This window comes from Anticarsia gemmatalis, chromosome 1 (genome assembly GCF_050436995.1).
Source record: "Anticarsia gemmatalis isolate Benzon Research Colony breed Stoneville strain chromosome 1, ilAntGemm2 primary, whole genome shotgun sequence".
NCBI lineage: Eukaryota > Metazoa > Arthropoda > Insecta > Lepidoptera > Erebidae > Anticarsia > Anticarsia gemmatalis.
In genome coordinates this window covers 1-68,774 of record NC_134745.1, presented here as the reverse complement: position 1 = coordinate 68,774, position 68,774 = coordinate 1, and the positions used below count along the sequence as shown (strand labels likewise).

General features: G+C 42.7%; 9 protein-coding genes and 1 pseudogene across 14 annotated transcripts; 4 read left to right on the top strand and 6 right to left on the bottom strand.

Annotated features, from left to right (window-relative positions):
- Window positions 1–15,069: 15,069 nt before the first annotated feature.
- LOC142984185 (cytochrome b5 pseudogene) lies at window positions 15,070–15,667 on the bottom strand (annotated as a pseudogene).
- An 8,803-nt stretch (window positions 15,668–24,470) lies between these two features.
- LOC142984116 (cytochrome b5-like) lies at window positions 24,471–25,517 on the bottom strand. Its single transcript, XM_076131531.1, has one exon. It carries the CDS (start codon window positions 25,227–25,229, stop codon window positions 24,843–24,845), a length of 387 nt encoding a protein of 128 aa, XP_075987646.1. The 5' UTR covers window positions 25,230–25,517; the 3' UTR covers window positions 24,471–24,842.
- A 2,648-nt stretch (window positions 25,518–28,165) lies between these two features.
- Window positions 28,166–31,661, top strand: IntS9 (integrator complex subunit 9). The gene is made up of 5 exons (XM_076131278.1): window positions 28,166–28,676; window positions 28,761–28,952; window positions 29,696–30,559; window positions 30,635–30,848; window positions 30,920–31,661. Exons 1-5 carry the CDS (start codon window positions 28,668–28,670, stop codon window positions 31,564–31,566), a joined length of 1,926 nt encoding a protein of 641 aa, XP_075987393.1. The 5' UTR covers window positions 28,166–28,667; the 3' UTR covers window positions 31,567–31,661.
- Window positions 31,662–32,047: 386 nt separating this feature from the next.
- Window positions 32,048–35,884, bottom strand: LOC142984049 (leucine carboxyl methyltransferase 1). The gene is made up of 3 exons (XM_076131394.1): window positions 35,495–35,884; window positions 34,828–35,011; window positions 32,048–34,735 (listed from the first exon to the last, which is right to left on the bottom strand). The coding sequence occupies exons 1-3, from the start codon at window positions 35,711–35,713 to the stop codon at window positions 34,182–34,184; spliced, it is 957 nt and encodes a 318-aa protein (XP_075987509.1). The 5' UTR covers window positions 35,714–35,884; the 3' UTR covers window positions 32,048–34,181.
- A 261-nt stretch (window positions 35,885–36,145) lies between these two features.
- On the top strand, window positions 36,146–38,725 carry LOC142976123 (uncharacterized). Its single transcript, XM_076119400.1, has 3 exons — window positions 36,146–36,345; window positions 36,427–36,611; window positions 38,174–38,725. The coding sequence occupies exons 1-3, from the start codon at window positions 36,261–36,263 to the stop codon at window positions 38,723–38,725; spliced, it is 822 nt and encodes a 273-aa protein (XP_075975515.1). The 5' UTR covers window positions 36,146–36,260.
- A 47-nt stretch (window positions 38,726–38,772) lies between these two features.
- Window positions 38,773–42,822, bottom strand: Hydr1 (abhydrolase domain containing Hydr1). The gene is made up of 3 exons (XM_076131158.1): window positions 42,519–42,822; window positions 42,210–42,379; window positions 38,773–41,316 (listed from the first exon to the last, which is right to left on the bottom strand). Exons 1-3 carry the CDS (start codon window positions 42,756–42,758, stop codon window positions 40,389–40,391), a joined length of 1,338 nt encoding a protein of 445 aa, XP_075987273.1. The 5' UTR covers window positions 42,759–42,822; the 3' UTR covers window positions 38,773–40,388.
- Window positions 42,823–45,143: 2,321 nt separating this feature from the next.
- Acadvl (Acyl-CoA dehydrogenase very long chain) lies at window positions 45,144–51,742 on the top strand. 2 transcript variants are annotated; one of them, XM_076131042.1, is made up of 5 exons: window positions 45,144–45,260; window positions 48,981–49,167; window positions 49,373–49,710; window positions 49,786–49,927; window positions 50,407–51,742. In XM_076131042.1, the coding sequence occupies exons 2-5, from the start codon at window positions 48,991–48,993 to the stop codon at window positions 51,535–51,537; spliced, it is 1,788 nt and encodes a 595-aa protein (XP_075987157.1). In that variant the 5' UTR covers window positions 45,144–45,260; window positions 48,981–48,990; the 3' UTR covers window positions 51,538–51,742. The 2 variants fall into 2 exon arrangements, with proteins under 2 accessions (XP_075987157.1, XP_075987066.1); XM_076130951.1 differs by lacking the exon at window positions 45,144–45,260 and adding an exon at window positions 45,288–45,536.
- A 366-nt stretch (window positions 51,743–52,108) lies between these two features.
- On the bottom strand, window positions 52,109–55,144 carry beg (malonyl-CoA-acyl carrier protein transacylase beg). Of its 2 annotated transcripts, none has more exons than XM_076130346.1 (4): window positions 55,121–55,144; window positions 54,347–54,708; window positions 52,801–53,227; window positions 52,109–52,734 (listed from the first exon to the last, which is right to left on the bottom strand). In XM_076130346.1, the coding sequence occupies exons 2-4, from the start codon at window positions 54,700–54,702 to the stop codon at window positions 52,339–52,341; spliced, it is 1,179 nt and encodes a 392-aa protein (XP_075986461.1). In that variant the 5' UTR covers window positions 54,703–54,708; window positions 55,121–55,144; the 3' UTR covers window positions 52,109–52,338. The 2 variants fall into 2 exon arrangements, with proteins under 2 accessions (XP_075986461.1, XP_075986370.1); XM_076130255.1 differs by lacking the exon at window positions 55,121–55,144 and adding an exon at window positions 54,943–55,053.
- A 1,179-nt stretch (window positions 55,145–56,323) lies between these two features.
- Window positions 56,324–58,288, top strand: LOC142983756 (zinc finger protein 706-like). Its single transcript, XM_076130817.1, has 3 exons — window positions 56,324–56,533; window positions 57,207–57,359; window positions 57,846–58,288. Exons 2-3 carry the CDS (start codon window positions 57,216–57,218, stop codon window positions 57,933–57,935), a joined length of 234 nt encoding a protein of 77 aa, XP_075986932.1. The 5' UTR covers window positions 56,324–56,533; window positions 57,207–57,215; the 3' UTR covers window positions 57,936–58,288.
- Window positions 58,289–59,748: 1,460 nt separating this feature from the next.
- Window positions 59,749–62,098, bottom strand: Xpac (DNA repair protein complementing XP-A cells homolog Xpac). 4 transcript variants are annotated; one of them, XM_076130465.1, is made up of 4 exons: window positions 61,878–62,098; window positions 61,545–61,577; window positions 60,546–60,751; window positions 59,749–60,477 (listed from the first exon to the last, which is right to left on the bottom strand). In XM_076130465.1, the coding sequence occupies exons 3-4, from the start codon at window positions 60,716–60,718 to the stop codon at window positions 59,832–59,834; spliced, it is 819 nt and encodes a 272-aa protein (XP_075986580.1). In that variant the 5' UTR covers window positions 60,719–60,751; window positions 61,545–61,577; window positions 61,878–62,098; the 3' UTR covers window positions 59,749–59,831. The 4 variants fall into 4 exon arrangements, with proteins under 4 accessions (XP_075986580.1, XP_075986740.1, XP_075986817.1 ...); XM_076130625.1 differs by having other exon boundaries at window positions 61,965–62,068; XM_076130702.1 differs by having other exon boundaries at window positions 61,969–62,062.
- Between the last annotated feature and the right edge of the window lie 6,676 nt (window positions 62,099–68,774).

The window sequence follows — 68,774 nt, the reverse complement described above, 5'->3', positions numbered from 1 at the left end:
TGTCAACCACTTGACAACATGTATCAGTGTTATTTCTAGAATTACCAAATACAACGCTATCAAAATATAATTTTGTTAATTTTTATAATTATTTTAATACCAGTGCACAGCGAACTATCTTGAGATATGATTTGCCACAGTTTCATCTTCATCAGCCACAGTACACACAATGACCTGCATGAAAACTAAAACCTATTTACAAACTGGATCCTGTACTGATGCAGATGGACTCTATTATACGTATAATATGATAAAACAATCAAGCTGCTATTACTGTGTAAAACCAACACAGAGTCACCGAAATATATGATTGAAACGTTTACTAAGTTTATACTCATTTTCATCTGTCCTTCATACAAGTTGTTAAAGTCGCATTAAGTTGTACGTCACGTTTTTAATTACTCTCTACAATTGGAAGATTGGGAGGTAGACGACGTGAAGGCTATTAGAAAACTTAGGACGAGTGTTATAGCACCTGCCGCCGGCGCCTCGGTAACGACAAACCCTATATATTAGTACTAAAAGTCGCACAGGAATACTACCCATTTGCCGGCCATCCCAGGATTTCAAACGATGTGTTTGGTAAAAGTCATCCTCCTACACAAAGACATACTAAACCTACTTTTTACTCCTACGTTAAATTCTTAATGTTCGTTGAGTCATGCGTGGGTGTTTCACTGCAAAAATCTGTGCTTAAATCAAAAGGTGTGGTGCGTTACAGAAACATTTAGACGCCTAGGTATTAGAGATCATCGCGGTTCAATAGCTTGTCCAATTTTGCTAGTGATACCAAATGAAGAAGGCTGTCGCGTGACTTCAGCAACTATACTTCTATGTCGATTGTTGTACAGTACATGTATGTAAAAAATGTATTCGATGCACAGGGCGTCCCCGGCGCATCACACAAACTGATGGTCGTCACATCAGTTTGTGATGTAGCGTTTGTTGTCGTAATGAATGAGTGTCATTATTCAGATTTATAATATTATATATGTAATGAGCACCTGTCCCTCGGTGGGCGCAATTTGCCGCCGAATCTTTCACACCCAAATGAGGTTATTAATCTCATCGTTAATTAGAATCGTGACAAATGTGCTGTCGCGCCCTCTCTAATCTTTTATCGTTATTATAATTAGGAGCCGCCGGCGCGCCGCCCCGTGTCGTGTCGTGCCGTGTCGCATCGTGGCGGTCAGCGCGCGCATCCGTCACGTTATATCTAACGCCATCTATAGGTAATGTCGTCGGATTACATGCTGCTTATTATCAAGGAAAATTTTAATTAGAATTTATGAGCGACGTCCCGGGATTTTCACAGCGCTTTGAATTATCTTTAAGACTCAAAAGATTTTTTGTGGGACTTATTTAAATACGAACATTTAGGGGCTTAGCGTTATTTATTTTCCTCTTTGTGTACACTGGAACTGAATAAAAGGGACATTTGCATATAATTATGGGTCACGGAGCCGCGAGGTCGCGCCGCGCGCTCTTATAACTTACTCGTCCCGGGTGATCACAACTTATAACAACGATCAATGTGCCAGCGAATAAAGCCGGTAGTACCCGTTAGCACACTATTTATAAACGTCACTGTAGGGTTTTCCTTTACATAACCCTTCTCAAAACTATTAGTGTAGTACATTATATACAATGTAGTACAAAGTATTAGTGAAGGGGGCGGCGCGGTGAGGCACAGTGAGGTACGGTGCGGCGCGGTGCGATACGACACGACACGGCTCGGCGTCACGCTGCTGCCGTCATTTTTCACTCGCGACACGGAAACGCTCTAACAGCGCGACACGATCACTCCCCACGTCGCGAGCACCGAGCACTACACACTATATACACTACACACGTCACACATACTAGTAATACAATTCAAAGGTAAGGTAATACAATTTTTCAGTGTTACAATGAATATATACAACAGAAAATAAACCTTTGAGAGACTTGGAGCCTGTACTAGGGTAGCCCTGTGTTACAGTTCTCCAGGCTCTCTCACTCCTAGACCATTACAATTATAATAATATTTTAAAATTAAGTGAGATCAACTAGTGCTTTAAATATATATGATACCTACATCATGTTACATTGTTGCTTCTCTACTGCATGTGTTACAATGAAGCAACTCGTAGCCGATGTCTACGAGTCAGCTACGAAAATAACACACTGAAAAACTATCTAACTTTTTGTAGGACCTTAAAAGTAAAGAAACAAATATATGCGTATACCAACTGGCTGATATGCGCTATGAAGTGTGAGGACAAAACAAACACGTCACGATTTACATATAATACGTAGATGGCAGCGGTAACAAACACTTATCTCGGAGCTTTAGAAAACATGTTATTATTCAATCGAGTTGTTTTTAAGTACGTTAAGGTGTATAATCTTGGAGTAGTAGTGCAGAGAGGTAAGTTTAGTTTGAGAACAACTTCGCGTAATAACATGTTATCGAGATAAAGTTAACGTCTCGTATTTGCATGTACGAGAATACTCGCGGCGCCGACAACTATGGCGCGAGACTTAGCACATTCAGATTACAACTTTTTTAATAATTCTTTAGTGTATTCCCGTATTACAATGTCTTCTAAAAGTAAAAACAACTAGATAAGTCAATAGTTTGTCAAAACAAATCTGAAAAACTGTAGTACTTTGTACATACACTTTCTAGAACTCGTGGGCAGTGCAGTGGATGGAAACAAACAAGGAACCAAAATACTTGACATTCTTGAAAGGTCAAATATTCAAGTGCGGGGGAAAGTGCGCAGTAGTGCGGTGTGTTTGATATAAAGTTTATATAAACTTTTGGACTGCGTCGTAATTAGCAAATGTCAAAGATTCAGTTATCAGCAGAACTGTATCGATTATTATTGAAGTTGGTGAGTACAAGACAGTCGCGACTGAACTGAATAAATAACTCAGTTCAGTGAGTAAGCTGGCCGATGTCTAAATAAGTGAACAAAGGCGTCTTCTGCATTACTTTGATGAATGCTGAGCGAGGAACAGGCGTGTGCCTCATGTTTTTATATAGAGAATTATATTTTATTCTCGCCGACCAGTGCAGCTCCGTGTGAGGGCAGGTGAGCGCATAATTGATATGCAGCGGTCAACTACACTATTTCTGTACTCACAGTTTTCTGAGATAGTTTATGAAAAATATAAAAATGCATTATTGCAGCATATGCGGTTGAACGATAGGTTATTTATTTGATATTAATTGAAACAATTCGATGTACAAATCGTACAATGATCTCCTACTTGATGGTAGAACGTATTAAGCCGCGTCGTGCCGATGCCTCGCCGTGGAGCCCGCGCTTATGATTCAGCATCCACGCGTGACGACGTAATCGCGCTGTGACGCGGCACGGCGGCGACGGCGGCACGCGGCGTGCCACGGACTCGGCGCGGCACGCGGCGCGGCGCATTAGCTGCTCTCTGGTGGAGAGCAGGGCTGTACAATGTGTGACAAGTACCGCTCCTTGCACCACGCGCACTGCGCGTAGCTCGAGTGCATCAAACTATGTGTGATATCAAATAATAATATGGAATGTTTAGAAGTTTACTCTTCAAAGTGCACGAAGCTTACAAGATACATGACACGTTGGACAACTGTTTATATAATAAATTTCCCTGAGTAATGCAATACTTTCCGAATTATTAATGCAAATTATCAAAGTTTGACGTTAGTTAAAAGAGTTTAATAAGTTAAAAAAAAACAGTTTAATTTGAATCCATTTGCTTTATTTCTACAATCAGCACTAACAACCCTGTGACGTTAGTTGGTTGTAAAGCGGTGGAAAGCCGAGATTAGTCGGCTTGTACCTTGTGTCGGCTCGTGGCGGCTTGTGGCGGCTCATGGCTTGTGTCGGGGACGGTTAACATCGGACGTGCTGTTCAGACCGCTCAGAGACAACAACAACAATACTGCACTTACAGATACCTACCCTACCCATAGGACAGCGAAGCGGATTATAGATCACATTGCGTTGAGCGGCACATTGTTTACTTAATTCTAGCAAACAACCCGTCGCGCTATGAACATTACATCAGTCTTTTGGCTTTTCTCAGAAATGTCTTCTAAAATCTATATAAAGATACTTAGCTTAGAAATAAAGTATATTTCAATCTTGTTTTATAAGATTAAACCTATAAATATCCAAAGTAAAATTAATGAACTAGATAATGTTCAATTAATTACACAAGAACAAGTAATAAAATACATGATGTAGCTTGTTCTATTATTAGCAAGGAATTAATAACGTTCGCTGCCCACGCTGAAGAAATCTGCGCGTCTCTATCAAAGCTGGTGAAACAGAGAGCGCTCCTCAGATCAGTTCACAAGTAATTGTGTTGAGGGACTGCCTCGGACACAAAGTAACGAGTGCTTGTATCGCGAGGAGTGCACGCGACGGTAGTGGTCGGTAGTAGTCACAGACACGCTTGTATCGCTCGCTGTTGAGTCCATCGGCGCTCAGTGCTTCACGTGAGGCTTGTGAGCCGCCACTCGAACATCACTGACTTGTACAAAGACGGGAACATACGAACACTCGCCACGTGAACTGTTAGCAATTAATGATACTGTGGACCCGTTCTGTTGTAACGTCGCTAGATAGTTACCACAATTTCCTGCAACAGTTAATTTTTACAATGTGTTGCGCACATTCTCTCATAACTTTTTTGGAGACATATTATAATGTAAAAATAGCTTAAGTACTGGTGTAAATGTTGATTCAGTCATCAACTATATTTACGAACATTGTCATTGCGGAGTGCGTACACCGAACAGAGGCTTCACCTACAAAATAATATAAATAAGATGAAAAATGACCGACGTTAGCAATATTCCGCTGAAAGAGAATAAATGTCAATGCTCGAACGATTGCAAGAAAAAAGTGCTCTCAGCCCCGAGTCCCCGAAGATTGATGATGTAATGTCTGGTGCAGGCTCCGCTCGAGCTTATTCTACTATGAAACGTGCGCACGCTCTATAAAACCTTACGGGACTCAATTACCACTGCAAACACGACTCAATCTGCTTCGTTTAAGGTTTAGTTTCGCACCGCTCGATCGTGTCAAGGTACGTCGTTACATCGGCTACGGTAGAGGCGAATACTTTACATTGCTAGTAAAATAAAGCGTTTCCCGACATCCTCAAATCATAAGCAGTAATGTATGTGACGGCGGCGGCGGATCGACTCGACTCGATTTCGCGTGAAACTCGCCCGTGATTTATGTGAGAGAGCTCGCACCCCCCGCCGCCCCTCGCACTACCCCGCACTACATCCGTATCCGAGTGGAACATTTTTTCTTACATTTATGCTTTTAAATAAAAGAACAAGAAATTATTATAGATATGGTTTGAGTGAACATGCATGAATCAGAGCAAAGTACCAACAAGTGGTAACCTTTGTTGCTCGAAGCTTTTCAGCAGGCGCTACAATGTAGAACATTCGACCAGCCGCCACGGTTATTGGCATAACTATGTTTCCTTTAAATCTACATTGACCTAAATTTATGTATGCTGACCACTATTTTTAACTGCTACTCAAGGAGTTTAATGGTCATTATCATCAAACAATCAAATATTATTTACCCCAGGCTAAAAGATATTGAGGTGACACACTCAAAAAAATCACTTAAAAAATATGAACAGACAAAGTATTTAGGGATAGCCTCGGAAGCCTGTTGGTAATAAAGTATCTTTTATCATGCAACAGTTGATCACTGGTCACAGTGGTACGTCTACTCATACTAGGTAGCACACACGCCACACACACACACACTCACCAGACCGACACGCGTCGCTTGTGACGACGTGAACTAACTATTAACTACTATGCCTTGTACAAACTTACTTAAAAACACCTCGCCATAACACAACTAACTGTAGTTCTTTGATAGCGTGACTGGTTGCCACTTAATTGAGTGAAGATATCAGAGTGTTGATTTTAGTGACGTCACAATACGGTGATGAATAGTGACAGCTCCTCAACTTGTGACGTCACTTCCCATTACTTGCAGTAAAAAAAAGTTTTTCAAAGAGTTTGCAGTCAAGGTATTTCTGCAATCCGCGTCTGAAAAACACATTATGGCAGTTATAATGTTTATTAACGGAATTCTTATAGAGTATATCAACTAACCGATTGCTGGTGATAGGTCAAGGGAAAACGAAATCATCACTTAACAAACTAATTCTTATAAGTGTGCTAAAAGAACTTTTAAACTCACTAAAGAAATAAATATGACACTAAGTATAAAAGGTGCTCGGCCGAAACATGCCATCAAAAATCTGAAAAATCAGCTAATTGTGACTGACCCTTAATAATATAATTCAGATACTTAGTGGAAATACTTATTAGACTATTAGAAGGCACTAAATACGCGTGTACAATTACGTTGTGAATGTGTTATCTGCGCGTGTACTCGAATAACAACACAAGCGCCGGTCATCATGACAATAAATCTCTGCTTATATTCACTATTGATAACTTTATAATTGAATGCGTAACTCTACGATAAGATATAAAAAAATAGGTAAAACTAAAACGCAGCGTAGAAGTAAACCGTTTGATAACGCTTTCTAAGTAACGGACAGTGTACAGTGTTTCTTATTTAATCAACAAAGTTAACTGGCCCTTTAAATTACTCAATATGGGTGACACAAGGCCATTCATTTAACTGGTCTCTAAAATGCAGTAGTGTCATTTTAAATTAGATATCGTCCCGAACTTGCAAAATAATTCTTAGTTATTTTAACGCATCGATATGTATTGCGGAAGTTTGGTTTATACAGTCAATTATAGCATCAAATTTTGACCTTCAAACTGTGTTTACTCACTCTGTTTGTTGGAGCAATTCTCAAAGAATATAAATAAAGAGATAGCATACCTTTATTCAGGCACATAATATCATTTATAAATAACTATGATACGACACGGATATTGCACGAGTTTCCAAAATAACGTTATCATTAAACAACTCATATGAGTAACGTTGTAAGCAGTAATCGTGACTAAGTATGTGTGTGTTTAATCTGTGGCGAGAATATTCTTGAATGGCCTCATGTTTTGTGTAAACAGCGATCGACAGCGATATCGTGGATAACGATTACAACACTAACTGTAACGCTGGGTAACGGTTACGTTGCATACAGATACCGTTTCATTAAGTTTCGATATGATCGTATTGATCATTGTTTTGCTAACACGATGTATACCTATATTTAAACTAGTCGAAGGACTATGTGGTACGGCACGTGGCTGCTGGCTTTTCTGTTAAAAACTCCAAAATACACTACACAGATAATAGCAATTCACAAACACAAATCCTATTATCCTACTAATATTATAAATGCTAAAGTTTGTAGGGATGGATGGATGTATGTACCTATGTTTGTTACTCTTTCACGCAAAAGCTATTGAATGGATTTTTATCAAAATCAAAATCAAATCATTTATTAATTTAGGTCAAATATTGACACTTATGATAGTCGTTACAATGATATTTAAAACGTATACTGACAGTTTATAAGCAGGATTAACACAAGATACTTTTTCTCTAGGAGAATATTTTCAAGCGGAACCTAGTAAACTATATAAACAAAATGAGAGGGTATATATAAATAAGCCAAACTCATGAGATATCTTTACTTATATTTGTTCGTCCTGCAAGAATATGGAACATAATTATAATATCGTTGTAATAACCAAAGTGGCGGTTATATTTAATGATCTCAGCACTTAAAAACTTATAACGGCAAATAATATGATATATTAATAATGATGTTTTATTACTGTGTCTCACCTGAGGAGTCAGCATACATGGATGTTGCTTCACGTGCCATTAACGTGCCATGAAATTACTTATTAAAATTATTACGTACTCATACATATTAATCTATGCTTACCACTGGATTAAAACAATTATGTTAAATTGAGCATCTTCAAAATTAATTATTATAATTTCAAAAAAACTTTTTAATTTGTATTATAAAGTATATCGTATTGACATCACATTCGATTTAATTACATTTTATAAATTTATACAAACATACTATTTAGAGATCAATGCATATTTTTCGTTCTACTCGCACTTTCAGGTTCAACGTGTGATTTTTATTTATATTTACAAATGACTATATCTTCTCACTTACTCTGTCTCCCGTTCCGCTTGAAGTAAAAAACGATCATATTTAAATAATTAAAGGTATTATTTCTACTGCAATAAATAATCTACTGTCGATTCCGTTCGATACCTACACGGCACAATTATTCGTGCAAACCACAAATAGTCGGTTCTGTTGTACTTTGAGTCGGTTGTTCATATGTTTCTAAAAGTCCCCGCGACACAAGAGCAAATCTTAATGCGGGAGATGTTTAAAAACCATTATTAATACTATTATGAACCCCTCATTGAAACACGCACAGTCATTTTTTATGAAACTCAGTCAAATTACCTCGTTTTCCACAAGTCATGAAGCACGAGAATCTTATATTATTAACATGTCATCAAAAAACTCAATGCCAACAAATACAAAAATCATATCTGACTCGTTTTTTCTCTCAGTTTTTGTAGAACCTTTGTGGTCAAGGTAAGGACATGATATTTAATATTAGCATATAAAATAGCTATAAATATTACAACTTAACTGTTGTATAAACATAACCATTTTATCCTACACAAATAATTCAGGGTGTATGAAGTCCTTCGTCACATAAGTGTTGTTCCCAACAACATCTTAGTGAACAAACATTGCAACTGCTACTTCTGACCTGTATATTTTAATTTGACATACCTACCTAATAATTAACATTACTTTAAGCTTCAAGATCTAAGATCCAATTTTCTCCATTTGTGTTCTTGATAAATGATAATGGATGTTTTTAAAAATTAGGATCGATTGATAGTATTTTGCCTTTATTACCTTATATTTTACATGAAATAATTGCATGATAAAACTGATGTCATTTTAAAATTTGGAATGAGTCTTGAGCTTTTTCTTTCGTTTGGTTTCTGCTAGATGTTAATTATAATTGATAATTGAATAGTGATTAGAGAGTCGCTGTCTCATGACACGTTGCACTTCGACGAACACAGTGGATCCCCACTCTACCTACACTACCTACACTACCTACTTACCCACTTGTCCTTATCATAATACTTATAATTGATGAATTAACGTTTTTAACATTTTCATTTCTCATCATTATTATGTAAAACTTCCATAATTACAATGAAACCGGTTTGTACATTTTTCATTTTTTTATTGTCGCTCTTTAGGTACAATATAATAACATAACATTAGTTCTTTGTGATTTTTTGTAAGTTGTCTTAATTTTCTGTTGTAGGTCACTCAAAAACCTAAACTGAGTTTACCAATTATAATTATCTATGAAACTAAATTGTTTCGACTTTGACGTATTTTTAGATCAGTCGCCTTCAATTCTTAAAAATATTTTTGTTTATTTTTTCATTTGGTTGTTTCTGTGTCTCACTACTGAGCAAAGGTTTCACCCTTGATTTCCTGTCCCCTCAGTCGATTGTTGCATCCGACCACTCATCCAGGACCGCGTGCAAGTCATCCACCATCTCCACTTGGGCCTCCCTCGTCGCCGCCGATCATGTTGTGACTTCAACTTCGTGGCAATGATAGCCCTCTCTCCGGGTGCATTCGGTGAACATGTCTGGCCAAAACCCAGTCTCCCCTGGCCGTACTCTTTAATAATTATATTTAATTTCCGTTAACTATTACAAAAAACCTCTAGGCCGTCTTCTTAATAATAAACAAAACTATTTTTTCTGAACAAAGTTAAAATACAAATACCCATAAATACTTGTGTAAGTCAGACAGTGTATTTAAGTACAGCTGATGCTTTGCTGCTAATTAACCGTGCAGGTCAGAGAGATCGCAGGGCGAGCATAGTGTCGTGTAACAAGTGTTTCTGAGAGGAAAACCACAGCAGTAGTGAGACACCTATTTAATTTCTACAACTGCACGACACACGTGCCGTTATAGATATGAGGAAAATACAGCGAACCGATTTACTGACGACTTTATTCAATTATGAAATAATAAGAAACGACAGGTAACTACTAGTAATTAGGAATGAGGTGCACCGATAACATGTGTCATGTGTGTATTGAAGGTAGTGTGTCAGTGTGTGTCGTAACACTCGGCACTCGACTGATAACGACAGATAACCGCCGAGATAACTGTTACTAGTGTAATCGTGCACAGAACAACTCCGGCGACGTAGTAGCTGTGTGTTTCATGAACATCGAGTACAAAGTAGAAATATTTGATTTTGTTTTGATAACCTCTAACAACTCAAGACTCAAGTGTAACGTTATCACTGGCTTATCTACGTTGCTTAATGTTTATTTTTTTAGTAAATATCTTCTAAATGTTACTTTATAGTTGTTATGTTTGTTAATGTTGTGTCGTACTAACATGTTATCTGAATAATATGCTCAGTTAACTTCACTCATTACTGTATGAGTCAGAAAAGTCAGGTAAAACGCATCTTGTTCTTTCTATTTTGATAAAGTGCACGTGCTACGCCAGCACAAAGTTGCCAAATCAATCAAAGTAGTAGTACTTAATTAAGTTATTAGATTTAAACCGGATCTAAACAAAAATCCTATAAGAACTATCTAATAATCAACAATTACTAATCATTTATATTTTTATCAATAAGTTGCGAGTTGTTGATGTGTAAGCACATTCTATAACTGATGTAGTTAGGTAACTACGTAAATATATGAGTATGTTTCAAATCATTTCCTGTAAATATGTAATAAGGTATAATTTTCGCAGCACTCATTGTGATTCACACAAAGTACACGGTCGAGTTGTTTGTGTAATCTAATCACATGCGACTATCATAATTAAGTACCGCCACGAGATAACGTTGTATTTAATAAGTAACAACAACACACTTTTGACTGGTAGCTTCTAGAACACTTGAACTTCGTAATACGTGGCGTTTGTAAAACTTGCACATCATAGTGATGCACGTTAAATATAATACGTCGAAGTAAATATCAGACAACAACGAAGTCATGTAACTATTACAAGCAAAAGTTGAAACTTGTATTTTTATACGCAAATGTGTAAAATGATTGATGTATGCCACGGTCATAGCGGTCACTATCACCGTCACCACACAATACGAGAATAAGTATGGACCTCTCTCCTGCGAGCGGAAGCTGAAGGTCTCATACTGTTGTCACTAGGTCGCTGCTACCTGTTTAATTACTCGCTGCACAGATATTACAACAATTTATAAATTTAATCCATTAATGTTCCGCTGCTGGGCAAGGGTCTCCTCCCGTAAGGAGGGGGAGGGGTTACATTAGCAAACTATTATGAGTATTCATTCGTGATTGTTGTAGACAAGTGACAAAATATTACAGTATTCTTTTCTGCCCAGGGTTAGAGCCAGAAGATAGAGTGTCATAAACTGCAAACCTAAGATTAATTTTTAACACAAGAACATTATCCGTACTATTATTTGATAATGTGACCCTACAACTAGATAATGACAGAACTCGTCAGCAGACGAACACATCAAATAATAAAAAACTAATTTACCTAATTATGTTTAATAATGTTCGAGGTATATTGGAAACACAATGTTAGATGGAAGATCAGGAACAGCGACATTGTTCGTGCATTTTGCGTCGCAAAATATTTTATTTACCAACTTAGTTGTAATTTGTCAATTATAATAGCATCCGTTCACGAGCCTAATGTACTTATAAACTGATAGGACTGGGCAGCCCCGAGATTACCAGATGAAAAGTACCTGGCACACGACGTAGATAAGTACAGAACTAATTAAGTTCATATTTATAACAATAGTTGTGACCGTTGAGGTACGATTCCGCTGCGCGCTGGAGGTTTATTTGTTTATTTTTTTTTTATACTTGTAGCAATTCAATAGTGCCAAAAGGTAAAAAATAACAGGCTGTCTGTATCTTAATCAACGCTTACTTATTTATTTTGTCTAAAATCACAAAGGATTTTATTGTTAATGTTAACAAGAAAAGCTCGTCGTACAAGTCACTAAACAGAGAACAGCTTATGTGAGGTTGTGTGGATTTGTTTGCTGACACGCTGACCCCTCACAATCGTATCCTCACACAAGTGGCTGCACTGCAGTAAGTGCACCGTCATGTGTGATGTGCTCAGTTGCACGTGGTAAGGTTGGCGAGAGTTGCCGCGTCACCGTGCGTCGGCGACTACCAGCGACCTCAGAGACAACACTGACGCCGCTGCCTCCTGGAGCTCGCCGCCCCGCGCCCGCTGCAACCTTGTCATTAAATGTAATGAGTAATGATGACTGTCTCTAATTTTATAGCCTTTTAACATCTCAGTAGGAAGTAAGGATTCTACGCTTTAGTGTCAAAATGCGTAGGTTTCGTTTTGTTTTGATTTAGTGATGTAGAATTTTTTTCTGATACACTCATCTCAGAAAATATTTTGTGATCAATGCTGAAATGTTTGGTGTTACCGAAAAAACTATACGTTAAATTTGAATACTGACGATAACTGGGATCGACTCTTATATGTGTTGGCAGAGATACTAAGATTGAGTGCTCACCCATCTGAAGACTACCGACACTAGATACTTTGTATTTCACAGATCTTTTTCTTACCTTGCTTGCAGATCGCTAATATAATGTATTTAAATGCTAATCGCTACATGTAACAAACATTGCGTTATAAAATCTAAGGATTCAGCAATCTCTATATTGATGACGTGAACTTGTTACAATATATGTAAGTACTTTGAAGTTGTATGACTTAAGTTAGGTATAAATAATCGTGGAATCATCAGCTCGCTAGTGGCCACGACTACTACCTTAATATCTATTACGTAGTTTATGATTTCCTAGCGAATAGTCGCGCAATGTGCGGTCCTACAATGTACAGGACCTACGTTGAGAATTGTATAGCTTAATGTCGTTAGGTATTTGCAACCAAAGTAACCCAGTTAAACCCATCACCCCGAGGGGCCGGAACCAACCACCTTATTTTAACAGCAGTTTGCGTGTTCAATGACTTGATCATTGGTATAAAAACTATTAGATAGTGATAGAAACTATTAGAAACTATTGGTATAAAAAACTATTAGATAGTGTATAACACTTAACTAGGAGTGTTTACTAAAATCATCGTAATGAGGACACACTCTATGTTATCGCAATCTACTTACTTACACATTATATGACCACGGATAGACCACGCGTCTATCCTATATAGGGCTCTATGGCTGTTAAGACGAAGGTTTCAGTACTTAGCTTAGCGCTGAGAAACGAGTACTAAGCTCGCTCCTAACTAAGTAAATGTGATAGAACAACATTATATAACAAGTTTTCGTGTTTGCGTTAGATGTGTTTGTCGAATATCTCGTCAAGATCACTGATGTCAGCAACCAGTATGAGCCATTACTTAATAGTGTTGAACTTTGTACAGCCGCCGCCGCGCGCCGCCGCGTCGTGCTGGCAGCCGCATGCGCCATCGCATAAAAAAACACCTCTCAATTGATATCACCTTCACCGTTGATCACCACACACACACACACACACACACACACATGTATGTATGAGGTGTTGTAGTGGTGTGACGTCACACGTTTGCAAACATTGTCACATGTTATGTTTGTTAGTAAACAGTCCTTAGTGTCGGGTACATTTACAATCAGGTCAGATGCACGGACATCTAACCATGCAGTATGCACCCGTCTGAGTATCTACGAGTTGTAGAATATAAGCCTCGTGATGTTATATACTTTATTGAATGTACTGTATTTATCTGAATTTCAGTTATCAAAGAGCTGAAATCAGGAATTAAATTAGAATATATTATGTTTGTAGCTTACTGATGTAAATAAACAAATTGCCAACAAGTGCAAATGATGTAATGATGGTACACGTGCCACAACATAATACCTATCTACATAATTATCATTTAGGTATACCATAAAGACAAAGTTTACTTATATAAAATAAAAACCTCAAAGGATTTCACAGATTTCTTCTATTTGATTATTTGTATCAATAGGCACATATTGATTCTAAAACTTACCTACTTTGTAGAACTACAAGTAATAAAAACCACTCAAACATTCTTGCTTAAAACTGCTAATAGGGAGGCGGCTCAGGATGCTTCACTTGAATGAGATCGATCAATAACACATGGTAGCCGTACAGTGATTAATTTTACTTAGATATTTCCATTTGATAAGGGCAACAGATTTGTCAGCTGCGTCAGTGTTAGTGAAGGTGCGATTATAACGCCTTACTCTACTGCACGGTTGTAAGATAGCGGCCAATGTAACACAAGTGCTGTTCATCGCCGATAATAATCGTTGACAAGACGCTATGTTAGGTTATTAGCAATAATACAAGTGTTAGTCGATAGTTAATATGTTTTCCCTGTGTTGTTCAAAGAGTTAGGACAAGTTTCATGATTCTTTATACCCTCGGACACTCGGCCTGAGGCTGGCGGCTCCCAAACATTTATACGATTAATAAAGCTCTCGAAAGTTGCATACATGGTAACAACCACTAAAACAACTTCAGGCTCTAGGGCTCTTTCTCTTGTAGTGCATAATACTAAATGATGAGGTGTTCTCAGCAGCCTTATTCTATGAGCAGCTTAAATTCCTCATAAAGTAAAATGAAGAACCGTATCTTTCAAACGTATTATTTTGTTCGTGTTTTTAGAACTCTGACAACGAAATGATTGATCTGTATTCAGTTGAGATATACGTTTAGATTCTACCTAGTTAGATATACGACGCAATACTACTAATAGTAAACATAGTGTGACGTAATGTTTGGGTCGTCGAGAGCGCAGTGAGTACAGCGAGCGTCGATCATTTGATCAATGAGTGTCCATGTGTGTGATATGTGTGTGATATGTGTCGACTGCGGAGTAGTGTGGAGTAGTGTGGAGCGAGGAGCGCGGCCGCGGGGCCCGCGACCGGTCCGCCGCCGCGCGGACACAGCCGAGATACGACCTTGCGTCGGACATCGCGCACGGACAACAAACACCACCAGCTAAATATACAAAATGACTTTAATAAATATCACAATACATAAAATGCACTTCTCGTCGCTTAAATAATATTTATATGTGACGAGCGTCAGTCAGCATCACACACATATGACGTCACACACTATGTACAGTCCCGGGCGCCGGCTCGCGTGCAGTTACCCGAACAGGTAGGAGTAGAGCACGGTGACGACGATGCCTATCACGACGGGGAACTTCCACGAGCTGAGGAAGCCGCTGTCGGTCTCGGTCTTGGTCTCCTCCCACGTGAGCTCGCGCTTCTGTCGCTCGACGCGGTCCTCGGCCACCAGCTCGCCGACGACGTACTTCTTCATGAGCTCCTTGGCGTCGATGGAGTGGCCGACGTCGTCGAAGGACTCGGTGGCGTCCTTGCCGACCTCGTTGACGAGCACCTCGTGCCCGCCGGGGTGCTCGTCCAGGAACTGCGTGACGTTGTACACCACGTTGTCGATGATGAACACCGCCTCGCTCTTGTTGTTGTGCTTCGCCACCTCCTCGCGAGTGAACTTCTTGGTGCTCATGGCGGTGCGCGCGGCCTGTCTCTCTGTCTGTACTCGACTGACACTACAGTTACTCGCGCGCTACTACTATAACACACACCGTTGCCATCGCCCAATCTCCAAATACCCTTATCACCAGTTTGAGGAAAACATACACCGACCGCTGCGGTATACCTAAGTAGGTATATATTATCTTTGTTGTGTCATCCTGAATTAAACATCAGTCGTTACGCAATCCACCAGGAATAACTCACAGGTTTTATTTAACCTACTAGCTGACCCGCGCAACTTCGCTTGCGCCACATAAGAGAGAATGGATCAAAATTTTCCCCGTTTTTTAAACATTTTTCACTGGTACTCTGCTCCTATTGTTAGTAGCATGATGATATATAGCCTATAACCTTCCTCGATAAATGGACTATCCAACACTGAAAGAATTTTTCAAATCGGACCAGTAGTTCCTGAGATTAGCGCGTTCAAACAAACAAACAAACAAACTCTTCATAATATTAGTATAGATTAGTATAGATAGGTGCGATATGAAACAAAAGCATTTTAGCATACCTACACCTACTTAATTATGTGAATGCAACAAATAGGTTTACGATTAAAGCGAAGTCTATACTTAATTCTCGTCCAAATATTGTGCCTATATTAAAGGAGGTTTTGTAAACTTTTACGAGCAAGACACACATCACATACAGAAGCTTGTTCTTCAGTTGAAGTACCGTGGATAGTCGCTGAATATCATCTCTCGCTTCACTTTTGCGGACTTGAAAAGAATTTTAAGTTACCCACCCCACCAGTCTTAAGCTGAAATTCTACTAACTGACTGTAGTAAATAGCAAACTATGTATCGTGTAGGTACCTATTGTTTTAAAACAAAATGATTTTCGATTAAAACTTGAAGGTGCGTATTGTGTAACCAGACACGACAGGATTTCCCAGCGGCTTGATCATACGTCCGGGGAGTGGCAACACTGGCGCCATGTCAGTGTGCGACTGTGTGCGCGCGCGCATCCCCACCGCGGACCGCGCCGCACACACACACTACACGTCGCTCACCGCGCACCTCACTCCTCGCCACTCCTCGCCACTGATACACACTCCGCCGCTCTGATAACCACGATCATCATTTTATAAAGAAACAGTAGGTGCATACTCACCAATTTGTTTTCATCTTCCATTAAAGGATTTATGTATATAGTAAGTAGTAGGATTTAAATCAGTGGTTTCTAACCGGTGGTCCGTCAAGTGAAAATGTGGTCCGCGAATGACTTTAAAATTAAAATTTTCAGGATGATTATTACATTTTATCTTTAATATACTAACATAGTGGTCCCTGCTAACAAGAATACCTAATATAAAAGTGGTCCCGGCTTAAGAAAAGGTTGGGAACCCCTGATTTAAATAGTAGCAAGTACAGATTGAATAAATAGGTAGGTATTATTATTGGTGCTAACTGTCAAGTATTTAGGAGGTTCAAACAAAGATCGGTAACGAATCGCTTTAGTTAGCGTTAGTTTTATACGCTAACCATATGAACCATAACATTTGTATCTTATAATGAGTAAAATACGTGTAATAACTACTTGTTAAATAGAAGATAGTACTCAGATCCATAATCTTTTTTGTCTATTAATATAACAATAATAATTATCTTTTAATTCAAATAGCTTATTGATAAAGCAAAGAATGAAAATCGTAGTAAGAAGCTATGAGTAAATAATACATAGTAATGTAATAAGGTATATATATTGTGTATAGTGTATAGGTATATTGTGTATATAATAAGGAAGTTTGTTCCACTCCACACAAACACTCACACACTCCGCGGCATAAGTGATCAATGTTCAGACAGTTCATATTATGGTGGTTAACTTGAGGTAATACCTACATATAATACTTAGGTTCAGTGTGGAACATACGATAAACCTGGATATAATAGGTACCTACCTGTATAACTTACACCAACGCACAAACACACACATCGCTCCTTGAATACAAAAGGGCCACAAATCGAAATCTATAAATTTTACAGGAGAGCCAAAACAAATTTTTGAAACTGTTTTTCTATAACATTTCATATATTTATTTATTAAATATAAGATGTTAATATATCATTAGATGCGTATTTTTTAGCTCTATCTTTCTACAAAATAAACTTTGTAATAGCTGTTACCTATTAAGAGAAAAAAGCATATAAGTCCCTTTTGCATTCAAAATTTGAACCAATATTAAGAGAAATATGTCAAAAATTAAACGCAGTTTTACAAATAAAAATGGTTAATTGTACTTTTTTGGTAAAAAAACCGTATCAAAAAGTTTAATGATAATTACTAAGTAAAACCATAACTGAAAAGACCAGGAAAACATTGTATTAAACAATCTAAATTAAAAAATCTTAACTAAGTAAGTAAAATTATTGAGATCAACTTTGTGCATAACTTTCATTATTTAGTAAAATTAAACATCAATCATCATCATCAATCAATGGGTAACGTGACGAGTAGACTGAGTGCAGCAGGAGTATTAAAGAAATAAGATAATAGAAAAGGTTTTTGTTTCGTGGATTATTCCAAAGCTTTTGACAGCATTACTCATTCCGCCATAGAATCATCACTCCATCCAAGTCCTACTTAAAGATACTATGTAGAATCGAACCTTCATACATCAAACTCATCAACAATATCATTCCAAATCCAAAGAAGCGTGAAACAGGGAGACCCGCTATCTCAAATTCAAATCAAATTATTTACCAGCACCCTCAGAGAAATTTTCAGGAGCCTGGCGGTGTTATGGCAATCAAAAGCATAGTTGTAAGTGGTAAACAGTTAACAAACCATTGTTTTGTAGATGACATAGTCCTCTTCTCTTTTTCGGCATCGGAATTCGAATCAATGCTCAAAGATCTGAGCACGGCAAACCTTCAGATTGGACTGAGTAAGAACCGTACAAAAACCCAGGTTATGACCAACAACACAAAACGTAGGGTAAAGGTAGACGGGCACATCATAGACTATGTCGACGAGTACACTTGCTAGGGCCAGATAACCTCTTTTAACAACCGACGGGACAAAGAGTTGGACAAACGTGTCACAAGTGCCTGAAAGAGATCCTGGTCCAGGAAAGAGCTAATGAAGGGTAACCTTCCACTGTCACTGAAGTGAAAGCTCTTCGACATGTTTATACCTACTACCCGTCCTTACCTACGCTGCCCAAACATGGTCCCTTACGGAAAACCAGAAAGAGCCAGAGAGCGATGGAGCATAGTATGTTATGCGTCAAAAGAACAGATCACGTCGAAATTCTATACTGCGCTCCCAAACTCGCATAGCCGATGTAAGGGAGAAGACCGCCTGGCTGAAATGGAACTGAGCCGGCCACATTATCCACATGCATTCGGAAAGGTGGACAAGGTGGACCCGGTGGATCTACCAACTGGATGCAAGAAGATGGTCATAGCAGACGCGGGAGACTTAAATGGAGATGGCGGGATGACGTAGACGCATTTGAAAAGGACTGGTTGGATCTTGCCCCTGAAAGAGGAATTTGAAAGGAAAGGGTGCCTCTTGCCTTTGCCTGCATCAAAATGTATTATTTTATTTTTAAAATTGTAACGAAAACTAAAATTATTATCATACCAAACGGGCATATTTCTGGCCTTCCCATTCTAGCACGCTAAAAATGATTATTTATTCCACAATAATTTAATGCAAAAGGGACGTATTTCAAAATATGCTACTGTTATATTACAAAATATAATATAACAAATACTAGTGTTTGAATGCAAAACGGTCGTTTTCAGAAATATGGCACTTTTGTATTACAAAATATGGTAACAAATACTATAGTTAGAATGCAAAAAGGACGTTTTCCAAAATATGGCAATTTTGTATTGTAAAATATAATCACATTAACTTGAAATTTTGCACCCAACACAGACATATTTTGGATTGTGGCACTTTTTCATGCAACTGACGAGCATTTGCGTTGAATCTCCGGGCGCAACTCACAAAGTGGCTGTTTTGCACTGACATTACCTGTCAAAGTGAGCTAATGAAAAAAGGGCAGTAAGTCAGTGCAGCCATAATATAAGCAAAAATGATGGGGGTTTTTTTTTTACTATAAAATATAGTCGGTTCAGGTGTCATTTTTGCAATAAAACGATTTTCATTTTTTTTTGAGTTGTGGCCCTTTTGCATTGAAGGAGCGACATGTTTAACAACACATTAACGATACAAGTGGCAGACCTTGACCAACGATTTATTTAAAAACGTATTTTTTGTTTACAAACCTGACAACATCGAATTAGGTAACCTGTGTTTGCAAAAAATGTGATTCATTAGTTTTTTTTATGAGCAAAACTTGTTGATGTAAGTTGTACACAACAAATTACCCGTCCTATTTTAAAAATTTCTAACGGCGATAAACAGTGATAGTAGCTTTCACAAGACAAAACTGATCACTGCAGCCAAACAACTGAAACTTGCTGATCAAGGATCCATTAGGAAGATTTAATGTTATCTGCAATGCAATGCAGAGCGGATAACAATACAGCACTTGAAGTAAGTAAGTAAGGTTCAAAACAGTTCACTCGTTAAGCATTTTAGCACGATAATACCTCTAGTTGCACTGAATGCACTGTCCAGTGCGTCGTCAACTCATCCCGGTCCTGATTATTTCACATGTAGAAATGTATGACTGGCGGCACTGGCCTCATTTATTTGCTCGTGTAATGGCAATACTTTACGTTACGCTGATGCAGATTGCGTGTGAGTTGTGAAAGCGAATGAAACGGAACACGCACGTGCCTCCGTGTGACGTCACGACGTCACTGAGCTCGCCGCCAGTGAGGCAGAGACGCGGCTGCAGGAGCCTCTGACTGACCACCGATGTCCACCGGTGACCAGTGTGCATGGTGCAGCGCTCACCCACGCTGCAGCCGCTCGAGCCAACGTTCACGATGTTCTAACGAGTTGCAAACGTGTGAAGATACTAGATACGTTTTTATCTTCGCAAATGTTAAAACATAATGTGGCGTACCTACCTGATATTCGGCTGTATCATCGGGTTCAATACTTTGCCTGTCCAACATCGTATACAACACTTATAGAAGTTGTTCGTCGGTTTATCTGGAACCGAATGAGCTTCTTAACCACAGCTGCAAAAGACCCCGTGAGAGAGCTAGAGGATTCCTTAACGTCTGCTGCTGATCAGTTTCACAAACCTGCACTGCCAATATCAACAATATCGTTATTTTAAGACTCGTGGTGGTGGAACAAAGAGGATGATATATAAATGTGGTTTGACATAGAGGATAGTGACGCTTTATTGGGCCATATGACCGACCATGATTCGCTTGATTTATCCAGCTGAACTAAAATAAAATGATTGCAAGTAACCATAGCGCCGTCAACGACTGGTTTCTGGCATTGGAACGATAGGAAACGACAGGAAGTGTCTGAATCTACTTCTTCACAACAATACTTAATATCTAATATATGTGCAACAAATGCAAAGCAAACTATTTGACCTTTGTATGTATATTGTACTTGTACGCGGTACCGATAATACCTGTGTGTATACTAGTGTTAACTGTATACGCTATACGTAAGTACCTCTACAATAACTACTTAGATAACAGCAGTCTTGTTGTTGCGAGCGGTGCAGCGGTGACGTCACTTGTCCAGCGATTTCATTTTTATCGTATTACTAGCTGACCCGCGCAGCTTCGCCTGCGTCACATAAGAGAGAACGGGTCATAATTTTCCCCGTGTTTGTAAGATTTTTTACTGCTACAGTAGCAGTAACTCTGCTCCTATTGGTCGTAACGTGAGGTTTTATGCCTAAAGCCTTCCACGATAAATGGTCTATTCAACACAAAAATAACTTTTTAATTCGAACAAGTAGTTCCTGAGATTACCGCGTTCAACAAACAAACAAACTCTTTAGCTTTATCATATTAGTGTAGATTACTGGCATCGCACTCATCTACATACCTACTACAAAACACAGGATGAACCTATGTTTACTACATATAATCATAATTATGCTACACATAACAGTAGCACAACTGTCATATAAAATTTTCCTTTTTCATATGTTTTCAAATAGCTGAATGATTCTTATTAAAAAATAGGTAGGTAGGAAATGCTTTCAAGGGCGCAAAACTTTTTTACATAGATGAAATTCAAAATGGAGATAGTGAAGCCCCGGAGTCAAACATTTTTAGTAACTGAAACAGGGCATGAGGGTAAGTATTTATAACTACTATACAAGAATTTAGGCGTTTAACCGATTCCGTGCGGAGGTCTTTTTAGCAATCTTTAGTGCCTGGCGTCAAACAAAAATTCCATGATGCCTCTGGGGCACCAAGCGCCAGAGACTTTTATGATGCCCCTGAGGAATCATCCGCCATGAGTTGTAATTTTTAGCTTTTTCTCGTGTTTCCACTTGTTAAAGAATCATTTGCCATTGTGTATTGGATGTAAGCGGTCAGTAAATTCGTTCAGTGCGTTTTAAAGTGACAATCTGTGTGTTTTTATGGAAATGGAAGGTGACTAACTAGTTTTTATCAGCTGTTGTAAACCTTCGGGCATTACTTTATGGATATACTTATTTATTCAAAATTATTATAAAGAATTTGTTCACGTACCATTTGAGTTTGCAGCGTGGTGTAACTCGTTTATAGTTATATTTTCTATATTCCAGTGTTTTGCAAATCACATAACCGAATGGGAAGTCCGATTCATATAAAACAAAAATATTCTACTCGTAACCGTACATCGTACTTACCTACAAACACTTAAAGTGTTTTATTTGGATAAGAATGTACCGAAGTGTATTTTTATTGATAAAATATCTATGTCTACTTACCTCTTTAAAAATGTGGAATTTGTTAGGCATTTAATTGACAATCTTTTTATTTTATTGTAGAGTTACCCAGAAAAAAAGTGAAATATATTCCTCAGTCAGAAGTCGAAACTCAATGCGACGATGACGACGTGTTTTATGAGAATTCACAAACTTATGACGATTGGAAACCAGAAGTGAATGAGGATAGTGAAATATAATTATAATCAATAATAAAATGTGTCTCGACAACTTGGTTTACAACCTCTGAAGTTTGCTTATTTACGAAATTACTTGAAACGAACACTGTAGGCATGATATTGGTGACAAATTAAGACACTTTTATTTACGGGACTCTTTTGACAAATGTCGTTTTAGCCGAGTTTTTTATATTTTAGTTTTGTATCCTCTCGGGCACCATACGCCATACGCAATAGATTTACATGGTGCCTGTGCGGCATCATCCGCACGGAAACGGTTAAAGACTTGCTTCAAGAGTCTCGTAATAACTGCATCACTACTCTTCCTCCCGAAGTGTCTGTGAATTCATTGTTACTGTTCAGTGTTCTATACTGATCACAAGTGTCAAGTTGACATAAAGGAAATATTTTAAACTTGTAAAGTGACCTTACGACGAAGCACTTGAAGACCTACTGTTAAGGAAGTAAACAAGTTTCTATTAAACGTCGCTTTCAAATTATTTGTCATGAATCGTAAATGAAGCATAATTAAGTAAATACCGTAGTGTGCGTTATGTGTATGCGTGCAGTAGTGAGCAGTGTGAGCAGTGTGAGCAGTGGGAGCACTGTGTGCACTGTGTGCAGTTAATGATCGGTTTGCATGTCAAGTAGTCGACCTTGTGAGCGCCTCCAACTGGGGTTGCAATTCGGTCCGCTCCCTCGGATTATTCCCAATTCAGGAAGCTTCCGATCCTGGCGGAATTTTTTCGGTAATACTTCATCTAGATTACTACATATCATAGAAGTATGTCCGTGTCAACCTTTCTTGTCGTTCTAAGCAGATTTTAGAGATGCCAAAGACGTGTGACCAAAGCGATAATATCTCCACATTGATAAAACATACCGACATAGACGGGACATATAGAAGCTGTTGTTGTTGTTGTGTGCGCAAGAGAGAAAGCAACAAGATGTCATAGTTCGCCCTGTTATTGAGTTGAACTTACAAGTGGACGCTCTAGCGGCTCTAGCTTGCGTCTACGCACTTTGGTGTGAGCATGAATAAGAATTCGCTTCTGGACACATACATCGACACCACAACTTGTTAGTGCCCTCTCGAAGCAAAGTGTCCTTAGTAGCTCTGAGTAAATAGTAGTAAATCAGTGGGTAGTGTATAATGTATAAAATAATATATACATAATTATATAGCATGTACGCTAATTAGTGTCGATAAGGTATTACAGAGCACGATGCAGCTCCGCTCCGCTCAGTGTAACTACCTACATGGCTACACACACACTGCGCACACCAGAAGCAGTACTACACTACCTACTACTTACATTACACAGTATGACAGTACACACTACTCAGCGTGCTCTAATTGCTCTACGCACTCTACACCTAATAAATGCGTAACGTCATGACGATTAAAAGCGTTCAATTATGCTCGTCATTGTTGGCCGTTTCGAGAATTACAATAAAATAGTTTTTACATCAGTGAATTTAAATAAGTAAGTAGGTAGGTAGATTCAATAAATATCACGTAGTGTATAGTATGTAGCCGGCGACGAGGTGCGGGGGTGAGGGGGTGAGGGGGTGCGGGGGCGCGTACACTGCTGTGCGTAATGGTATTTTAACGACGTGAGAGGAGCGGATCACCTTGAGCCTGGAGCAGTATCTGCGCACGCGCACCGCCGCGCCGCCGCGCCGCGCCGCCCGCCCGCACCTGCCCACCCCCCAGCACTCACTACACCTGCTCGCCTCCTCGCCTCCTCGCCTGTCATCTCATTATTGACGCACTCATCTCAATTAAGACAATCCCTTTTGGAAACGCTAAGAAATAATACGAAGCTCATCACGTAGTCAAAAACACAACCTTTATTCCGTAAAACTAGAGAGCTATCTTATTGACATGATATGTTTTCAAGTATTACACTAGACGTGGTCGGAGGTGGCGCGATGAGCGGTCTGTCCCACCGCCGTACTACCCACCTTAGCACCCATCGGAGCACTCCGCGCTGAGGGGACGACTCTCGGATGCCACTTCATCTCGACCGTCCGTCGATGCCCCGGTTATCACACAAAATCCCTGCCTAACCTAATAATCCACTCTTTAAAATACCCAATTCACAGTCGCAAGTTCCCGCAGCGGGTAGAACACAAAATGAGCAATGGCCGTTCGCTCGCACAGAGCTAGTCCCCGGCTCGACGAGCGTCCCACTACGCACTACGGGAACAGATACGCGTAGAACAGCACGGCGAGCAGCGCCAGCACGACGGGCGGCCCCCACACGCTCACCACGCCGCCCAGCGTCAGCGGCTCCGCCGGCTCCAGCGCCGCGCTCTCGCGGCTCACCACCTCCCACTTGTCCTCGTCCACGACCTCGCCGATGACGAACTTCTGGCGCCACTCGAGCGCGATCTCGCTGTGGCCCACCTCGTGGAAGCATTGCGAGGCGTCCTTGCCGGCGTTGTCGAGCAGCACCTCCACGCCGCCGGGGTGGTCGTCGAGGAACTCGCTCACGTCGTACACCACGTTGTCGATGATGATGACCGCGTTGTTCCGGTGGTTGTGCACCTCCAGCTCCTTGCGCGTGTACTTAGCGGTGGACATGTTGCGCGCGGGCACTTCTCGCGGCGGCTGCTCGGGAACTGTCGCGCGGGGTCGGCCGAGCTCGGGGTGCGACGCGTGCGCCGGCCGGGGGTCGCGCCTGTCCTTCGGCGGCCACTTGACCGACTGACACACAGACACACTAAACGTAGACGTACGTCGCGGGTACCTTGTGACTCTGTGCCTGGCCGACTGCCGACGAGCGTGTGGTGGCGACTGTGGCGAACTCTGCGGCACTGCGCGATGAGCGCTACGTACACTTACTCGCCACACTCACGACTGCTACCTTCCTTATGCTAATTAATTTGATGTACCACCAACGTGCCTTTACTTTAATGTATTCCGTTTGAATAATTCGGCACCTCCTCATAAATATCGGTTACCTATAAATATTCACACTCGTTACTACGATAAGTAGACATGTTCGTGAAATTGGTTTGAAGCACAATTTAATGTTATGATAATTATGATTTAGGTACCTAATTCTGATCTTACATGCAGATAATCTTTAGACCTAGTACTTGACACGGATCTGTTAGGAAGTTTTCTGTCTCTTGGCTTTGATGGTTTGGTTCACGCAATACACAGTTCAGCAGAATCGACTTTAACAGGATGTCTTCTTTATTGTTGTCATAGAGTACCTACTTACAATAACCCGGATAACATTACTTACAAAACCTAGACATCTATATAACTTACAATATCTACTTAAACTCATTGAAATGTACTGATGACAACCCTTACCACAACGATGAATACGACTCTGTTAATGCATCGCTGTCGATAATTTAATTAGTTCGTCGATGGCGATTCAACTAAATCTTACTCTAAACTAAAACTTCTTGAACGTAAATTGTTTAACTAACCTTTAGTTGTACCTGAAACATGAAGAATATATAGGTACATGTGTGAGAAAAGCTAGGCACCCAACAATAAATATCTGTAGGTACCTACGTGACATAACAATATTGTACATCTATACTAATATTATAAAGCTGAAGAGTTTGTTTGTTTGAACGCGCTAATTTCAGAAACTACTGGCAACTTATTATTCTGTGCTACTGGTCCGATTTGAAAAATTATTTCAGTGGTAGACAGCCCATTTACCGAGGAAGGCTATAGGCTGCGGCCATCAGGAGCGGAGCAGTAACGAAAAATGTTACAAAAACGGGGATATTTATGACCCATTCTCTCTTATGTGACGCAAGCAAAGTTGCGCGGGTCAGCTAGTTTTGTATAACAATTAACTTTAACAATGTAGGTAGGTATTTAAATCATACACTTACCTCGGATAAATTTACAAATGATTGTCTTTGATTAACCATATATATATCTATCTGCATGTTTGTATTTCAAACAGCCAGAATGTTCTGTGATCATTGCATATTTAAAATTTTTTATCAGCATTCAATCCGAAACACCTAACATTGAAAGAAAAATATGTTTATTTTATTTAAATTGACTAAAATTAGGAACGAGGAGAAGAGTTTGAATTCTTGAAATATGGAACGGCGTCCGGCAAAGACATGCGGTGAATAGACACTATCGTTGCCAAAAATTGTCTGCAATAATGCCTACTGTCTGCATTTCATTTGCACTATTGTTTCAATAGTTATGGTTATAACTATTGAATATTTCGCTTGCATGTTTATTATATTAAATAGGGAGGTAGGTAGGTACCTATTACTTATGCTTATTCATATTCAGTATTATTTGATGCATGTTTCCGTAAATTCCCATACCTAAATATATTTTATTCATAAAATAAAGCTATAGAGACTCAAGAGAGGCACGAGCCGAGTGCTTGGGGGTGGGGGGGTGTAGCGTCCGCTCCGCACTTAATGTAACTGCCGCCCTACGAAAGCTTGCTATTTAAATGCATTACTTTGGAGACATCGGACTCGAAAGACAGGAATATCTCATTTCCGCAAAAATCCTTTCTCATACTGCTAACACTAAAATACGCTCATTAGTTACATACCATTTCATTTTAAATTAACCGATTTTAAGCAAGCCCTTTATGTTTAAGCCCTTAATATTAAAATCAAAAATGGTGGTGTAGTGTAGACGTGTATGTAATATTTTCAATGATAGCCTTATGTAATTGGGGGGAGCCTAATTAAGTTCAACCTTTAATGTAGGAGAACCTACCACACAAAGAGTAAAAACAAAAAAATCTTTATTTGGAACTACTTAAGACAATATAAGTACTTAGGTAGGTACTAGAAAATATGTTCGGTAGGTAAAAATCTCGTGGTCTCAACTTCCCAAAAACCTTTTGAGTTATAGGTATTATACCTAAGTAGGTACCCTATAAAATTATATGTCATACGCGGCAGAAAACTAAGTAAATGTGATAATATAGGTAATTCATTCCGCTCGGTCTAGAAAAAAAATAAAACTTAAATATTATGTAATAATTAAGTATATCTATACTAATAATAATATATAATATAATATTATAAAGCTGAAGAGTTTGTTTATTTGATTGTTTGTTTGTTTGCACGCGCTAATCTCAGGAACTACTGGTCCGATTTGAAACATTCTTTCAGTGTTAGATAGCCCATTTATCGAGGAAGAATATCACGCTACTACCAATAGGAGCAGAGTACCAGTAAAAAATGTTTCAGAAACGGGGAAAATTTTGACCCATTCTCTCTTATGTGTCACAAGCGAAGTTGCGCGGGTCAGCTAGTGTATTATAAATGAATGAATACCTTAAGGTAAGATCGTAGGAATACAATATCAGTAATATTTGTTAAAGGAGATCATCCATTTTGGGCCTTTTTTCAAAGTGCCGGCCAACAGAAAAAAGTGGCATGTATCGTTAGAGCTAGCCATTTGAAGCAATAGTTAGTATGGCACGAAACCGGTAGGATCGCTTTGAACGGAGTTATACAAGTTTGAAGATTCTTAGGTAATATTCAAACATTTATTCATTTCTGAAAGTGCTGTGAAACCTAAAATAATGATTGATTTTGCTAGAATTAACTATCTAAAGCAATTGTCATTGTGAAGCAACCACTCTGAAGTTGATTTAAGGTCGTAAGCACGCCAGTGGGCTGTAGACGGCAACCGTGAGCAGTTATGCACCCGAGAGAGAAGGACCTTGCAGTCGGTCGGTTCGAATTACACGCAACTGTTTTATTATTATCTGTGTCGTCGCTTGTGTCAAATTTGTCAGTTGTAATTTTGACAACTCGATTGTCAGTGACTTGTCTGCCAGTTGTCAGTTCGTACTGTATTGGTGTTGTTTACATACTTTACTTGCTATTTATCGCTATCAGTATATTGTTCTGAAAATAATAATATATTTACTTTTCATTTACTACTCATCCCCAAAAAAGGCCTTTGAAAGACGTACGTTTAAAGACAAACAATATTCCACAAGATGACAATATAAACATTGTAGGTTAGGTCAAGGAATAACACAAACAAAACATGAAGCTAGTAAGTAATGCTTTTGTATTAAAACATATTTGAATGTACAAATTGTTTAACAGTGGTGTTGTATGTGTGCCGCATTTGTTGCAGTACTGTCTGAGCAGCGACGCAGCGAAGCCGTGCTTCGTGCTGTCGTTCAAGGAGCTGCTGATCATGCTGGACTGCGGGCTGTCGGCGCACTCGGTGCTCAACTTCCTGCCGCTGCCGCCCGTGCCGAGCACGCGCCTCGCCTCCTTACCCAATTATACACCGCCACACCTCAACGATCCACTACTTGAAGGAGTCAGTTCATAATATTTTCGTTCATTTTTCAGTTTCTTTATTCATAATGTTTATACTATATTTTTAAATAAATGGGCTTCAGTTATGTTACGTTGTGGATAAGTTAACTTGTATATAATAATATATACTAGCTGACACTGAAAATATAGTTTTGCCAAAAAAAAAATTGTTGTAAGCAACCCTCATCACTGGTGTGTTGCCTCGGGTTCGAACCTGTGACCATTTGCGGGAGATTTAGAAATTATACCACTTGGCTATTACTTACCACTTATGGGTATGAAAAAAAAAATGTTGGCCAATTTTGCTTGCAAGAATCAGTCAAGCCGTTTCGAAAGAGTACGGTAACTAACATTGTGACATGGAAATTTTATATCTAACATAATAATATAATGGTAGCTAGTTATAAGTAAAGTGTGTGTCTGCTTTTTACCTCAATTTATCATTCACTAAGTGCAAAGTCCCCAACCCGCACTTGGCCAGCATGGTGGACTCAAGGCCTAACACCTCCCCCTCGTTTGGGAGGAAACCCTGGCCATGCAGTGGGAGAGTAATTGGGTTCAAAAAAAAATAAGCATTGGCAAGAAGAAAGGCTAAGTTAATATAAATGAGTAAGTATATTATTTATTGAGGCTTCTTTGCCACTTCCAAAAATGTTTGATTCTCTAATGCTGAATGTGGCATACGAAAATATTTGTAGGTAGTAGTAGATAGCCGTCACTTTAACGTTTAACACATTCCTGCAGGAATTGAAAGAGTGCTGCGGCCGCGTGTTTGTGGACAGCATCCCAGAGTTCTGTCCTCCGTTGGACAAGGTGGTGGATTTCTCGCAGCTCGACGTGATTCTCATCTCGAACTACACGTGCATGATGGCGCTGCCGTTCATCACCGAGGACACAGGCTTCAAGGGGCAGGTGTACGCCACGGAGCCGACGCTGCAGATCGGGCGCTTCTACCTGGAGGAGCTGGCCGAGTGGGTGTCGGGCGCGGGCGGCGCGGCGGGCGCGGCCGGCGCGGCGCGGCGCTGGAAGGAGCTGCTGCACGTGCTGCCCGCGCCGCTGGCGCTGGCGCTGCGGCCGCGCTCCTGGCGCCGTCTGTTCGCGCCCGCCCACATCGCGCGGGCGCTCGCGCGCGTGCGCGTCGTGGGCTACGACGAGCGCGTGGACCTGTACGGCGCGCTCGACGCCACGGCCGTCAGCTCGGGCTTCTGCCTCGGCTCCGCCAACTGGGTGCTGCGCTCGGCGCACGAGAAGGTGGCGTACGTGAGCGGCTCCAGCACGCTCACCACGCACCCGCGCCCCATCAACCAGGCGGCGCTGCGCGGCGCCGACCTGCTGGTGCTGGCGGCGCTGACGCAGACGCCCGCGCACAACCCCGACCACATGCTGGGCGACCTGTGCGTGCACGCCACGGTGACGCTGCGGGCGGGCGGCTCCGTGCTGTGCCCCGTGTACCCGAGCGGGGTGCTCTACGACCTGCTCGAGTGTCTGTCGGCGCACCTGGACGGCGCCGGGCTGGCCCACGTGCCGCTGTACGTCGTATCGCCCGTGGCCGACTCGTCGCTCGCCTACAGCAACATCCTCGCCGAGTGGGTCTCCGTCGGGAAACAGGTGCGTGCGGCCGCGCCGGACGGAACGTCGCGTTCCGTCCGGCGCGAGCGCTAACCCCTCGCCCGTCGTGTGTAGGCGCGCGTATACCTGCCCGAGGAGCCGTTCCCGCACGCGGCGCTCGTCCGCGGCGGCCGCCTCAAGCACGCGCGCTCGCTGCACGACGACGCGCTGTCCGACTTCCGCCAGCCCTGCGTCGTGTTCGCGGGCCACCCGAGCCTGCGCTTCGGCGCCGCCGTGCACCTCGTCGAGCTGTGGGCGAACAACCCGGCGCACGCGATCATCTTCACCGGTCGGTACGCGGTCCCCTCTCGTCCCGCCCTCCCGACCTCGGCTCGCACTCACCGTCGATCTCTGTCGCAGAGCCGGACTTCCCGTACGCGGACGCGCTGGCGCCGTTCCAGCCGCTCAGCATGAAGGCGTTCCACTGCCCGATCGACACGTCGCTCAACTACTCGCAGGCGAACAAGCTCGTGCGCGAGCTGCGGCCGCGGGAGCTCGCGCTGCCCGAGCAGTACGCGGCGGCGCCGGCGGGCGCGGGCGCCGCGCGGCCCGGCATCGGCGCCGACGTGCCCACCGTGGTGGTGCGGCGCGGCGCGGCGCGGCGCGTGGGCCAGCGCCGCGGTCTGGCGCGCGCCACGCTGAGCGGCGCGCTGGCCGCCCGCCTGGCGCCGCGCGAGCTGCGCGCGGGGCTGCGCGCGGCGCCGCTGGCGGCGTCGCTGCGCGTGCGCGACCGGCGCGTGTCGCTGGACGAGCCGCCGGCGGGCCGCGCGGCGCCGCGCCTGGAGCTGGGCGCGCCGGACGTGGAGGCGCTGGTGCGCGAGCTGGCGCGCGAGGGCGTGGGCGAGGCGCGCGTGGAGCGCGGCGGCGACGGCTGCATCGTGCACCTGCCGCGCCACGACACGCTGCTGCACGTGGAGCGCCACGCCACGCACGTGTTCTGCCAGGGCAGCGCCGACGTGCGCCAGGCGCTGCGCCGCGCCATCGCCGCGTGCCTGCCGCACGTGTAGCGTAGCTGAAGTTATTTAAGTTTTTCCTAAAATTAAGATTTGACTCGTACCTTTTTTAAAAGTTCTAATAAATTGTGAAATACTTACCTAAACGATTGCGATTTCTTAATTGATTTATTTTTAGCTAGCGTCTACGGTATAAATGCAAATTCTTTTTCTGTGCTTTTTACAATTTATTGAAAACTTTAAGATTTCGTTCGGTTGAGAATACTTATTTTGACAAATTTTAAAAGAGAAAGTAACACCTTGGTATTGAGATGCATTCTTAGACCATTCGGTTATTCATTGAAAATAACATATACCCCACCCAAAGAATATTATACATTGAGACCCGACGCAAACTACATACTCTAATAGTTTACATATTATGTACATCTGCCTGCCTGACAATTTCTATGGTGTGTTACAACCGTAGGTGAAATATTACTTACGTTTACCTACATTGACTGTAGGAATAGGATAAAGAAATAAAACGACACCGTACATTATACAATGTTTATAGCATAAATAAATATTTAACACTTACTTTATCGTAGGTAATAAGAACCGACTAAGTAACCCGATGGATATTATCGTTAGGCGCTTACTGAACATTATTCGGCAGCCTCGGTGTGAGCGCGAGTGCGCACATTGCACTGTACCTTGCGTACTGTGTACTGTGTACTGGACAGTACTGGTAGTTATACAGCGCACGCAGTGTCACACGCTAGCCGGCTGCCTCGCTCTCTGGCGCCTTATGATGGACTTGATATGTCATTAGTGTTAGTGTAGTAGACTGCAGACGCTGATTGTTTACAGAATTCCCGAATTAGGTGACCTATCGCCACACATTAAAACAGTGCAACGTTGACAGTTTGATATTATATAATTTACACACATGGGATCATAATAATTACCTATTATTCGGAATATTTAAAATATTTAAAAATACATCTACATACATGCGACAAAGACATCGATCACTCTGTACGAGAGCTATAAATATAGTATGGTAAGTACTTTATAAAAACTGTATTATACGATCTCCATTATATGAGATCTATATCAAGTGATATATTTTAAGGTAATACGGAAGATAGGCGCAGGTGCATACAGACTACACGTGCGTTCCTCGAGTTAGGGATCGCTGGATCGACACTACCTATCAACACTAACATAGTTCCGCAACTCTTACGTAACCATAAACAATTATAATAAATCACAAACAATAAAATTTTGTCACTTCCAGAACAGCATCAATTTAGAAAAGAAAATGTACTTTTCACAGAGGACGGATAACATAAATAATAATGTACAATTTATCTTAAATGAGGATGCGGTCCATCACGGAATAACTAACACAAGAGGAAGGGGCACGTGGGCGTGTCGAGCCTGCCATATAAAGTAATCGCAGAGAAGCATACCCTAGTACTATCCTAATAGATGACACTAAAAGCACGTAGATAGATTTCCAACACAAATCACAAAGTATTAGTGCAAAATACGACTTTAATGTCATTGAAATATGGCTGGTTATTTGTAATGGTCGTTTATTCCTTTTCGTATTTCTTGTGTTTGTTATTCCGTGCGGTCAATATTACGTACGTTGACTCGTTTGAAGACAGTGCACAATAATTTATTAAGCAAGAATATTAGAACACCGATTTATTAGAAAAAAAAACGTCAATGACTATAAATAGTAAGATGAACAAGTTATACAATGATATAATCTGGTACTAAGCCATTTAACATTGATGACATGACTAACTTTAAATTAGTCTGTTGAATATGTACAGTCAGCAGCACACAGTCACACTGTCACATTTGTAAACTTAAATATATGTACTCACGAAAGAGATGATGTAACGAGAGATTTGACACTAGGATCACTCATGGCCATGTATAAATGGCACTCACTCCTGTGGATCTAAGCATGTTATATACATATATAATGTATGAAGAACTATGTGTTAACAATATTAGCTATTCATAAAAAGTGACAGACACTGTGCACCTGTAGTTTTTGTAATTTAATTAACATGCCACAAATGTTCGATGGAGCTTTAATGCGTAAGACAAAATGGCGAGTAGATGAACTTACTTATTGCGGTGCAGCCCCAGTACAGCGATGGCAAGTGCACAACAGTACTAGAACACACACGCCACGAGGACACACCACGACAGTCACTACACTGAAACCGATTTTCTATATGTAATAAAAAAAAAGTGTTTAATAAAATATCAAGATAGTTATGGTTCCATGTAAAAAAAAGAATAATAACCATAATTTTTTATAATAAACGAATAACGAATGTCGAGTTAAATCGTCGCTACATACTTTAATAATTATATTATAGGGTGAGAGTTCGACGAGACTTATGTTAATCATAAGTCTCGTCGAACTCTCACTCTTTCGAGTCAACGGTGCATATAACGGTGTAAGAAAACGGATAAAACCCGGATCGCAATTTTTGAAGCCGGCGCCGGCGAGCGCGACGTCGCTCACGACTCGCCGCGCTCGGAACGTTCGGATCGAAGGGGTCCGAAGTCGAGACGATCGCACCCTACGCTGCGCCGAATGCATGAAACAAATCCAAAACGACGAAGAAAGAACGGAAACGTCGGCGTCGAGGCGTCTACGCGTTGAGATCGATGTCGGCGAACATGTCGCCGCGCGACGCCACGGTGAGCGCGTAGTGCGTGTTGAGCTGCAGCAGCAGCTCGCGCTCGTCCAGCATCTCCCGGGCCTCGGTGCGCGCGCGCTCGTCCTCGGGCAGCGAGCGCCACACGGTCTCCATGTCCCACGAGCGCGCGTGCTCGAAGCCCAGCGCCAGCAGGCGCTCGGCCTGCGCGGCCGGCTCGCGGCACAGGCGCTCGCCCGCCAGCACGCAGCCGCGCGCCGCCAGGTTGCGCACCATGACCTCGCCGAACTTGTCGGCCAGGTTGCACTGCTCGTACTGCAGCAGCGCGCAGCGCGGGAACGTGGCGGCCAGGTGGCGCAGCAGCGCGTCGGCGGCGTCGGGCCGCAGGTACACCAGCACGCACTCGGCCAGCAGCAGCGCCGGCACGCGGCCGTCCGCGCCCGCCGCCGCCAGCTTGCGCCGCACCTCGGCCAGGCAGCGCAGGTCGCAGCCCAGCAGGTGGTAGCCGTCCGAGTGCAGGTCGCCCTCGCGGATCATCACCTCGCCGTCTGCGGACCCAGCGGTTCATTGCAGTACACTGAATTAACTAAAACTTTCAATAACCATACACATTTCATGTTAGTCTGTGAGGTAAGTATACCTTCATTAGATATCTTCTGCAGTAGCTGCTTGTTCCTCTTGATAATGTGGCACTTCTTAGTGGTGACGGCGGGGAAATCTAGTTCGATGAAGTTTCCTACCGCCTGAGTGGTGTCCTTGAGGCGCCAGTACAGTGTATCGTAACCACAACCTAGATTGATGATTTGGCACTTGGTACCGCACCGCTGAAAACAAACACATAAAATAATAAATAAATATTATAAATATTAATGGACAACTCACACACGGTCATTTGATTCCAAACTAAGCAGAGCTTGTACTATGGTAACCAAATAACTGATAGACATACTTATATACTTCTAAATATATACTTATATAGATAAATTAACAACCAGGCTCAGAACAAATACTCGTGCTCATCACACAAAGATTTGTCCCGGGTAGGATTCGAACCCACCACACGCGGCGCTACAGTTCTTGCGGCGAGGTGACCGCTTAAACCACTGCGCCAAACGTGCAGTTATAAAATAATAGTACATAACATAGGTATTATTACAGTCAAATGGACAGAGTAAAAAAAGAAAGGAGCGATTTCTGTGATAACGATAATCAATGCACGTCATTTAACTGTTAGCCAGGAATTTTTTTATATTAATTCAGATTTTTGGATTAAACCGCCGATGCGTAACTGTAAGGACCAGGCTAACCTCTAAGAACTGGTGAATAAACAACTCCATGGCCCGGACTCTTGCGTAGTAGCCACGGTTGATCTCGGGCGCCTTGCGGTCAACGTGGCGTACGAAGTAACTGATGTAGTCATCCTTCCAATAGCCCAGCTCTACTGCGCACCGCTTGCACTCTGTCGCATCCGTATTGGTAGCGATAATGGCCTCGTCTTCGGCCGTCCATGACTTGATGTTATCCATTATTAAACCGGCACTTCAATCGCAGATAGCTACTTCCCAAAACATTACCAAGTTTCCAACTCACTTTATTATCGTTTACTGCTAAGAACCAAAATTAAACCAAAATATTTATGTATCTATCATCATAATCTGATGATGACAGTATTGACAGATAATTTTATATAATGTCTGTCGACTTCGACTGTCTCTGACTTATCCATAGAGTCCATAGACCACACGTTTTCCGAGATAGTTGGAAACCTGCAGTTAAAAATATTTATCTACCTAGATATTAGAACTATTTGAATATTTCTTGTTATAGGCGCATTGTTGAAATCAAAATCAGAAATAAAGTAATTATTGTAGCGCAAGAATAATGATAATTAGTAGCCATTGTTGACAAATCGAACAAACGAAACGTCACGTCGTTTTTCGACTGAACGTCGAACGTCATCGCGTTACAACTTCACTGGCTTGTCAATATTACATCTGTCAATGTTTGTGTTGTGTTTAATTATGTGATTACCTTAATAGTTAATAATTTTCCTAAAAGTAATCACACGCTATTATGAGAAATATGCCTACACTAGAGGCGCTACCAGTTCTTTTAGTAAGCGCTTTAAATGAATCTGTAGCAGCTGAAATTATAACAGGTTCGCAAATTTTTGATATTGGAAAAGGATGTTCGGCTTTGTTATTTGGGCAGTATTGCTTTTATCAAATCCTTATTTCAGAACTGATAGACAACGATGTCACGAATGAATACAGTAAAGAAAACCAGTCGGCAGATCGAGTGTGGAGGCTCACTAACAAGTATTATACCGCTGACGTTAGAGTTCACGCGCTCACCGATGACAAGCAGCTCGATTTGAACCCCGAAACTGTAGAAGCTCATATCATTCACGTCGCGGAGGAAGAGGTAATTGTCGATCACTGTTCTTAATCGAAGCAATACAACCAAGAGCCTTGAATTTTAATAGAGAAAGAAAATTTAATCAATCCATTCTGAAAATAAATTAAGCCTCATAACAATAGAACTCTAGACCTGGACCTAGAGTCTTGCATTTTATGATGTTAGAATTGTACTTTGCCCCTAAAAAAAGAATTTATAGTAATCCATCCCTAGGTGGTAAAATCGTTTATTTTTGGGGGTTTCAGTATTTATGGAAAGTCATCCCCTAAGGGTGTAAAATAGGGGATGAATGTTAGAATTGTGTAATATTTATTTTCAAAACGAAGAAGTGCATAACTGTATAAAGCCACAATATAAAGTATGTCAAAAATTCACTATTAAATAGTATTATATCAGTGTGCAAGGATATAACGTGTCCGTCAAAATGGCGGGTGGAAAGTCATGAAATCGAATGAAACGTGCTTTATTATTTTGTAGTGTTTTGGTAGTATTTAGTAGCTAAGCAAAAATATTTAGTAGTATTACCAATACGATATGAAACGAAAAACAAAATCCGCCGCCAAGCTGATGTCTGGTTGGCGGGTGGTAATTGAACGGCGTGAAATGCTTTACATTTTTATATGTCAGATTTTAGTAGTCTATTGGTAGGTAAATAAAATAACATTAATCTTATCTACGTGCTAATAGTTTACAAATTAAAGGCATCACACACACTACATCGAGTACGCCTACGCATATTATCACAGCAATGTTTACTTAACAGGTGTATAAGAGATTTCAAATTTAAAGCTCGTTCATTCAATGTAGGTACTATTTTTTTTATTTAACATTATTATATAATTTAATATATTCGTTTTTTATTAGTGTAAAACAACGGTAACATAAATTATAAAAAATACTCCTCCAGACTAATAACAATGACACTCGTAAGTAACATTGCTGTGATAATATGCGTAGGCGTACTCGATGTAGTGTGTGTGATGCCTTTAATTTGTAAACTATTAGCACGTAGATAAGATTAATGTTATTTTATTTACCTACCAATAGACTACTAAAATCTGACATATAAAAATGTAAAGCATTTCACGCCGTTCAATTACCACCCGCCAACCAGACATCAGCTTGGCGGCGGATTTTGTTTCTCGTTTCATATCGTATTGGTAATACTACTAAATATTTTTGCTTAGCTACTAAATACTACCAAAACACTACAAAATAATAGAGCACGTTTCATTCGATTTCATGACTTTCCACCCGCCATTTTGACGGACACGGATATAACGGCCAAACTGGCGATTCCAGAGATATCTTCATTTTTCATGTTAGCTCCATACAAATATTTCACAAAAAAAATATAACTCTTCGATTTGTGCACACAATTACTTCATATATGACATTTTATAGAGCAATAATGAACCACAGAAGTCATTTCCAGCAAAAAAAAATAACACTTAAGACCTCGAGATCCTACGTCCTCTACTGCCAATTTTCGATCCCCTGTGCGCGTTCAGTAAAATATCTAGCGAGCGGTGTACTCCACTACTTAACGTTACGTGGACTCCCCGCAGCTAGGTCACGGGCAGAGTCGGGCGGAGAAGCGCGCGGGCGCGGCGCAAGGCGCGTGGCGTCGCGCCGCCGTGCGCGTGCTGCTGGTGGACGCCTCGGCGGCCGCCGCCGCCGCGCTGGGCGCGTGGCGCGGCGCGCGCCGGGCCGAGCTCGTGGCGCGCCGCGAGCACGCGCCCGCGCCGCCCGGGCCCTTCGCCGCCGAGGCGGGCCCGCGCCGGGCGCGCGCCGCGCTGCACGCGCACGTGTGGCCCAACCTCGTGCGCACGGACCGCGGGCCCGCGCCGCCGCCGCCCGCGAGCGACTCGTCGGACGAGGAGGGCGGGGCGGGCGCGGAGGACGGGGAGGGCGCGGAGGACGGGGAGCGGGAGGAGGCGGAGGAGTCGCGGGCCGTGGAGCGCGCCGAGGCGTTCGCGGCGGCGCTGGCGGCGCTGGCGGGCGAGCCGCGCGGCCGCGACGTGCCGCCGGACGTGCCGCGCGAGGCGCGCCTGGACCGCGCCGAGCACCTGCTGGCCGCCTTCTGCCGCGCGCTCGGCGTGGACCCCGACGCGCCCTGACGCGCCCCACGCGCCCCGACGCGGTGGACTTCATTGAAACTAATGCATTTTTAAGATAATTATGTATATTTGTAATATCTCATTTTATAAAAAACAGTGTTTCGTTTCGTTGTATTCTAACTACGCGTAGCGATGAGTCGTGTACATAGTGATATATGTTGTGTTATAATAAATTCTAAATAAATCACAATCTCGACATCTTTCTCCCCGAGCGCGGCGGTTCGGCGCGAGCCCGCTTTACCCATTCGCTCACTCGCATTGTACTGATCGTTAGCTTAATGCGTGACTCACGTAATGACACGATATATCGATACCGTCCAAATGCCTACTTCAAACGGAAATGTTAAAATCGATTAATTCTATAATATAACTAACGATATTCAAATTCTGCTCTGACACATTATCGACGACTCAATTTTAGGAATCGGTAATCTCTCGCTCTGAACAGATTCGAAGATCGGCATAAACTTAGCACGCCGTATTGCCGGTCGAGAACTGACCATCTGCCCGATTTCCATTTTACGCGCATTCCATTTTCCATTTTTCGCGTGCAAAGTTCTTATTATACGATGCTATTATAAGTTGATACTATGGCAACTTGATTGTTGTCAGTTCTCAACTTCCAATACGTAGGTACTACCATACCGTATAATACCATAATAATAAAAAGATATAAACAAAATACTCTATGATACTGATAATAATTAAACATATCTCAATCTCTGTCAACTATAAATATAATCTTAAACATATTCAACGTGTCATCATAATAATATACAATGTATAAATAATGTCTCTCGTTCAACATTGCTGCACAGTGCGGTAGGGCGGTAGTGCAGTAACTAAGTTACACGCACACGCACACGCACTGAATGCAACATAACAAAACGTTCCGAGCGCGCGCGGAACAACTAATATAGTACCTTAAGTTTATTATAAGCCTGGTGCAGGATTAGTGCTATATTCTTATTATTATCACAATTATTAGGTCAGACGTCCCAAAACGGATTCCGTCAAATATTAGTATAATAATTATTGTATACCTTATACACAATGATATTTTAGGTCGGCGATGTAGTTTATATGCACAAGCTCATGCATGCCTAATGGCAAAGTGAAGCGAGCGCGTACTGATCTGTCTGTGCGATCGTCGGTGGCTCGCGACTCTCGACGATCACGCTCAATACTCTACCTACGTGCATATTTAAATCACGAAATGGACATTCTTGTAAGCGTACTACTTTTTCATTAAATTTTTGAACTATAAATTTTTGAAAACATTAATTATAAATATCAACAATCAGGTATAATATGAAAATAGCCGCGTCTCCTATCACGCGGTCCCATGAACCGCCGACGAACGCTTACAGTGTAAAATTAAAGAATAAATAATCTGAAATGCAACAAATGTAACACGTATATAACATTAACAACTATTAAGGCCCACATACACGGACGGGGTCGTCCAAGTCCGCGTGTCTCAAACCATACAACATTACGTAACTAGAACGCGTGCCCGTGACGTCATATAAATATATTATGCGACCTCAATACGACTATCAACTTAAATATCTCTATCGTACGGTTAAATCACAGTGTATCGAAATAGCTCGGGATATGTGGGAGCGGCGAGGGGGGCGGGGGGAGGCGGAGGGGGCGCGTGTCAGCAGGCGGGCCGGTGCAGGCGCGCGGGCTGCGTGAGCAGCGCCGCGAAGTACTGCGCGGTGAGGCGCGCGATGTACTGCGAGTGCGCCGCGCGCGCCGGCCACCAGCCCTCCAGGAAGCCGATGTGGCCGCCGCGCGCCGTCACGGCCAGCGCCACGCGCCGCCCGCCGCGCCCCGCCGCCTCCGCCTCGGCCACGGGGATGGCGGCCAGCGGCTGGAACGGGTCGTCGGCCGCGCACAGGCACAGCAGCGGCACCCGCACGCGGCCCAGCTTGTCCCGCAGCGACGCGGCGCGGTAGTACGCCGCCACCGAGTCGAAGCCGAAGTGCTTGGTGGTGAAGGCCGCGTCGAACTCGCGCACCGAGCGCGCCGCGTCCACGCCGCGCCAGTCCCACGGGCCCTCGCGCAGCGGCGAGTGCGCGCGCACCGTGTTGCGCAGGTTGCGCGCCATGTGGTACGACAGCAGCGCGTTGAAGGGCGGCCGCTCCATGCACTCCGAGCCCTTCACCACGTCCAGCGGCGACGACACCACGAGCGCGGCGTGCACGAGCGCGCGCTCGCCGTGCTCGGCCAGGTAGTGGCCCAGGATGAGCCCGCCCAGCGACACGCCGGCCGCCAGCAGCGGCACGTCGCCGCTGGCGGCGCGCACGGCGCGGACCACCTCGGCCAGGTCGCTGTGGCTCACGGCGCAGTACAGGCGCGGCGTGGTGAGCGGCAGGCCGCCCAGCCCGCGGTTGTTGAACACCACGCAGCGCGCGCGCAGGGCGCCCGCCGCCGCCGCCAGGCAGCGCACGTAGTCGGCGTCGGCGCTGCCCGTGAGCCCCGGCAGCACCAGCAGCACGGCGCGCGGCCGCTCCTCCGCGCCCTCCGCGCCCTCCACCCAGTCCAGCGCCACCTGCCCGCCGTCCGACAGCCGCAGCACCTCACTACGACACGATACACTTATCGATATCTATCCAACGATACTGATATAATATTACTTAGTGCTGATAACAAAATAAAATAATAAATGTCATATCACGATATACTAGTAACAATCATAAGTGGCGTAGTAGTAACAACAGGCTGACTGAAGGCAAAAAATATATGCAAGAAACACCAAAGTGTTGCTATATTCAAACATTCATTTAAATGATGCTATATTCAAACATTCATTGAAATATTGCTATTATAAATTAAATTTGCAGACTGAAAATTATTTCAGATGACTGACTTTTTGGGTGGGAAAAGCCAGGTTATGAGGTAAAAAGCAACCCCGGTAACCTTCTTCTGATGTATGAATGGAGAAGTACCTTAAAAACTCTCCAGTGTGAATATTGACCTAAGCATTCATAGTTTCTAAGTTCAAATTATGGTAGGTAATAATATTGTCAGTATGTTTTTCAAATAATACAATTTTCCAGTTGTCAAGTTCATAACACAGTTATAAACACAGCCAAATGCTGTTTTGTATTTATGTAAATAGCCAATGATCAGGCATGGCATTTTTGTCCTGGATGGTTGGTTCCATGTTTAATATATGGCCTTTTTTACCAAACTTAATAGCTAAAAATAGCAAAGCTACAGGCAGATTTAAATGTGTTATAGGTATATTAGGAATGTTTTAACAGTGGTTCAGAAGTTACCCACGCAAGCTAATTCAAAAAGAAAAACCTTATTTAGTACACTACACCTGTCTGTAATGCAGCAGTAACTACAGCAGCTAATGGCTGGAGATATAGATTGTATTATGTATTGTACTACACACAAATAGTCAGTAAAATGTAGTAAATAAGTAATTTAGCACATGAGTGTTGTATGTATAGTGTGAACTTTGTACCGCCGATACTTGACGGGCGGCAGTAGGCGCGAGCGTAATACCGAGCCCAGGACCGTCTGCAGCCGCGACTCGACGCACCACGGCGTAGGCCAGTAGTGCTCGCTCAGTACAGGCACGTTCTCCTCCAGGAACTGACGAAACTCGCTCTCACGACATATCAGTATCGGCTTCTGCAATCACAAACACCGGCAATTATCATTTACATACTTGTTACCGTATTGCCGCATGATTCATGTAATGCCAAACTAATTCTACGCCTCTGCTACTCTGTTATTGAGCTTTCTACAATGATAACATAATGATTTTTACCTTGACCACTTCCACTAGATAATAGGTTATGTACAATATTGATAGTGAAAACCCCACCAGTAATTCTTTTTTTATTTCAAATATGTACATAAAAATACCTAACATGATTAGTATTACATAAACAAGAAAATAAATCGAAAATAAAATAAAAACTACGTCAAGAATACAAATATTGTATTCCAAAGTACTCCAATGTTGACTTGACTGACTGTTCTCTATATGTGTTGTCACTTCTGTCATTATAACGACATTGACAGCTGTCGGCTGACAGTGCGACAGTGCCTGACAGTTGACAATTACGTTGCGACGCGACGTTGCGTTGTCGTTGATGCTCTTACCTAAACTTACTTTAGGAATGGAGAATGTTACTAGGTATGCCAAATCGCTTGAAATTTTGACACAGTATAGCCTGTATGTATACATATAAACTAGTTTTTGTTTTAGTCAAAAATACCAAATAGTTTTTATTTTATAAGCATTCAAAGTTTCGAAAAATATCGAGTCCCGCTAACAGCCGCGTGAGCGGCTGTGACGTCATACTACATTACCGTGCCGCGCGGGCCGCGTCCCGCTTAGTATTAAGTCGCCAATCGTTGTTGCAGGTGTAATAGCTTGCGTAGTATTTTGTTGTGTTTTCGTCCGCTTATGTATAAAATACCTTATAATAATAGTAAATACTATTCGATTAATAAAATAGATAAAGGATTTTAATAAGGGCAATCGGATAATCTACCTAAAATAAATGGAATAATGGTTGCGAATTATTTGTGAAACAAATAGAGGTTTTGTTATTTGTTGCTTCCGAAATCCTACTTCATATTATAAATTTGAAAGTTTGTGAGAATGTACATATGTACATACATAAGTACATAAGTAATACATACAATGACATACATATGTCATTGTATGTATGTATGTATGTATGTACGTATGTGTGTACGTACGTATGTATGTATGTATGTACGTATGTATGTATGTACGTATGTTTGTATATGTATGTATGTATGTACGTATGTATGTACATACGTATGTATGTATGTAAGTATGTAGGTATGTAAGTATGTATGGATGTTTGTTACTCTTTCACGCAAATTTGACGGAACCGATTACGATGAAATCTATACTAATACTAATATAGATTTCATCGTAATCGGTTCCGTAATATTATAAAGCTGAAGAGTTTGTTTGTTTGAACGCGTTAATCTCAGGAACTACTGGACCGATTTGAAAAATTCTTTCAGTGTTAGATAGCCCATTTATTGAGGAAGGTTATAGGCTATATATCATCACGCTACGACCAAAAGGAGCAGAGTACGAATAAAAAATGTTACAAAAATGGGGAAAATAATGACCCATTGTTTCTTATGTGACGCAAGCGAAGTTGCGCGGGTCAACTAGTTTGATATATAGCTGAAGACCCAGAATAACACTACTTAAATAGACTACTTTTTATCCTCGAGTTCCCGAAGGATCGGGATTTACGCGGGAAGGGTTTCCATGCGGACGAAGTCGTAGGCGGCTTCTAGTATATTATACATAGGTATAATAAGTAATAATGTTAGATATTTACGATCACTGCATATTTTAATGAAACAGTTTTTAACCGAAATAATCGCATACTTATCGATTTTACATTTTTCCTGCCACAGTAAAATCAGTAAACTCGCGATCAATCCGGTTAGAAATTGTTTCATTATAAGATGAAGTTATTTATTATTACTTATGTACTTACCTACATAATATTAAATTACATTTAGGCACAACATATAATTTCCTAGTATTTGAATTGAACATTTTTAAAGTATTTAGGAATAATTTCAACGCACCGAGCGCGCGACCGCAAGCGACTGTGTGAGCCAGACTAAGCAAGTGTAGAGTGACGTCACACCGTCACCGAGAGCTAGCGTCGTGCGGTTGCAACTTTTTTTACTTATAAATCGAAAACTAATTGACGTATCGAAGTAATTCTTTCACCAGTATTTTTTATTTTTAAACGAGAATATGGAGTGCTAAAAATCAAAATTAGGTAACATTCTCCATTGAGTTAAGATGGATGAATGAAGATAACCTAGGTACTTAGTTTTAGTTATGGATAAAGAAGAATATCCAAAAATAATCCAAAGTCGATAAAAAATATTTATGAACATCAAAGTAGACCTCAAAATATATGGTCACAAATATGCAACGTGACTTTTATTTGTTGTAGGTATAGCTTTAGTCAGGGCAACATATAAACTCGATTTCAAAAGTATTAATCTAATATCTCCAATATAAATCTGATCTTATCTATACTGTGAATTATTACAAATATTTCGATATAGGTACCTACATACCAACACAAAATCGAGCTTTTATTTTGTATCTGATCTATATTTAATTTTGATTGTTAATAGGTACCTACCTATTACAAACCTATTGTTTCCATTAAGCAGATAATGTTTCCCTATACATTTTGGAAGATCACGCTTCTGACTTTTTTAGAAGTCATAAAAAAATTGGTATTCCGTGTAACTTCTTCTCAGCTGTTTGATAAAATTATAATAAGTAGGTAGGTACCTATATGTCAATCTTATCCGTAACACTGTGACTAGGTACATATGCATTTGCGAATCAGTGAGCATGTAGAAGTACATGAAAATGTTAGAGAGAGCCATACAAACATCAGTGTGGTAGAGCGAGATAAGGAAAATCATAAGCTTAGTTTCAAAGAAACGCTTGATAAAACCCGTAACGCGCGCCAATGTAAGTGGAATTTTAACAATATTTTTTAGTACAACTTGTTTGTTGAGTTAGGACATACGTTAATCGTGTACATAGTAGATTAATTTATTTTTGTAATCAGTGTTTATTTTTTATAGTTCCTTTTTACCATAAAATGAGCTTTTAAATTTTTATTATAACTTTTACGTGTTTTAAAATAAATCACAACTTTACTGTTTATTTACACAAAATGAAGGGTGCTAAGTTGTTAACGTGTGCAAATCGTTGCATAGCGGGAAAGTCGCCTTCGCTGCACAGGTAATTGTAATTATTTGTAAAACTGTGTAAAGAGGTCATAAAACTCTCTGAGACACCACCTTGTAGTTCCATAGTCCAAGTTCATTATCACCTTGGACTTTGTACCGCAACCTCAATAATAGACATTATGATTAAAAATCATCTCACATTAGCTTTTGTTGTGACGTGTTATTTCACACTCTAACAGTGTTTTATTTAACTGTAACCTATTCGTTCAGCAGTTCAGCACATCAATGTATTACTTATGGTTTAAAAAAGTTGCTGTCTTATTTAGTATTACACTCTACTGCTCCCTAGAAAACGGCATAATCATACAAATCTTTTTCTAATGAAAAGTATTGCATAACAATTTTGTTACAATAAATATTCAATCATCACATTTTGATTATTTTGAATTGGTGCATATACCTACTTAATTTTTAAGATTTTTGCACAAAGAACCCTGCTGAATGCTGATAATTAAATCACCTTCCATGGAAGTAGCAGATGCTGGCTTTCAATGGTTATCAATATTGAAAGGCAGAACCTTTGTAATTAACTTATTTTGAGCATGGGCAGCTCTGGGTCTAGTGTAGTCTAAATCATCCATCTGAAAGTATCCAGACTAGTTGTCCTTCTCCTTGGATTCTTCAGTGTCTATAATAATATGACCTATATATTTTGTAAAAAAAAATTGTGCGGTCCTGCGTCTGACCTCTCACTGGTTGTGTCGGTTATCCGTCCCACCAAACTATGGGAGTGATGGAATAGAGAGTGTACCTGTGTATTGTGCACACACTTGGACACCATAAACAAAGTCCTGCACAGATGGCCAGTTTCAATGAAACTGACCACCGTAGCCGTATATCGGCTAGGAGGACATTATTATTATTACTAGGTATGTAGTGTTGTAAAGGGTGAGGTATGTTGATCTTTTATAAACAAAATAATTATGTCTTTTAGACTTTTGGTAAAACTTTATTTTTCATTAAAATTTATTAATATTATCAATTAATCTAACAATAGAATTTTATTACATATTATACAGTACAAAACTTATAAAACTAAATATTTACATTAAATTATTAAAATTAAAACTATATATACAATTATGTCTTTAGATATAAATAAATACAACACAGCTCAACAATTATTATAATTATTAATCAAATAGTCAATTGACTTTCCTGGTTATAGTTTTATGTGAAATCAGTTGCAATACTTTTTAATCTCTTATTTATGGTCTATGTTGTTTATAAATTATTTAATTTAAACTGACTTTCAGTTCTTTTTCTAAAATCTAAACCAATCTATAAAATATAATGCTGAAAAGTTGGTTTGATTGAATGTGCTGATTTCAGGAACTATTGAATTGATATGATTGCAAAAGAGTTTCTTCCATAGAAAATGAACCTGATGATTTATTTGTCACTAGCTGACCCGCGCAACTTCGCTTGCGTCATATAAGAGAGAATGGGTCAGAATTTTCCTCGTTTTTGAAACACTTTTTACTGTTACTCTGCTCCTATTGGTCGTAGCGTGATGATATAAAATTTGTTTTTTTTTCACGAAAAATATTCTCAAAATTATTTATATCTCTTAATATAACGAAGTCGCGCTAAGGCATATCCGCCATTAAAACAGTTGCCATGACAACGGAATTTTGTTATTTCAATGTCATTATAATATTGACTATTCACGACTTAGTTCGCTACTTGAATTTTCCCGGGAAATGCGTCATTTTCCCGGGGTAAAAAGTAGCCTATGTCCTTTCTCGGGTATCAAAATATCTCCATACCAAATTTCATGCAAATTGGTTCAGTAGTTTAGGCGTGATTGAGTAGCAGACAGACAGACAGACAGACAGACAGACAGACAGACAGACAGACAGACAGACAGAGTTACTTTCGCATTTATAATATTAGTATGGAAGTATGGATAGAACACTTAGCATTGATCAACTACTAGGATATACATCACCATGCTTTGATTAATATGAGTGTAAAAATGTTGTGAAAACTGGATCTGGAACCGAATGCCTCTTATGATTTCAATACTAATATTATGTAAGTGATAAGATGATCCCATCTGGCATCCAATAGTATTTGATTTCTTGTTTACTAGCACCTTAATAGAATGATTTTATTAATGTTATGACCAAAGTGTATTTGGTAGTATTGGTTGCTCCTTACATCATCAATGATTGATTTTATACATAATAGAAATATTTTTAAAATCATTTGGCAATTAAAAAGAGTAGCCAGGAGTTTCTTGCCAGCCCTTCTCATTGGCCTTACATTCTAAACTGGAGGTAAATTCACTCTCTGTATCATTGACTCTCATAAGTGTATACATTTGACCTAAATAAATAAATTATTTGATTTTGGTTTTGGATATTGCCACATACTCACCAGTGACTCATATCGATATCTTGGCAATGGTTTCATAAGCTGTTCTCAGCTGATGGTAATGAGAAATCCATAAGACCAAGGTTAAATGCTGTCTACTACTAAGTAGGTATTTATTTAATTTAAAGGTTTATAGTTTTTTTTTAAATTTATTTTATAGTTCATTAATAATAAAAATAATGTATAGGTATACTTATTATAATCTTTATATATATAATTCTTCTGTAAGTGTGTATGTCACTGAACTTCTCTGAAACGACTGGACCGATTTTGATGAAATTTTTTGTGTGTGTTCAAAGGGATCTGAGAATGGTTTAGATTCACAATTTTGTCCGCTGGACAGTGTTTTTTTAATTATTTATTGCAAATTAAAGACGTGTAGACAGGACAACGTCTGTCGGGTCCGCTAGTAATATATAAAACTCATAGATGTTACGATGTAGGCATCCTCTAAGTAAGAATTTAAATAAATTCTACCAGAATGGAATAAAATAGGGAATTAAAGTTTGTATGAAATTTTGACAATTTTAGACTGACCCAGCTGAGACTTTGCATGCATAAAGCTACTATGACGTAGGCGTTGTCTGAGAAAGGACTTTGATAAATTCCACCCCTAAGAGGATAAAATAGGGGGTGAAAGTTTTTATAATTCTTCTTAGAATTCGACAGTATGAACTGAAATTAACCTACATTCACACATAGGATACTTTTTACAACGGAAAACTTTTTCGCGCGGAATAAGTCGCGCGGCGGAAGCTAGTCGTATACAAAGTTGAAAATTAAAGTCTTCTAAAAGGGCCTAGCTCTACGTGTTGGCTTGGGCCCCACGCACGCCTTTCGAATGTCCGGGACTGTAGTCCCGAGATACGAAACAGACGTATGAACAAATAATAATAATTATCAATACAAAACAAAAGAAATACATAATTTATACTTCTGTGTGTGTCTTCTGAGTATTATTCGTGAGTTATTTAATTAACAAATGGTATCCCCAAATGAGAGCAAGAGAGAGTGTGCAAATATATAATAATAAAAAAGTGTTCTGTGTTACGCATAGCGCACGATGCATGGCGTCGAAGGCGGCGGCGCGCGCCGGGCCGCGCCACAGCGCCTCCTTCACGCTCAACCTGTTCCGCGGCCACTTCGAGCCCGCGCAGGTGTTCCCCTTCCCCGAGGCGCTCTCCGACGACCAGCGCCAGATGCTGCAGGAACTCGTGCCACCCGTCGAAAAGTTCTTCCAAGAGGTTAGCGTCGCGTCCATCACAACGTTTACACATTTTTATATCCATGTTAAATTTGAAAATGTTATCACAACAAATCATTCGCGTTGCGTTGCGCTGCATTCTTTATAAATGACGGGGAGCATCAGGTAAGGAAATTGCTCCCAACTTTATTTCGAAGCATAAATGAGTTACCCAATTGAAGAATTAATTTGCATGTTTGCTATAGGTGAACGATCCCGCGAAAAATGATGCAGATTCTCAGATCGAAGCGGGGACGGTGGCAGGGTTGTGGGAGCTGGGAGCCTTCGGGCTGCAGGTGCCGGCCGAGCTCGGCGGCCTCGGGTTGTCCAACACGCAGTACGCGCGCCTGGTGGAGGTGGTGGGCGCGCACGACCTGGGCGTGGGCATCACGCTGGGCGCGCATCAGTCCATCGGCTTCAAGGGCATCCTGCTGTTCGGCACGCCGGAGCAGAAGTCCAAGTACTTGCCGCGCGTCACGGGCGGGGAGTACGCCGCCTTCTGCCTCACCGAGCCGTCGTCGGGCTCCGACGCGGGCTCCATCAAGTGAGTGTCGCGGGAGCGGGTCCAGTGACCGACGATTGCGGACTGATGCGGACTGACGGTTGAAACGTGTTGCAGGTCGCGCGCCGTGCTGTCGCCTGATGGCAAGCACTTCGTCCTGAACGGCTCCAAGATCTGGATCAGTAACGGAGGCATCGCAGAGATAATGACCGTGTTCGCCCAGACCCCCATAGAGAAGGATGGCAAGACGGTCGATAAGGTATATACTAATCATACTTGGAAACTTTTGTTGGTCACTGTTGATGCTTTTAGTCTGGTAATAGATTTCAGTACACATTTCAGTATACTAATCATGTTAGTTACTTATCATCATACTCCCTAACTTCATGGGTAAGAAGAGACGACAGCCGCGCCGAGCTGTCGCGGGCTTGCGCCAGACTACATAAATCCATAGTGTCTACAGTTCACTTGGAATGTTTATCATGTATCATTTATATGGCAATTGCCGTGAAAATGCATTTTATCTTTAATTGGTCATGACTGCAAGCTGACTGACGGAAGTAAAAAAATAAAATAAATGATTATAATAAACCAATGATTTATACACGGTTATTATGGATTTCAAAGTAATTGTCTTTAAATTTACATGCAGCTACGGAATGCTGTACTCAATGATGATGATGAAGAGTTGATTTAAGTTGAATCAGCACCCGTAAAGTAGGAATTGTGTGTGTACAGGTGACCGCTTTCATCGTGGAGCGGGCGTTCGGCGGCGTGTCGTCCGGCCCGCCGGAGAACAAGATGGGCATCAAGTGCTCCAACACCACCGAGGTGTACTACGAGGACGTGAAGATCCCCGTGGAGAACGTGCTGGGCGGCATCGGCAACGGGTTCAAGGTGGCCATGAACATCCTCAACAACGGGCGCTTCGGCATGGCGGCGGCGCTGGCCGGCACGCAGCGGGCCGCCATCCGCCAGGCGGCCGAGCACGCCGCCACCCGCGTGCAGTTCGGCAAGAAGCTGGCCGAGTTCGGCGCCGTGCAGGAGAAGCTGGCGCGCATGTGCATGCTGCAGTACACCACCGAGTCGCTGGCCTACATGGTGAGCGGCAACATGGACACGGGCGCGCAGGACTACCACCTCGAGGCCGCCATCTCCAAGGTGTTCGCGTCCGACTCGGCGTGGACCGTCGTGGACGAGGCCATCCAGATCCTGGGCGGCATGGGCTTCATGAAGGCCACGGGGCTCGAGCGCGTGCTGCGCGACCTGCGCATCTTCCGCATCTTCGAGGGCACCAACGACATCCTGCGCCTGTTCGTGGCGCTCACCGGCATCCAGTTCGCCGGCTCGCACCTGCAGGAGCTGCAGCGCGCCTTCAAGAACCCCACGGCGCACCTCGGCCTCATCTTCAGCGAGGCCGGGCGCCGCGCCTCGGCCGCCGTGGGGCTCGCGCGGGGCCCCGACCTGGCGCCGCTGCTGGCGCCCGAGCTGCGCACGCTGGGCGCCGAGCTCGGCAAGCTGGTGGCCGAGCACGGGCGCTGCGTGGAGGCGGCGCTGGTGCGCCACGGGCGCGGCATCGTGGACGAGCAGTTCGTGCTCAACCGCCTGGCGTCGTCCGCCATCGACGCCTACACGGCCGCCTGCGTGCTGTCGCGCGCCTCCCGCGCCGCGCGCCTGCGCCTGGAGTCGGCGCCGCAGGAGCTGCGCCTGGCCGAGGCGTGGGCCGAGGAGTGCGTGACCCGCATGCCGCACTCGCTCAGCGCCACGCGCGACCCGCGCTCGCTGCGCCAGTTCAAGCGCCTGGGCGAGCTGGGCGCCAGCGTGGCGGCGGCGGGCGGCCAGGCCACGCCCAACCCGCTCAACCTGTAGCGCGCCGCGGACCGACCCGCCCGCGGCGGACGAGCGAGCAGCGAGCAGCGCCCTGCGTCGTGTCACGACGACCGAACAGTATATTGTTGCATGAGAGTTGTTTATAGTCGTCTAAGCCACTCGTTATGTTAAGCGTCGAGAGAGAAGCGAATGCGTAACTTATAAAAACTTAGGATTTAATAAACTTGAATACGATACGTTGTAATTATGCAGTATTATTTTCACCAACTTTACCTATAATTTTAATAGATCATTGTATTATAATGCTAAACGCATTTTTGTGGTTTGATTAGTAGAAAAGCGCAGATTAAAAAAAAACATTCAAAAACAAAATTTTTTTTTAGATTTCCTCCTTTATTGTATGAGCATTTGATGGTTTTAGACCCTGACATGTGTGTGTTTTTTTAATGAGCCCTGTGTGAACACTATTCGTCATGAAAGGATTATGAATATGTCATGGTAAAATAGTCACGATATGATCACAGTCTTTTCTTGTGCTCACTTCGGGCACTTGAGGATGAAGTGGCGGGCGCCCTCCTGTACCAATACTGATTACAATAACAATACACTGTTTGTTATACTCATTTATTTGTACAAAACTTGGAAATCTACTCTATTCTTATCCTATACTATATACAAAACCATTTTTAGACGAAGCTATCGATCCTGCGAACGCGATATCAGTTTATTACAAAATGTACATGTTAACAATGAGCCACTCGATAGTGGGGCCGACCTGACGCCGACATAAACGCAACGACAATATAGTGAGCGAGCACGGGTGAGCGTGATCGCCGAACGCTACACGTCGATCTGCAGGGACGAGTCCCAGGCGCGCGCGTTCACCTGCCGCAGCGTGGAGCGCAGCGCCGCGCCCGGCCCCAGCGTCAGCGTCAGCGGGAAGCCCTCGCCCCGCGGCCGCGCGTACAGCGCCTGCAGCGTCTGCTCCCAGCGCACCGGCCGCGTCACGTGCCGCGCCAGCCCGCGCCGCACGTCCGCCGCGTCACCGTACACGCGCGCCTCCGCGCAGCACCACACCGCCACCCGCGGCGCGCGCAGCTCCACCGAGCGTAGCGCCTCGCGCATCGCCGCCTCCGCGCCCGCCATCAGCGGCGTGTGGAACGCGCCCTCCACGCGCACGCGCGCCGCGCGCCGCACGCCGAACTGCGCGCCCGCCTCCTGCACGAACCGCAGCGCCTGCGCACGAAACCGACCGTCATCGAGCGTCAGCCGTCACCGCCGGGCGACGGGTCCCGCACTCACCTCCTCGTCGCCGGCGACCACCTTGCAGCCGGGGTACAGGTAGTTGGCGACCTGGCACACGGGCGCCTCCACGCCGCGCTCGGCCGCGCGCTCGCGCGCGCGCAGCAGCAGGTGGTTGAGCTCGGCGTCGGGCGCCAGCCACACGGTGAGCATGCCGCCGGGCCGCGCGGCGCTGGCGGCGCTCATGGCGGCGGCGCGCAGCTCGACGAGGCGCAGCGCGCGCTCGAGCGACAGCGCGTCGGCGAACACGAGCGCGGCGATCTCGCCGAGCGAGAAGCCGGCGGCGCCGCGCACGCGCTCCACGGCGCCGGGCCGCTCGTCGCGCACGCGCTCCAGCGCGCCCAGCGCGGTCACCAGCACGGCGGTCTGGCAGCGCCGCGCCAGCTCGTCCTCGGGGCCCTCGCGGCACACGCGCGCCACGTCCCACCTGCGGCCGAGAAGGTCGATCGTTCGGACGTCGCGTTCGATTCGAAGACGTCGACGCGTCTCGCGACTGTCGAGTCGGTCGGTTCGATTAGACGGCCGAGTATTCGAATGATTATTATTACGAAGAAGTCGACCGAGAACTATAAAGTTCTGTGCATATTAGAAGTACCTATAGTAATAACTTGATTAAGAAAATGTCTTGATGAAACCTTGTTTGCCTAGAGTTCTTTAGCACCATGAAAGGAAGGCTTAAGTGCGGACCTGTACTTGGCCTGCATAGTGGTCTCCCTGCACTTTAATTTTAATTCAATAAGTTCTTCGGTACCTACATATAATTTATAAAATGTATTTGCATATCATAGTAGTAGCTTTTTGTTTGTTTGTTTGAACCCATTAATTTCAGGAACTACTGGTGTGAATCAAAAAAATATTTTACTGTTGGATAGCCAATTTATTTAAGAAGGCTATAGACTATATAACATCAGGCTACAACCAATAGGAGCAGAAGCACCATTAAAAAATGTTTTAAAAATGGGGAAAATTATGACCTATTTTCTCTTTTGTGATGCAAACAAAGCAGTGCGAGTCAGCTAGTACAATATAATACATTGGTAATCATGATAAATATTGTATATAAATTTTTTTAATCCCTTTGTAGTCATACAGATTTATGTAACAATACGTATGTACTTAGAAGTATACAAGTATGTTTGTAGGCCATGATATCCATCTGGCTTAAGTTACGTCTCTCATGCTTGTGTAATTGTATCTGAGGCAACACACCAATAACTTTCAAAGTAATGAGTGAAGGTATCATAAATAATGATCACTTGTTATAATGGTGAAGGAAAACATTGTGATGCAACCTGCATGTTGTAAAGAACTTGCAGGCATGAAGTTCTTTACAACAGTTCTTGAAGGTAGGCAAAGTCCTCAACTCACACTTGGCCAGTGAAGCGCAGCGAAGACCCTTACCTACCAGTAGGACATTAATGGGTTAAATTTTTGTAAAAGTTTATTTATTAGCTTACTGGGTATAGTAGCTCGGTTTAGTTGGGATTCAGATAATCTTGTGTGACTTGTCAAAGTGTATTTGATATTAATTAACTAACTAGTTTACCCCACTATACTCGAAGCGAGCTCATACAGTTCTCTGGCGGCTGGAATCTCCAACAGGCGTCGCCCCATGCCGACAGATTGAGAACCCTGACCCGGAAACAGCAACACAGAAGTGTCCCGCGGTTCCACTCGCTCGGCGGCGGGCGGTCCTCGCCGAGGCCGTGCCGCGTACGGCTGTGTCGCCCAACGCAGCTCCGGATCATTCGCCTCCCCTTCGGCTTCACCGAAAGAACTAGAGTCGTCCAGTAGGCGACGGAGAGGGCTTTTATCTTTATCCATCCCGGATTTAGAGCTACTGAAGCACATTTGTACCCGTCGCGTCGTTAGCGGACGAAACACTCTTAACGCACGCTGCATTACTCACTGTTAATAAGATTCGTTTGATTGCAAAAATAAGATTATAGAGCGGATCGGATTGTCGGCTTCCGTCTATAACAAAATTTCAATACCTATAAGTACAGACTAGAAACTTGCTAATTTTGATATAATTTTTTTAATATTCTTATTTTACTAGTCACATAGATGAAATATCTAGATCCAACCAATAAAAGTAAAGTTCAGTGTTTTTAAGGTTATTACAATGTTTTGTTTACCTACTTGCTTATATCTGACACATGAATCTGACGTTTTGAGTGTTCTAACATAAAGTCACGTCATCTGTCAGTAACAGATAGTGCTTTCTATGTTAGTCTAAGTCCACTATGAACCTACACATCTACAACAATAACGCTGTACTGAGCAGCTGTTTCACGGTTACAATATATTAACAACTAACCTTGATATAAATAAATCAGAACCCATGGCCTGTTGGATGGCCACATAAAATAAAACGCAAATTTATGCGGTAAGGCTCAGATAGACGTTGTGGTTAATATGATCGTAACTTGAATACCTACTTACAGATACATAAGATATTAATAATTTTATTACAGTTTATTTCCAGTTTTCTATAGGATAAATAAATCAAGAAACCTAATTAGGTAGGTACCAAATTATGTCGTTATTCGAACACATATAGAAGTTTAGGTTTTTTTTATGCAGTCGAAAGAATGATATAAAGGTCATGGCCCATAATCCGACCCGGTTCAAAAATGTTTTTGTACATAAACGAAAATGGTGGTAAATAATGCAGGTATAACCCACTTTTCATTATATGTAAAAATAAAAAAAATATTCAATGGAGAGATCGTTCAGAAGACCCCTAAAAATTGGGAAATAATTAGCTGCACAAGCGGTTTCGCCCGTCGGTAAATTATTTTATCCCATGGAAACATGTCATTAGGATAAAAAGTATAGGTACTATGTCAGTCCCCAAATCTAATATGTATAAGTGTACACATTAGAAGTGTACAGACACCGCATGTTAGTTGACAACAAAATATTAATTAGAGGGAGAATTCAGTCTCGACATGTCAGGAGTAAACAATATTATACTTATGTTTTGGTGAATCCAACACGACATGGTCGAGAGAGTATCGAGGGATACTACTGTTCATGTATTCACGGCCGCCGCACTATAGGAAGTTGTGCCCATATTGCAAGCGTAGTATACTTTTTATCCTGGGCCAGACATCAAGAAAATATTGATACACCTGCTGCTTTCTTGGACAATGTAATAGATATTGATGAAGCTGAATAAACATTAAAAAAAACATGTATTTTATTTTCTCTTCCCTAAAACCACAAGTTATAAGTTAAGTTTTCAATTACAGTAGATTACAATTTTTTATTGTTATTATTTTATGATCCCCATCAGCCACAATAATGCGCCAGTTACCATTGAAAAGTACAATCATTTGTCTTTGATACCCGCCATATTTCATTTCTGTACGCCGTAGGTATAGTTTTCACACTAAATGGGCCATGACCTTTAAAATAAAGTTGGTTTTCTGTGGTCACACTAGTCAGCTGCGTGCGTCACTATTCAGTCGTCGCTCATTCGTCATATTTTTTGGTTTCACTCTTTTCAGTCATTTTACTCAGTCAGTCACTCAATTCACTCATTCAACCAACCTACTCATCCATCCATCCCGATTAATCTCTGTTAGCATTTTGTCTGTTTTCGTTAAGTTTTCATTGTAGAAACTAAAGTGCGTGGTACTTATTGAGTTCAGTGCTAATTACCGAACATTTCCGTTCGTGGAAACACTCCGACATCGTAATTGCAATCGTTAAATACTTAATAACGGTGAGCTTATGTTCCAGTCAATATGGTTTTGTTTTGTGCATTGACATTTCACCTCTTTTTTGTGTACTTTTGACTAAATTTTTGCAACATTTAGCAATACCAAATGCTTCCTTTATTGATTTGATTTCAACTGAGTTTAGTAATCGCGATTCGCTTGACCCATGTTCAAAAATGACACCTAGGTATTGCTGTAAATCACTTTCCTTTCACGTAGACGAATTTAGAAGCTAACCTATTTTATGACGAAAGACAATATATTATTAAAAATACTTGTCTTTATCTAGAAATTACTGTTTTAGCTACTCATATTGCCGATTAGTTCAGCAGAAAGCACATATGTTATTTATTTATTATGCTTGTCTTACTCTAGTGTCGTTTTAGTGCCTTAATCATTTGGTATCTTCCCTCTATGTTACTAAAATGGTTTACCTCAGGGAGATATTGGTTCTTTAACCCAAGTATACGAAAATCATTTACTGGTGTAAGAATTAATCCATTGTCCTAAATATTACTGCCAATACTAGAATTCAATTTATTAACTCTTTTTACTTTAGTTTTTTCTAAACCAATATTTTCTCTTGACTGCTTTGGAATTCCAAAGCAAATCTGTGTTATAAACTAATTTCAGATTATTATTATTATTTTTAACTGGTAAATTGTGTTTTTTGCTTAGGAGTAAAGAATGGCTCGGGGACAACAAAAAATTCAATCACAAGCTAAGGCGGCAGAAAAGGCTTCTAAGCTCAAGAAACAACAGGGCCACAGTGCCACAGACCAGAAAAAAGCTGCACAGAAAGCTCTCGTCCATGTGTGTGCTGTGTGCAAGGTCTGTATATATATACTAATATTATAAAGCTGGAGAGTTTGTTTGTTTGAACTCACTAATCTCAGAAACTACTGGTCCGATTTGAAAAAATATTTCAGTGTTAGATAGCCCATTTATCAAGAAAGGCTAAATAAAATCACACTAAAACCAACAGGAGCAGAGTACAAGTAAAAAATGTTACAACAATGGTGGAAAATATGACCCATTCTCTCTTATGAGACGCAAGTGAAGTTTTGCGGATCAGCTAGTAATATAATAATATGTCAACCAACACCAACTCTGCTGCTTGCTATATTTAACATCCCCTAAGGACTATTGAGCATGTTTACAAGTTACAGTGTTGCACACTTGTTATTAACAAATTGTGTTATTATTAATATAATAATATAATGTTATTTCACCAAACACATGTCACATAAAGACTAGTACTGAGGTTTTCCATATAATCTATAAAAACAATAAATAGTATTTCTGTTTTATTTTCAGGCTCAGATGCCAGACCCCAAGACCTACAAACAACATTTTGAAAATAAACATCCTAAAAATGACCTACCAGAAGACTTAAAATCAGTCTAACACTCTAATTTTGCTCTAGATTTAACATTTATTTAACTCTTAAGAATTGTAAAAATATCTTCTTATTGAAACAGCATTTGTTTATTTCATTACGTTTACGCTATGTTTTATATTTACCAAATGGGATGAGCACTTGAATACATTGTTCACTTGAATAGCTGTGGTGTTAGTCGGCTCGTCAGGGAGCATTGTCCGAGGAGGCCGCCACCCGGCAGCTGTCGACGCCGCCACTCTCGCCACGCGCGCGGCGCACGTGGAGCGAGTGACGTCACCCGCCACCGTCGCTCCACCGTCACACCACATCACAACTGTTATCATATTGTACTGCATGTATATATTGTGACTCACTGAAACTTTCTTTTTATTGTCCATTATATCCCAAGATTGCTTAACCAAGCATACACTTGGCTATTGACATATAGTTGGCCAAATAAGTATGCGTCGATCCTACCTCAAAGTTAGTTGGATTTGTAAGTATTGGCATCAATATTTTCCGAACTCATTACCCGTCATTTATCCCATAGACATGACACAATGAAAAGGAACCTCCACAAAACAATAGAAAAGTGCACCATTTATTGACACTTGTATAATCGTTTTTAATTCTAACAGCAAGTAGCGAGTACCTACGTATGTTGATAAATTCAAGTTCAAGCCAATGCACGAGCGTGCTCAATCACTCTTGCTACAAGAAGTTATTAATGAGGTTGATAAGGAACTAAGAAAAAAGGAACGGATTTGGATGCGAAATTGGATCGGCGAATTTTCATTTTCATACCAATACACAGATTTTGCAAAACAGTTTGGCGCATAGCTTTGTTTTTATAATGTTCTGATGTTAAATACCATAAACACGGGTTTTCTCTGTATATACTGACAAACTACAATTGCGTCTTGAAATAAATTCTTCACCGTTGTAAAATCCTTTATTCGCACGCGAAAACAACCTACACTTGTGTACTTCGTCAGCACTGGAATGGCACTGAATTGGCCGTCTACATTATTCCAGTAGCACTGGATTCAATATTAGACCGCGAATCCAGTCACTGGACTAGAATGCTTACTGGTTTCAGTTCATTCCAGTGCTGGTTTACATTTTTCCAGTAAGCAATCCAGAACTGGACTGGATCGCTGGACTGTGACTGTATAGAAACTGTTGTAAACTAGCTTCTGCCCGCGACTTCGTCCGCGTAGTCGTCAAAATATTCCAAGGGATTCCGTCCGGAGTCCGGATAAATAGTATTCTTGATTTTATTATAGGACATATTTCTTCTGTGTGCCAAGTTTCATTCAAATTTGTTCACCCGTCGTAGCGTGATTTAATAACAAACATCCATCCAAATTTTCATGCTTGTAATATTAGTATAGAAAAATTAAGCCAAAAGGGTCACGAAGAATTTTAACACCGTGATGGAAAATGACACTATCATCTATGGATAAAGAAAAAAACCACTCAATCACATTTTAGTATTAGCTTTTTTTTTGCGTTTCAGTAATTTTTATGATTTCTCCGAAACTGCACAAGAAATTGATAAAAAGAGAAAATTCTCTCTTTCATGACTTTGTGGTGATGAATTTATTTTGGTAAGGATTAATATTATCTTGCTTAAATAATCTTCCAAAAGTAAGCACTTTTCCGACTTGCTGCGATATAGACATAATTTATAGCCTATAGCACTCGGGGATAATGCAGCTCTCTACTGCATTATCCCCGAGTGCTATAGGCTTTTTGTGCTATAGGATTTTCAAAATCAGTTAAATAGTATCACCACCTACATATAAAGTTATAATATTAGTATGGAAACAGACGTCAGAATTTTAACTAATTTAATATTATCAAAACGTATTGTAATGTCCATCGAAATCACATCGGTCACAACGAGGAGAGAGCCGCGGCTACATCTTCTCGTAGGACTCGACGTGGCCGCACGAGGCGCACGTGCGCTCGTACTGGTCGCTGGCGGCGTCGTAGCGCTCGGCGCCGAAGTCGTGCTCGTGCGCGGCGCGCGTGCGGTCGAACAGGCTCGAGCGCACGTCCATGCGCAGCGCGCGCAGCCGCCGCGCCGTCTGCTTGTGCTTGGAGCGCGCGCGCGCCTCGTCGCGCCGCTCGCGCTCGCGCTCCAGCGCCTCCTCCGAGCCCCACACGAGCAGCGCGCGCGCCTCCACCTGCGCGCGCAGGTACAGGCGCATGTCGCCGAGCCGCGAGCCGTGCGGGTTGCGGCGCCGCACGCAGCGCAGCGCCGGCGCGCGCAGGTCCAGGTCGCAGTCCTTGAGCAGGAACAGCGCCTTGGCCTCGGTGCGCGTGAGCAGCGCGTGGGCGTCCGCGTCGTCGCGGCACGCGTCGCACACGGGGTGCGCGAACGAGTCGAACAGGTACGACTGCGCGAACGAGCGCCCGCACTCCTCGCAGCGCGGCCGCTCGCTCGGGTCCACGATGGGCGCGGGGCGCGCGCTCTGCCGCGGCGGCGAGGCGCTCGCGTCCTCCTCGGGCAGGAAGCCGCCGCCCGTATCGGGCGCGGAGGCGCGCGCCGTGCCGCCGTCCCTGCACGCGACAGTGAGCTCAGTGAGGCGAGGCCGAGGGGGAGGGGGGGCAGGGGGCGCTATGCTCACGTGGGCGGTCGCTGCACGAGGCGCGCGTCGCGCAGGGCCCGCGCTCGCAGGCGGTTGCGCTCGATGCGGGCGCGCTGTGCGGTCGTAAGCGAATCCTCGTTCGTCTGCGTCTCGTTAGACGTCGTCTCGACGATGTCTTCGGGAGCTGCGATCTCCTCCTCTTCGCTCGCCATTGTGTTGTCCGGTTACGGAGGATCAGCTGTACCCTAAAAAAAAAAAGGAAAATTTATCTAAGACGTTCATTTACGTTCGGACGACAAACGTTCAACGCGCGTTTCCAAATACAATTTTTTTTTTTTTAGGGTGTATCAGTACACATGCTACCGCGAGTTTTAATAAAGCATTGGCTTGCGATTTGAGATCAACATCAATTTGTTCAGTGTTACACAAGTTAAAACACGAGACAGAAAATTCGTTTTCTGTGATAAGCAAGGATAAGTGATTTTCTCGAGCACAGTCTATACACACACTTGTTCCTATAAATTGCTCGGTGACTTCACATAGATCCAGACAACCTACTGAGAAAAGATCTTATGAATACACATTGTGAAAGAAATAGTGCAATTTTCCAAGTAGAATCACAAAGCCCATGCTAATACAGTGGGACCCTGTAATTTGACAGTATACTATTATATTATGCCACAATCTTCACAAATTAAAGTAGAACATGCATGATTTTACAAGATGTGTGTTGTTTTAATTGTGATTGCTTTGTTACAATTTGACATGATGATAGCTGTGCAGGCTAGTTTCTTACTTCAGAGTATAACATAGAGAAATCTAGTTTGTAGGGTATGATATGACAAATTTAATTGTCTAACTCTGCTCAGCAATATGTTTCTCACATTTCATTTGATCCAGTGTGAATATAACTTTATCAAAAAATTATGAAATGTAACTTTTAAGTCATAGGACAGAAACCAACCAGAGCCTCAAGCCATGAGTGCAGGATGTACCACTGACTCAAATTTATCATCAAAATATTGCAATCAAATTTACCTTCCACTCTCACCATGCCAACACAAACCGCAACTGTAACACATTGAACACTCTATAAACAATAACATTACATCCTGAATATCAAGTGAAAAGGGATTGTCCCCAGTGTGTAAGTGCCTTCTAAGTGTCCTGACTCTGTAGTTTCCAAATATACTAAAGAAGTACAAATAATAAAGTAGAGTACATTGAGATGCAATAAGTGCAGGTACTTTACACGTTATTTTAATACACAGTTTGTTAGTAAAGTAATTCCAACAATGATAAACAAATGAAGCGTTCATTCACTCTATTTATTTATAACCGATATGAAACAAAAAGTCCAATAATTCTGACCTGTATAACTTTCAGGCACTACAACACTTCTATTTATGAACGTCACGACTCCGTATACTACAAAAGGGAGACTGAAGTTTAAATTACCCACTTTCTCCCTATGTAAATGAGCACTAAAACGAGAGGGTTATCAGACGAAACGAAAAGTAAATGATTTTAGCCACACAACGCCGGTAGCTAATTTGACATTGACATTGTTTGAAACTTCTGGATGCAGTAAGCTGACAGTTCCAGTGTTGCATGGTATTGTTGCATAAAAAATAGTTACGTAATTAAATTGAACGAGATTTATTACTGAAATAGTTTAATTATAAAAACAAATAAATTTGATTGAGGTGATTACAAACTAATCCAATAATAATTTGTTATTACTATCACTGCTACTATCTGTAATGTTTATAGCAAATCTGTCGGTTTCACTATCCATTATCCACGGAATAACTATCACAAGAGGAAGGAGCATGACATTTAGAATTTAGCAATAGCAAAAGAACTTTGTTTTATGTCGGAGTTCTATCTATATAAGAATTAAATTCACCTAGTGGGCTTTCTATAAAATTCAATTTCTGACAGTTGACAAATCGTGTGAGCTATAATGATGGGAAGTCGATCGACTCAATAAAAAAAAACCTCAAACTATTTTACAAGTTTTATTACATGCATAAGCCTGCATAATATGCGTACAGATATAGAAAACTTTTCACTGAAGGTTTGTATGTATAAACCTCTAGAGTTTCATGGAAATTATTATTATGTATGTCTGTTTAACATCTCGGGACTATAGAGTCCCGGACTTTTAGAAGGCGTGCGTGGGGCCAAAGCCAACACGTAGAGGCCCATTTAGACTGCTTTAATATGTATTCAAAAAATATGTAAGGTGTCACAATCCGGTGATTATTACATAATCCTGAAATGATATTAAGACTCCCTGAAATAACAAATTTCTGAAATCTTATAATATCTACCTTAAGTCTGATAATATTTCCCTGAAATGTTATAATATCTCCCTGAAATCACACAATAATTTCTTAAATACACTAGTCCCAAAAATTAAGGGATATAAAAAAAGAATCCAAATTTTTGGGTGATTTTCAACAAGCTGTAACTCCGAGGAAAATGGTCGTATAGAAAAAATAAAAAAAGCAAATTGTAGCTCCAAGTGTCTAGTTTTTAGATATGACCATGAATTTTTTTTGTCATGGCCAGGTCTGGAGAAATCCTACGAAAACTACCAAAAAAAATTTTTTCCAAATTTTTTCCCTCCTAAAAAAAGGTCCACGGGCATCAAAATTTTTTTTTTTTTTTTTTTTTTTTTTTTTTTTTTTTTTTTTTTTTATTCTTTTTTTTATTCTTTCGTTCTAAAGTTCTTTTAGAAAATTTAATCCTCTTTAATTTGCCGTATTCAAAAAGCCTGTACGACGATTTGCCACGGAGTTATCGTCAATCAAAGCAAAAAAGTCATTTTTGACTTTGATATTCAATATAAATAAATTATAAATTTAACCCATTACTGTCCCACTGCTGGGCAAGGGTCTCCTCCCGTAATGAGGGATATTCAATAACTCCGGAAATAATGATTGGAAATCAAAGGAGGGTTTTGAAAACTGCACAATATTCCCTATAAGAAAATGTAAACATCTTTGAAGAAAAATTTTTTTTTTTTTTTTTTTTTTTTTTTTTTTTTTTTTTTTTTTTTTTTTCTCTTCTCTAGAAATCTTATAACATCTCCCTGAAAACTTAAAAAAAAAAAAAAAAAAAAATCTCCTCGACATCTTAAAGCAACTCCCTGAAATCTAATAACATCTCCCTGAAAACTTATAAAAAAAAAAAAAAAAAAAAAAAAAAAAAACTCCGTGACATCTTGTAAAATCTCCCTGACATCTTATAACATCTCCCTGAAAACTTACAAAATCTCTGAAATCTTGAAAATACTCCCTGAAATCTTATAACATCTCCCTGTAAACTTACAAAATCTCTGAAATCTTAAAACAACTCCCTGAAATCTTATAACACCTCCCTGAAAACTTACAAAATCTCCCTGAAATCTTATGACATCTCCCTAATACTTAAATAAGATATGAATCTTCTTAAGAGATGAATCTTCGTTACATTGAATTAGTTAATCCAAGGAAGAAAGTGTGATTTCGACGGCAAGTAGGTGTGACAAGCAACCTGTATAAAGAATGGTTAGGTTAGGTTAGGTTAGGTTAGGTTAGGTTAGGTTAGGTTAGGTTAGGTTAGGTTAGGTTAGGTTAGGTTAGGTTAGGTTAGGTTAGGTTAGGTTAGGTTAGGTTAGGTTAGGTTAGGTTAGGTTAGGTTAGGTTAGGTTAGGTTAGGTTAGGTTAGGTTAGGTTAGGTTAGGTTAGGTTAGGTTAGGTTAGGTTAGGTTAGGTTAGGTTAGGTTAGGTTAGGTTAGGTTAGGTTAGGTTAGGTTAGGTTAGGTTAGGTTAGGTTAGGTTAGGTTAGGTTAGGTTAGGTTAGGTTAGGTTAGGTTAGGTTAGGTTAGGTTAGGTTAGGTTAGGTTAGGTTATTGTGTTGCTAGACGAGGTGGGCAAGCTCTTCGAGCGCATACTTGCAGACCGCCTCGTCACGCACCTAAGTTGTGTTGGGCCGGATCTAGCGGACCAACAATTCGGGTTCCGCAAAGGGCGCTCCACGATTGACGCGATCGCGCGCGTTAGGGCTCTGGCGGAGGACGCAGTAGCTCAGGGAGAGGTCGTCTTGGCGGTGTCACTCGACATCGCCAACGCCTTCAACACCCTCCCCTGGAACAGCATACGAGTGGCACTCGAATATCACCGAGTGCCACCCTACCTCCGCCGTATCATCGGGGCTTATTTGGAGGAAAGATCGATTATCTACCCGGGTCAAAATGGCTGGTCACGCCAAGTGGTGTGTTGTGGGGTTCCACAGGGGTCGGTCCTAGGCCCTCTCCTGTGGAACATCGGTTATAATTACGTTCTGCGCGGTGCGCTCCCGCCAGGCGTCGGCATATTCTGCTATGCCGACGACACACTGGTTACAGCCCGGGGGAAGACGCACCGCGACGCGGAGGTGCTGGCCACAGCTGGGGTCGCACAGGTCGTCGCTCGCATCCGGCGGCTGGGTCTGGAGGTGGCTCTTGAAAAGTCGGAGGCCCTATTTTTCCATGGGCCCCGACGCCGCCCGCCTCCAGGATCCAGCATCATCGTAGGCGGAGTCCACATCGGCATTGCATCGTCGATGAAGTACCTTGGTCTAACTCTCGACGGCCGATGGGACTTCACAGCCCATTTCAGTCGGCTGGCCCCCAGACTCGTAGGTGCGGCGGGCGCTCTTTCACGCCTGCTGCCGAACCTCGGGGGGCCAAACAACACCTGTCGACGGCTGTACGCCGGGATCGTGCGGTCAATGGCCCTATATGGCTCACCCATTTGGGCCAATGCCCTGTCGGCCAAAAACATCGCCGCGCTGCGACGTCCGCAGCGCGTGATGGCTGTCAGGGCCGTGAGAGGCTACCGCACGATCTCATTCGAAGCGGCGTGCCTACTGGCCGGAACGCCGCCGTGGGACCTGGACGCGAAGGCCCTCGCGTCACTCTATACATGGCGCGAGGAGGCCCGAGGCGAAGGCTCACTGCCAGCGCCTCAAGAAGTGGAGGCGCGGAGAGCAGAGCTCCGCCAAGATGTCCTGGCGGCGTGGAAGCGGCGACTGGAGAACCCCAGCGCCGGCCTCGTTACCATCGAGGCCGTGCGGCCGGCGGTCACGGAGTGGCTGGAGAGAGGGCACGGCGCGCTCACTTATCGGCTGACGCAGGTCTTGACCGGACACGGTTGTTTCGGCAAGTACCTGTGTCGCATAGGCCGAGAGCAGACGCCCAGGTGCCATCATTGTGGTGACTGCCCCGATACGGCGCTGCATACGCTGGCACACTGCCAGGCGTGGTCGTCGCAGCGCCGTCAATTGACCGGGGTAGTCGGGAGCGACCTCTCGCTCTCGGCCGTGGTTCTGTCCATGGTCGGGAGCGAGGCAGCGTGGTCGGCCGTCGCCTCGTTCTGCGAGGAAGTTATATCCGCAAAAGAGGCGGCGGAACGGGAGCGGGAAATCAACGCTCCCCTCCCTTCCCGCGCAAGACGCACTGGGCGTCGTAGGCGCCGGGATGATCTCCGGCCCCCGTGACGCGGACCTGTGGGCGGCGGAGGCGGAACGCTCCGTCGCCTGGACAGGGAACAGGTCCGAGTGCGCTGTGTGTTCCTGGCACACCCCCTTGAAGTGGAGAGCTAGGGAGCAATCCTCGTGCCTGCCCCCGCTCGAAGTAGGGCCCGCATACAAAGCGGGCCGTCACCGACTGGGACGCGGAGTATCCGATCGGAGGTACCGCGTCCTGGCCACGTTATGGTGACCGCAGAAGGAACACCGTCAGGTTTTTAGTCGGTATGCCCAAGTCAGCCGGAACGCCTTGCCGGCGGGAGAGCCCGACAGACCCCCGCTTTCCTCCCTGGGGCGGGACATGCAGTAATGCATTTTCCTGACGAAAAAAAAAAAAAAAAAAAAAAGGTTAGGTTAGGTTAGGTTAGGTTAGGTTAGGTTAGGTTAGGTTAGGTTAGGTTAGGTTAGGTTAGGTTAGGTTAGGTTAGGTTAGGTTAGGTTAGGTTAGGTTAGGTTAGGTTAGGTTAGGTTAGGTTAGGTTAGGTTAGGTTAGGTTAGGTTAGGTTAGGTTAGGTTAGGTTAGGTTAGGTTAGGTTAGGTTAGGTTAGGTTAGGTTAGGTTAGGTTAGGTTAGGTTAGGTTAGGTTAGGTTAGGTTAGGTTAGGTTAGGTTAGGTTAGGTTAGGTTAGGTTAGGTTAGGTTAGGTTAGGTTAGGTTAGGTTAGGTTAGGTTAGGTTAGGTTAGGTTAGGTTAGGTTAGGTTAGGTTAGGTTAGGTTAGGTTAGGTTAGGTTAGGTTAGGTTAGGTTAGGTTAGGTTAGGTTAGGTTAGGTTAGGTTAGGTTAGGTTAGGTTAGGTTAGGTTAGGTTAGGTTAGGTTAGGTTAGGTTAGGTTAGGTTAGGTTAGGTTAGGTTAGGTTAGGTTAGGTTAGGTTAGGTTAGGTTAGGTTAGGTTAGGTTAGGTTAGGTTAGGTTAGGTTAGGTTAGGTTAGGTTAGGTTAGGTTAGGTTAGGTTAGGTTAGGTTAGGTTAGGTTAGGTTAGGTTAGGTTAGGTTAGGTTAGGTTAGGTTAGGTTAGGTTAGGTTAGGTTAGGTTAGGTTAGGTTAGGTTAGGTTAGGTTAGGTTAGGTTAGGTTAGGTTAGGTTAGGTTAGGTTAGGTTAGGTTAGGTTAGGTTAGGTTAGGTTAGGTTAGGTTAGGTTAGGTTAGGTTAGGTTAGGTTAGGTTAGGTTAGGTTAGGTTAGGTTAGGTTAGGTTAGGTTAGGTTAGGTTAGGTTAGGTTAGGTTAGGTTAGGTTAGGTTAGGTTAGGTTAGGTTAGGTTAGGTTAGGTTAGGTTAGGTTAGGTTAGGTTAGGTTAGGTTAGGTTAGGTTAGGTTAGGTTAGGTTAGGTTCCCCCCCGACGGGTCTCCACCTTGCTGTGGTGGGGGGGCTTAGTAGCCGCAACCTTGAGTCCGAGGATTCGGTTGCGGTGAACCAAGAGGGACCCAGTGGAGAGGCCGCTTCCCTGTCTGGGTGGTACCGCACCAACCCGGGGGACCAAAGCGGCCGGCCGGCTGGGCCTAGGCGACGTAAGCCTGGCCGGTTTAGGAGAGGCTAGTCGCGGGGGAAGGGAGGTCGCTAAACCCTATCCTCCGCGACTGGGCGGGGCCGCACCGCGTGATGCGGCAACAGGGGGGCTGCCGTGGGGAGCCGGGGGTCGGGCGGTCGGACCCGGCTCTTAACCCATGGCGGCTGGTGGTGGGGCCGCTGGGCAGCTGGAGTAGTAGCGGGCGGACTGCCGCTCTTGGGTTCGGTGGCTAGGGTCACGGGGCAGCTGGAGTCGGAGCGTGGGACGCTCCGCTCTTGGGTCAGTGGCCTTGGCTGCTGGGCAGCTGGAGTGGGCGGACCGCTGCTCTTGGGCTCAGTGGCCGGAGAGGAGGTGGCGGCGGCCTACACATCTTCCGCCGCCGGCGGCCGGGACATGCTGCGCATCTGCGCGTGGCCTGTCCCGGCTTCCGAAGGCCCCCTGGCTGGTGAACTCGGGGGAGTTTGCTGGCCATTGCACAAGGGGGCATAGTGGGGGGACGGCATCCGTGTGTTGGGGTGTCGTCCCACACTGTGGAGGAGTCCACGCGTGGACGGCCGCGTCGGGGTCGCGGATGTGTGCTTAAAAGCGTTCCCGTGGCCTCGGCACTATGCGGCGAGGAGGAGGCAACACCTCGGTGGTTTAGTGGGTAGGCCTAGCCCTTCTGGTTCGGAGAGCCCCACATACCCCAGCGCTCCCCCGGGCGCTGGGGATGCAATTTCATGCATTAACCGAGTTAAAAAAAAAAAAAAAAAAAGGTTAGGTTAGGTTAGGTTAGGTTAGGTTAGGTTAGGTTAGGTTAGGTTAGGTTAGGTTAGGTTAGGTTAGGTTAGGTTAGGTTAGGTTAGGTTAGGTTAGGTTAGGTTAGGTTAGGTTAGGTTAGGTTAGGTTAGGTTAGGTTAGGTTAGGTTAGGTTAGGTTAGGTTAGGTTAGGTTAGGTTAGGTTAGGTTAGGTTAGGTTAGGTTAGGTTAGGTTAGGTTAGGTTAGGTTAGGTTAGGTTAGGTTAGGTTAGGTTAGGTTAGGTTAGGTTAGGTTAGGTTAGGTTAGGTTAGGTTAGGTTAGGTTAGGTTAGGTTAGGTTAGGTTAGGTTAGGTTAGGTTAGGTTAGGTTAGGTTAGGTTAGGTTAGGTTAGGTTAGGTTAGGTTAGGTTAGGTTAGGTTAGGTTAGGTTAGGTTAGGTTAGGTTAGGTTAGGTTAGGTTAGGTTAGGT

Bases quoted from the DNA above. Each gene is read 5' to 3' on its own strand.
- LOC142984116 (XM_076131531.1), bottom strand. From the start codon at position 25,229: ATGTCCACCGCTAAGTACACGCGCAAGGAGCTGGAGGTGCACAACCAC.
- IntS9 (XM_076131278.1), top strand. The intron at 28,953-29,695 runs GTCAGTTCATAA...ACATTCCTGCAG, and splicing joins ACGATCCACTACTTGAAGGA to GAATTGAAAGAGTGCTGCGG. The intron at 30,849-30,919 runs GTCGGTACGCGG...TCTCTGTCGCAG, and splicing joins GCACGCGATCATCTTCACCG to AGCCGGACTTCCCGTACGCG.
- LOC142984049 (XM_076131394.1), bottom strand. From the start codon at position 35,713: ATGGATAACATCAAGTCATGGACGGCCGAAGACGAGGCCATTATCGCT. The intron at 35,012-35,494 runs GTTAGCCTGGTC...GTTTGTTTTCAG, and splicing joins TTATTCACCAGTTCTTAGAG to CGGTGCGGTACCAAGTGCCA. The intron at 34,736-34,827 runs GTATACTTACCT...CTGGGTCCGCAG, and splicing joins GCAGAAGATATCTAATGAAG to ACGGCGAGGTGATGATCCGC.
- LOC142976123 (XM_076119400.1), top strand. From the start codon at position 36,261: ATGAGAAATATGCCTACACTAGAGGCGCTACCAGTTCTTTTAGTAAGC. The intron at 36,346-36,426 runs GTTCGCAAATTT...TCCTTATTTCAG, and splicing joins AGCAGCTGAAATTATAACAG to AACTGATAGACAACGATGTC. The intron at 36,612-38,173 runs GTAATTGTCGAT...GACTCCCCGCAG, and splicing joins TTCACGTCGCGGAGGAAGAG to CTAGGTCACGGGCAGAGTCG.
- Hydr1 (XM_076131158.1), bottom strand. From the start codon at position 42,758: ATGACAGAAGTGACAACACATATAGAGAACAGTCAGTCAAGTCAACAT. The intron at 42,380-42,518 runs GTAAAAATCATT...TTGTGATTGCAG, and splicing joins ATCTAGTGGAAGTGGTCAAG to AAGCCGATACTGATATGTCG. The intron at 41,317-42,209 runs GTACAAAGTTCA...ATCGTGTCGTAG, and splicing joins CCGCCCGTCAAGTATCGGCG to TGAGGTGCTGCGGCTGTCGG.
- Acadvl (XM_076130951.1), top strand. From the start codon at position 45,469: ATGAAGGGTGCTAAGTTGTTAACGTGTGCAAATCGTTGCATAGCGGGA. The intron at 45,537-48,980 runs GTAATTGTAATT...TGTTACGCATAG, and splicing joins AAGTCGCCTTCGCTGCACAG to CGCACGATGCATGGCGTCGA. The intron at 49,928-50,406 runs GTATATACTAAT...GTGTGTGTACAG, and splicing joins ATGGCAAGACGGTCGATAAG to GTGACCGCTTTCATCGTGGA.
- beg (XM_076130346.1), bottom strand. From the start codon at position 54,702: ATGCAGCGTGCGTTAAGAGTGTTTCGTCCGCTAACGACGCGACGGGTA. The intron at 53,228-54,346 runs GTAAACTAGTTA...TCTCGGCCGCAG, and splicing joins CTCGCTTCGAGTATAGTGGG to GTGGGACGTGGCGCGCGTGT. The intron at 52,735-52,800 runs GTGAGTGCGGGA...TTTCGTGCGCAG, and splicing joins TGGTCGCCGGCGACGAGGAG to GCGCTGCGGTTCGTGCAGGA.
- LOC142983756 (XM_076130817.1), top strand. From the start codon at position 57,216: ATGGCTCGGGGACAACAAAAAATTCAATCACAAGCTAAGGCGGCAGAA. The intron at 57,360-57,845 runs GTCTGTATATAT...TTTTATTTTCAG, and splicing joins ATGTGTGTGCTGTGTGCAAG to GCTCAGATGCCAGACCCCAA.
- Xpac (XM_076130465.1), bottom strand. From the start codon at position 60,718: ATGGCGAGCGAAGAGGAGGAGATCGCAGCTCCCGAAGACATCGTCGAG. The intron at 60,478-60,545 runs GTGAGCATAGCG...TGTCGCGTGCAG, and splicing joins CTCGTGCAGCGACCGCCCAC to GGACGGCGGCACGGCGCGCG.